The sequence below is a fragment of the Oncorhynchus clarkii genome, chromosome 1, assembly GCF_045791955.1.
Source record: "Oncorhynchus clarkii lewisi isolate Uvic-CL-2024 chromosome 1, UVic_Ocla_1.0, whole genome shotgun sequence".
Lineage (NCBI taxonomy): Eukaryota > Metazoa > Chordata > Actinopteri > Salmoniformes > Salmonidae > Oncorhynchus > Oncorhynchus clarkii.
In genome coordinates, this window is record NC_092147.1 from 47,908,747 (window position 1) to 47,980,835 (window position 72,089).

Genomic DNA, 72,089 nt, shown 5'->3' on the forward strand with positions numbered 1-72,089 from the left:
GTGATGTTGAGATATTATGGCCTGACCCAGACCTGAGACGATGAGAACGCTGATGCTGAGTAACCTGTACATTTGCTGCATTTGGAAAGAAAGCTTTTGGAAATTGGGTATTTTACTGTGCATGGACTCTTCCTTACATGTTTTGCCAGTGTGACATTTCAAATGTCAAGTTTCTGACTAAAACAGCATATAGAGTAGTATTCCCTTATCCAATAATGTAAGAGGCATTTGTTACAGTACTGTTTTGAATTTCTCTCGCCAGGGTGTTCCTGAAAGGGTTATCTGGATAGTCAGTGCTGTGATTTTACAAAGTTCCAAATAATTTCTCTGGAAACGTATTCTAAACATTTTGGTAGCAGTGTTTTGAATTAATTCCTCTAGTCTGTAACAACCAGTCATGTAAATCAAATCAAATGTGATTGGTCACATACACATGGTTAGCAGATGTTAATGTGAGTGTAGTGAAATGCTTGTGCTTCTAGTTCCCGACCATGCAACAATTTCACAACAACTACCTTATACACACAAGTGTAAAGGAATGAATAAGAATATGTACATATAAATATATACATGAGCGATGGCCAAACGGCATAGGCAAGATGCAGTAGATGGTATAGAGTACATATGAGATAAGTAATGTAGGGTATGTAAACATTATATAAAGTGGCACTGTTTAAAGTGACTAGTGATACATTTATTACATCCAATTTTTTTATTATTATAGTGGCTAGAGATTTGAGTCAGTATGTTGGCAGCAGCCACTCAATGTCAGTGATGGCTGTTTAACAGTCTGATGGCCTTGAAATAAGCTGTTTTCAGTCTCTCTGTCGCAGCTTTGATGCACCTGCACTGACATCGCCTTCTGGATGATAGCGGGATAAACAGGCAGCGGCTCGGGTGGTTGTTGTTCTTGATTGATCTTTTTGGCCTTCCTGTGACATTGGGTGGTGTAGGTATCCTGGAGAGCAGGTAGTTTGCCCCCGGTGATGCGTTGTGCAGACCGCACTACCCTCTGGAGAGCCTTGCGGTTGTGGTCGGAGCAGTTGCCGTACCAGGCGGTGATACAGCCCAAAAGGATGCTCTCGATTGTGCATCTGTAAAAGTTTGTGAGTGTTTTTGGGGACAAGCCAAATTTCTTCAGCCTCCTGAGGTTGAAGAGGCGCTGTTGTGCCTTCCTCACCACGCTGTCTGTGTGGGTGGACCATTTCAGTTTGTCTGTGATGTGTACGCAGAGGAACTTAAAACCTTCCAATTTCTCCACTACTGTATCGTCGATGTGGATAGGGGGCTGCTCCCTCTGCTGTTTCCTGAAGTCCATGATGATCTCCTTTGTTTTAGTTGATGTTGAGTGTGAGGTTATTTTCCTGACACCACACTCTGAGGGCCCTCACCTCCTCCCTGTAGGCCATCTCGTCGTTGTTGGTAATCAAGCCAACCACTGAAGTGTTGTCTGCAAACTTGATGATTGAGTTGGAGGTATGCATGGCCACGCAGTCATGGGTGAACAGGGAGTACAGGAGAGGGCTGAGAACGCACCCGTGTTGGGCCCTGGTGTTGAGCATCAGCGGGGTGGAGATGTTTTTTCCTACCCTCAACACCTGGTGGTGGCCCATCAGAAAGTCCAGGACCCAGTTGCACAGGACGGGGTTAAGACCCAGGGTCTCGAGGGTACTATGGTGTTAAACGCCGAGCTGTAGTCGAGTGTACACGATTATAATCGAAGAGAAGAGAATTATCTTGGTAGATAATGTGGTCGGCCTTTGAATGTAAAGAATTCTAGGTCAGGTGAACAAAAGGATTTGAGTTCCTCGATAATCATAAGGCATACACCCCCGCCCTTCTTCTTATCAAAGAGATGCTTTTTTTCTGTCGGCGCGATGCGTGAAGAAACCAGGTGGCTGTACCAACTCTAACGTATCCCAAGTGAGCTATGTTTCCGTGAAACAAGAGAATGTTCCAATCTCTGATGTCTCTCTGGAAGGCAATCCTTGCTCGGATTTCGTCTACCTTGTTGTCAAGAGACTGGGCATTGGCTAGTAGTATACTCTGGAGCGGTGGGTGATGTGCCCGTCAACGGAGCCTGACCAGAAGACCGCTCCATTTGCCCCTTCTACAGTGCCATTGTTTTGGGTCGCCTACTGGGATCCAATCCATTGTGGTGGACCAAACAGAGGATCCGCTTCGGGAAAGTCGTATTCCCGGTCGTAATGTTGACGTTGCTCTTGTATGTAATAAGACATAACAGTGTAAGAAATAATACATTAAAAAAACGAAATACTGCATAGTTTCCTAAGAACGCAAAGCAAGGCAGCCATCTCTGTCGGCACTGGATTTCTGGCACAATAGAGGTTTTGTGTGTTGTCTGAGTTTGAATTGGGACCCCGAAGTTAGATGTTTGCACCATTGGGTGTTTAGATTTTAGAAAATGGTGAGTTGTTCCAGGAATTGTGTCTAAGCAATTGAGAAAAACAGTACCCCTGCGAAAGGAAAAGACTAGGATAGATCGAGTACCTCCACCAGACACACACCCCCCCCCCACACACACACACACACACACACACATCAGCAGAAGAGACTGCCTAGAGTGTAGCCTGTTTGCCAGATAGCCAGTGAAGAGAAACGATAATACATAACTTACAAAACACACGTCACAGCACAGGGGTAACCCAAACAATAATACCTCATACAATAATAATGGCAGAACAATTTAACTGCAACTTCATAGAATCAATTGACAAGAAAGAACCCAGTCATCAACATTAGAGGTTTTGCAATCATCTGGATTACCTCCCAGGGGAGCAGTGCAGGGGATATGAATTTGTGTGTGTGTGTGTGTGTTCATAGACCAAATACCAAACCTATACCAAATACCAAAATGTCCAAAAATCTTCTCGCCCAGATGTAAATAGTCACACACGAAATCAATGCAGTTCAAACAACAATAGACAAGAACTCACACAAATTTCCTTTAACTAAAATGTCACACCAAATACAATTGGCAGGGGACTGATAGTCCAACGACACTGAACATCAAAAGGAGCACAGAGAGAATAAAGAAAGTCTGCTGCAGTGAAAAGCACTAGAGCAATTGAGGGAAAATGAGAGCGAGAGAGAGAGGTGGGGGTGGTCTTAGCTGTTGACTTCAGGCTTGCAGTTGCACTGTCTGTCCGTCTTATACACCTGTTTTGTTGGTTAGTTTTTCAAAGCTTCGCAACAATGTTGCTACTAGTCCATGCGAACAATGACAGCGGTCCCAAAAGATTACAACCACGACCTAGAACAGTAATACTGCCGATCGACTTAAACACTTTACAATTGATCATGCTAAAATAGTGTTCTGCAGACTGTCAAACTGCCACGCCAACTGAGCGCTCCACACAGAGAGCCAGAATAACTATCTTTATTTCCTCCTTCCTGACTGCTGATGCACTCTTAAAATGGCAGGGCACGTTGAAGGGTCCGTGCAGGATGTCGCCACATACTCCTCAATGCCATCGGATGAAACATATTCCAGTCTGTGCCAGCAAAACAGTCCTGTAGCTTAGCATCTGCGTCATCTGACCACTTCCGTAGTGAGTGGTACTGGTACTTTCTGCTTTATTTATTGATTGTAAGCAAAAATCAGGAGGATATAATTTTTTGGGCTAGGGGGCAGTATTTTCACGTCCGGATGAAAAGCATGCCCAGAGTAAACTGCCTGCTACTCAGGCACAGAAGCTAGGATATGCATATCATTAGTAGATTTGGATGGAAATCACTCTGCAGTTTCTAAATCTGTTTGAATGATGTCTGTGAGTATAACAGAACTCATATGGCAGGCGAAAACCTGAGAAAAATCCAACCAGGAAATGGGAAATCTGAGGTCTGTAGTTTTTCAAGTGATTGCCTATCAAATATAGTGTAAATTTGGTCAGATTGCACTTCTTAAGGCTTCCACTAGATGTCAACAGTCTTTAGAAAGTTGTTTCAGGCTTCTATTGTGAAAGGGGAGCGAATAAGACCACTCAAAGTAGGTGGTCAGGCTGAAAGCCTTTAGCTAAGTCTCACGCACGGCCGTGAGCGCGAGATCCGTTCCCTTTCCTTTCTAATGACAAAGGAATATTATTGAAGATGATTGATTATATACATCATTTGACATGTTTCTACGAACTGTAATGGAACATTTTTGACTTTTCGTCTTGACTTTGTGCTCGCACCTTGTGCATTTGGATTGGTGAACTAAACGTGCAAACAAAAGGAGGTATTTGGACATAAATTATGGGACTTTATCGAACAAAATAAACATTTATTGTGGAACTGGGATTCCTGGGAGGGCATTCCGATGAAGATCATCAAAGGTAAGTGAATATTTATAACGCTATTTCTGACTTTTGTTGACTCCACAACATGGCAGTATGGCTTGTTTTGGTGGCTGAGCGCTGTACTCAGATTTTCGCAGGGTATGCTTTTGTCGTAAAGCTTTTTTGAAATCTGACACAGCGTTTGCATTAAGGAGAAGTTTGTCTTTAAAACTATGTGTAACACTTATATCTTTCATCAATGTTTATGATTAGTATTTCTGTAAATTGATGTGGCTCTCGGCAAAATCACCGAATGTTTTGGAGGCAAAACATTACTGAACATAACGCGCCAATGTAAACTGAGATGTTTGGATATAAATATGAACTTTATTGAATAAAACATACATGTATTGTGTAACATGAAGTCCTATGAGTGCCATCTGATGAAGATCATCAAAGGTTAGTGATTCATTTTATCTCCTTTTCTGCTTTTTGTGTCTCCTCTCTTTGGCTGGAAAATGGCTGTATGTTTTTTGTGACTAGGCGCTGACCTAACAATCGTTTGGTATGCTTTCGCCGTAAAGACTTTTTGAAATCGGACACGGGTTGTATAAACAAGACATTTATCTTTAAAATGGTGTATAATACTTGTATGTTTGAGAAATTTTAATTATGAGATTCCTGTTGTTTAAATTTGGCGCCCTGCACTTTCACTGGCTGTTGCAATATCGATCCCGTTAGTGGGATCTAAGCCATAAGAAGTTATTCATTTAGATTTTGCGCACCAGCTATTATTGACAAATAGACTGCCACTCCTTGTCTTACCAGACACAGCTGTTCTGTCTTGCGGAAAACCCAGCTAACTGTATATTGTCCATTCTGTTGAAACAGAAGATATTACCGTTTTTAATGTCCCGTTGGTAGGATAGTCTTGAACGGAGCTCATCCAGTTTATTTTCCAATAGGACGGATGGTAGAGGCAGGTTACCCACAAGGCACCCGGACCCTGTCCATAATGGGGATTTGGGCCTGGTCTGATATCTGCAGTAAATCCTTTGCGTCTGACTCATTAAAGAAAAAATCTCCATCCAGTTTGAGGTGAGTTATCGCTGTTCTGATATCCAGAAACTATTTTCGGTCAAAACAGACCGTGGCAGAAACATTATGTACAAAATAAGTTACAAACAACACAAAATAGCAAAACTGGTTAGCCCGTAAAACGGCAGGCATCTTATCCGGTGCTATTCTTCATTATCTCAGGCACCAACTGGAGTATAATATGCTGCTCATTTGTGTACATGGAAGCATTTAGAAAAAGTTGCCCTCTTCACCTTGCTTGGGTTAAAGCTGAAATTGATGGTTGTCACGGAAGTGAGTGCATGTTACATTGTGTGTTTGTGATCCCAGTGTGGGTTGACTACATCAGATAACATAATTGTTGCGGTAACAGGAGAAAGACGGTGGTTCTTATCACCCAGTGACAGTCGTCTGTTAGGTCTCTGTGTTGTGTCTTTTCTGGGATGTCTGGAACTTTCTCTCCGTTGGTGGCCGACGTAGGGAACTTACAGGAAGTTGAATATTGTGAACCGGCCATAGAAAGTTAAGCTGCTACCCTGTTCAGCCTACACACTTTATCACACATGCACACTCAATCTCTCTCTCCCTCAAGCTCTCTCACACACATGCACACAAGCACGCACACACTCCCTCCCCGACCCCATCTGTAGTGCCGTGGCTCCAGTCCAGACCTCACGACTGCTGGATACAGGGAGCTTTTGTGAACGGACAAAGGATTTCCCAGTTAGACAACAAGCACCCAGTGGCTGAGAAACAAGGAGGGCAAGTAGATTAACAGTAGAGCGAGGGAGGGAGGATGGTGGAGAGGGGAGGGAGGGAGATGAATGGAGAAAGGGAAGGATAAAGGGAAGGCAAAGAGAGAGAGAAATCAGTATTGGAGAGATTGAAAGATGGACGGTATAGAGAAAGAGGAAAGGGAGAGATGTGGGATGGGGTAAAGGGGGCAGGGGCCATTTGTTCCTGAAAAGAAACAGCTTGGCTCCATTCAGCCAGAACATGGGGCTATTTAAATGTGACAGGCAGAAGGGTTAAAGGTCTGTTGGTGGTGCTGCTCCACGTTTCATATAACTACACAGACTCACCTCAGCCTAAGAGAATCCTGTGTGTGTGCGTGGGATATCCCTAAGCACTAAAAAAATATCATGCTCATTATGTCACCGGAGTAAAATTCAGTAAACACAATCAACAGTGGCATCACTATTGTCCTAACTTCATTGTAAAACTTTTCCTTGTAAATGTACAACATTATACTGACACCACAAGGGGCAGCTTAATACTGTAATTTTGCTTTACAGTACTATTTGCTTACTGTAAAGACACATTAGAGCATCCTTGCTGTAAATTTACAGGAATGCTGTAATGTACCAGGATAATGCTGTACATTTAGTGAAATTCTACCTGAAATCTAAATGTAAGAAAAACAATAATTTTGTAGATAAAATAAATTTATTCAAATTGATAATAACATAATTGACAACAGAAGTAACAAGAAGTTAACACATATGGTACCAGTCAAAAGTTTGGACACACCTACTAATTCAATGTTTTTTCTTACTATTTTCTACATGGTAGAAAAATAGTGAAGACATCAAAGGTAGTGGTGGCTATTCAGCAGCCTGATGGTCTGGGGTTAGATTTTATTTGTCAGTCTTCCTGTTTGTACAGCATGTTAGAGTAATGTTTACAGGAGGCTTCCGAATTACAGTTAATAACAGTATTTTCCAGCATTTTACCCATTATCCAGTGCAATCTACAGCATTAACGCTGTAAAACATGTGTTTTACTGTTGAAATGACAGAAAAGTCTTAGTGTTGGCATGTTAGGTTTTCTTATGACAGTGTTATGAAGGCTTCATAACACATGTGTCAGACACAAAGCCTGCAGGCTGAATCCGGACCATGACACATTTCTATCTGGCCTGCGCAATGATTTGGGTTGTCAATTCGTTTCGCCATCTTCCGTACTGTCCGCGATGAGCTGCACTACAAGTCACAGCAAGCACTGCCGTCATTAGGCCTTCATTGTAAATAGGAATTTGTTCTTAACTGACTTTCCTAGTTAAATAAAGGTTAAATACAAATAAATGAAATTAAACTGCCAAACTGCTGAACGCAGTGAATTGCCACGCACCCCCCTCCCTGCCCCAGCCCCACACCCAGATATGATACATGGCACTGACCGAATCTTCTACCAGACCCAATGTTTAAACGTGTTGTAGGCTAAATGTCTATGCCAAGTTTCGGTACCAATGAGTAATTGCTGTAGCCTACATATAACGCAATCTTGCTTGTCAAAAAGTTTGCTTTATATAAATGCGGCCTGGTGAGATTGCGTTCCTTAATGCAACATCAATTGCACTGCTTTTCCTGTGTACGGTTTACAGCGTGCAGAGGAGGGAAAGTGTACAGACACAGTCCACAGTCCTAGCTAGGCTACTAAAATGTTGCAGTCTGGCTTTGGTATTTAAAGCTTGTCAATGAATAACCAAAATACAAAACCTGCAACAAAACACCATGCAAATGCAGGCCTATTACAGCAACATTTGAGCAATAGCCTAGGCTTGCTACTCAATTAACCTCTGACTCCCCATCCTGCATGAGGGAGCGTAATCATCGACTGACACTAATTATCATAACGCAACGGACATAAATATTCCTAGAAAATATTCCTATTCATGAAAATCACAAGTGAAATATATTGAGACACAGCTTAGCCTTTTGTTAATCACCCTGTCATCTCAGATTTTCAAAATATGCTTTACAGCCAAAGCTAGACAAGCATTTGTGTAAGTTTATCGATAGCCTAGCATAGCATTTTGTCCAGCTAGCAGCAGGTAACTTGGTCACGGAAATCAGAAAAGCAATCAAATTAAATAGTTTACCTTTGATGAGCTTTGGATGTTTTAACTCACGAGACTCCCAGTTAGATAGCCAATGTTCCTTTTTTCAAAAAATATTATTTTTGTAGGCGAAATAGCTCCGTTTGTTCTTCACGTTTGGCTGAGAAATCGCCCGGAATTGCAGTCACGAAAACGGCGAAAAATATTCAAAATTAGCTCCACAATATCGACAGAAACATGGCAAACGTTGTTTATAATCAATCCTCAAGGTGTTTTTCAAATATCTATTCGATAATATATCCACCGGGACAATTGTTTTTTCAGTAGGACCGATTGGAATAATGGCTACCTCTGTATTTTACGCGAGAATCACTCTGGGAGCCATCAGGTGACCAGTTGCGCAATGTAGCAGCTTACGGGTATTCTTCAACATAAATGTGTAAAACTACGTCACAATGCTGTAGACACCTTGGGGAATACGGAGAAAAAGTAATCTGGTTGATAGCCCATTCACTGCTCAATAGAGACGCATTGGAACACAGCGCTTTCAAAACATGAGGCCCTTCCGGATTGGATTTTTCTCAGGATTTCGCCCGCAATATCAGTTCTGTTATACTCACAGACAATATTTTTACAGTTTTGGAAACTTTAGAGTGTTTTCTATCCTAAACTGTCAATTAGATGCATATTCTAGCATCTTGTCCTGACAAAATATCCTGTTTACTACGGGAACGTTATTTTTCCAAAAATGAAAATAATGCCCCCTAGTCACAAGGTTTTAAAGACATTTTGAGTGCACCATACAGCAATGCTGTATTCAACCGCACTGGTGATCCATGCAGTACCACAAAATGAAAAACATTTTTAGGTTTAAATGTTACAACCCACCTAGCTAAGTTGTTGTTATTTGGAGTTATTAAATCCTTTTTGATTAGCATACTATCTATCTGCAAGCATAGCAACAAAGGCTGGATACATATTATTTATCTCTTCTTTTGTTTTAATATGTTAGGATGCAAAATATAGCATTTTATCTACATCAGTGGACATTACAAAGGGCCATATTTTTTCTATTAGAACAATGGCCAGTTTGCAGTTGTATGCAAGATTTTTTTGTAAAAACAAACATCGAACCAGGATGTCTGTAGTGACTCCTCTAGCACTGAGATGCAGTGCCTTAGACCAGTGTTTTTTCAATGTCACTCTGTGCACTGATTGAGTTTGACATCCCTGCTTCATAACAAATGTAACTTAAAACAGCCTTAAGATTTCACAAGATAAACATTACTCTCTTATGTGGTACTGTTTTGTGACATCATGCAAGGCAGTTCAGATTACTGAGGTGTGAGAGAGGACATAACAGAATCTAGTGATAGGCCAACCAATATGGCTGATGAGAGAGAGAGATGATTTTAACAATAAAACGTAAACTGATCCTAGACAAAGCTCTGAAACCCAATTATTTGTGTAGCAAAATGACAACGATATAATAACGACAGGCGCCATAGCATTTAACCCATGCACTTCTGTTTCAGAAAACCATAGCATACAGTTGAAGTCGGAAGTTTACATACACTTAGGTTGGAGTCATTAAAACTCATTTTTCAACCACTCCACAAATTTCTTGTTAACAAATTATAGTTTTGGCCAGTCGGTTAGGACATCTACTTTGTGCATGACACAAGTAATTTTTCCAACAATTGTTTACAGACAAATCACTTATAATTCACTGTATCACAGTTCATTTTATTGTTTCATTTAATTGACAAATACAACAATGAAAACCGGATTAATTTAGACAGAGGTTCCAAAACGTTCAAAAAAGCTATACGCAAGTAGGCTGCCTCTCTACAACTCTGCCTCACCGTGCACATATATTGTTATAGCGCAACTTTGACATTAAGAAATCTGAGGACAAGGTAGGATCCCCCTCTACGCAATAAGTAATAGCCCTCTCCTTCCTTCCCCTGCAGTGCCGCTTCTGTTTGTTTGCACTCACTTGATCCCGAGCGGAAATTCCTTTCCGTTTTTGTGAATGACAAACTTATTAACAATTCATCAACACAGTTTCTTCCATCCGGCCCCGTTTCCAGGGTAATGACTGCTCGGCGCCCTCTGATTGGCTGGCGGATATAATGTATCCATTGAAACGCCTCGCGTTTGTAACCATTCACTAGCTTGGCGCTGCGGAAAGCACATCATCAACGAACCAGCCTCGACAACAACAAAAGAGGCTTATTCACAACGAGAAGGTTGGGAATAGACGACAGAAGAATAAATTGATTATTGGAAATTGGTGACAAATGCTTTGCAACTGTCCTGCAGTCAATCCGTTTAAGTTTGATTTTTACAGAAGAAGAATATTTTCTACAGCAAAAGCCTGAGTTATATAATACGAAGACAACGTCAGTGCTGACTAGTGAGTCATTGATAAATACATGGACATTCTTCCAGCCGCTACATGAATGAGTGCTAGTGTATAGGCAATCTGCAGTAGGATATCTAAGACATTCGTGTTTTGCTGATTTTCGGGAGAAATGCAAAAGCCGATATCCGTTTTCATTTCTGCAGTTATTCCAGAATATTTTTTTTTCTCGACCAGTGTGCGCTGTCATTTCCTCAATGCTCCAGTCGTCATAACGTTGACGGCTTTTTTGCTGTAGCCTACAGGGACCAACCACATACCTTTCCTGCAGTGAAGTGAACATATTTGTTTTGCTAAATGCTTGACAAGCCCAAGCCCGCTCAGTTCGAATCGGTAATGGCAATCAGCAAGACCGTGGAGTGGCTGCAAAAGCAGCTCCAGACGCGCAAAGACTGCCTATTGGTAATGGACTGCAGAGCGCTGGAGCTATACGAGTCCTCGCACGTCGAAACGGCGATTAACGTGGCCATCCCAAGCCTGATGCTCCGGCGGCTGAAGAAGGGCAATCTTCCCATCAAGTGCCTGCTCTCAAACGGCGAGGATCGGGAGAGATTTGCGCGGCGGTGCAAGACGGACACTATCGTGCTGTATGACGAATACAGCAGGGAATGGAACGAAAATGTGGACGGGGGCTCCGTGCTGGGCTTGCTCCTGAAGAAGATGAAAGACGAGGGCTACAAGGCGTTTTACCTTGAAGGTGAGTGTTGTTTTTTCCAGAAGCGCACATTTTCTACTAAAATGTTGGCCTAATTCGGTAAATACATTAATAACGAATAAGTGAATATTTGGATGCAGTAGCAGCTAAAAACGTATATGATAATGCAAATATATTAGGTCATCACATTGTGTAGCCTCTGCCTGTTATATCAATGGATTTGTCTAACAATATTATTTCCTTCATCTTACAGGTGGTTTCAATAAATTCCAAGCTGAGTTCCCTGCCCTGTGCGAGACCAATCTTGATGGCTCTTTCAATAGCAGTTCTCCCACTGCCCAGGTGCTTGGCCTCGGGGGTCTGCGGATAAGCTCCGACTCATCCGACATCGAGTCCGACATCGACAGGGACCCAAGCAGCGCCACAGACTCAGATGGCAGTCCCCTGTCCAACCCCCAGCCCTCCTTCCCAGTGGAGATCCTCCCGCACCTCTACCTGGGCTGCGCCAAGGATTCCACCAACTTAGACATTCTAGAAGAGTTCGGCATCAAGTACATTCTGAATGTGACTCCGAACCTGCCCAACATGTTTGAGAACGCCGGGGAATTCAAGTACAAGCAGATCCCCATCTCTGATCACTGGAGCCAAAATCTGTCACAGTTCTTCCCGGAAGCCATTAGCTTCATAGGTAAACGCAATAACTTACATTCAAGCACATGGATAGCTCTCCTATTCTAATTTACGCACAGTAAACGCACAGGGTTAATAAATAAAACAGGTCTATTTTATAGTTGTTGTACATGTACGCTTATATTGGCCTAACAAGTGAAAACCATGGGCTCACAGTACAGGAACTGAAACGTATTAATAAGATATCTTATCACCAGGAAGTTATTTTAGTTGTTATTGTGCAATTTGGATTATAGGTGTCCTAGAGTACTTTCTTATCAGTCAGAGGGAACCAGATTAAGTCCATTGTGCCAAGCAGATACATTTTATTCTAGTTCTATGCCCCATAACAATAAACTACTCCCAAATTACAATTATTAAACTTCAATGGAACACTTCCTGTGTCTGCTTTTTTGGTCTGCAGCCGGGGCCTAGCTTACCTCAGGCTTGTGTAATTGTAGTACAAAGGCCTGTGTGGAAATTGGAGAGGGGTAGAACGAGCGGAGGGAGGGGGTAATTTGAGCACAACAGGAAGGAAGCGGCCATTGAAAGTAATCTAGGACAGCCCAGCGATGTGTTCCCTTCACAAAGAGGGCCATTTACAGGCTCTGTTGACATCCTGTTAGCCCTGACAGGGTGCCCTCATAACTCCTACGTTTATACGCCCTAATGGCACCATTATCAAGTAACTCGGGCAGCCCGATAGAGCGTTAATTGTCAATTTCCAAGTCGTGGTACTCCAGGCCAAATTAAAGAATGTCTGCTCTGTTTATGCTCAGAGTACCACAACGGTTTGTTGATGGATGTGTCTGGGCCTGAGACTGTTATGATCATTTCAGACTTCCGCCGCTTAACCGTGGAACTGGTTTAGTCAGTGTTGACCACATGCACTGTTTTATCTGGTTGCCCTTCCACAGCCTAAGTTTATTTTTCAGTATCTATATGTTCAGAGCAATTGTTTTTGTATCGCTGTGTTTTCTCAGAATACACATGATGCATATCTGACTAAAGTCTATAACATGTTCCTCCTCTTTTTTCCCCTCCTTCTCAGATGAGGCTCGCAGTCAGAAATGCGGCGTCCTGGTCCACTGTCTGGCCGGCATCAGCCGTTCGGTGACAGTCACCGTGGCGTACCTCATGCAGAAGCTCAACCTGTCCATGAACGACGCCTACGACATTGTCAAGATGAAGAAGTCCAACATCTCGCCCAACTTCAACTTCATGGGCCAACTCCTGGACTTTGAGCGCACCCTGGGCCTGAAGAGCCCCTGCGATAACCGGGTGGTGGCCCCCACACAACCACTGTACTTCACCACCCCCACCAACCACAACGTCTTCCAGCTGGACCCTCTGGAGTCCACGTGAGGCAGCGCCATCGTCGCCCCCTACTGGCTTGGAGATTTAATGAAACCTGAAACGCTGCAATGTTTCTCTACTTTATTTCCGTCACCTGTTGTGACATGATGACATCCTGCCGTTATTGACACAGTTGACTTGAGGTTACCAGCTGCCAAGAATGGCTGCTGAAGGGGCACGTGGTCGGTCTGCCAAACGGCTCAGAAGCAGCTGCTGCAAAAACAGGGACAGAGAAAGAAAGAATGAAAGCGAGAAGATGGGGAAGAGAGAGAAAAAGAAAGCACATTAACTTTCTAGAACCCTATATTAATTTTGGACTGGACTAGGTTTTTGCCGCAATTTTTTTTCTGTAAACACGTTGAAAGAGAAGTAAAGTGATCTGGTGGTCAATTGTACGTTTAATTTCACGATGAAAGGCTGGTGTGCCAAAGAGACATGATTGTTCTATCTGAACATACATGTATATATGACTATAAATACCTTTTTGTTTTTTGGGCTAGCACATGCACCTCCAGTACTTTTGTTTTGGGTGCATATTACATGTCTTCTGTGAAGATTTGCCTGTTTAGGGTAAAACACCCCCGGTTAAGACGCCACAGTATATTGAACTCAATTTTACATGTGTGGAGTCATTTGAATCATTTATACATGTGTATATTTCTTAATATAAAAGACAAAGTATAGCCTTGCTCTAGTATACCCTTTGCAACAAGTGGGTGCTGAAGATTTTTTTGTGTTCATCTTCTACTTTATTTAAGCAAACCAACTGTTTATTGATCAGTATGTTTAAGTTTATTATGCCAACAAAAAAAAAATTTTGTGTGGTTTTCCAAGAATCGTTAATAAATGTATATGTGTAATATATTTCATATATTTGCTTTATATATGAATTCAGCCCGACAGGCCATTTTTGCACCCACCCTCACACAAATCAGTCACATTGGTTGTATGCCTTAGTTCTGGACATAGATGTGTTCTTGTGCATTAACCCTCAAAGGACTTTGCCCGAACTATGCTTTCACCACCTATCACAATTCTACCAAATTGAGCCACAGCAAAATGACTGTTAAAAATAATTTTACAACAAATCACTGAAACTGTCTGTCGGTGCATGGCCTTGTTAAGAAACTTGATTTGTTATTCAGTTAAGTAAGGTAGAAATAGCTTTATGGAAGCCAACTTAAGATTGCTACGCTCTGTTTATGTTGATGTTTAGTGGGGAACAATGGGGGTTAACATAAGTTCATTCTTATCTGTGGTCAAGGCTTTTCAAAGTCTGGGAGATGTTGACAAAGCAGTAGGCCTTGCTCACCTTGCCTCTGTGAAATGTAGTTTTTTTGTTGGTTGAGAAGAAAATCCTGATTTATGGGAGGATTTTGTTGTCCCTCCCTTCAGAGAAGGCCTGTCTATGGGGGAAGAAAGACATTTTGGTTTCAACACCCACCACTCCTCGAGTCGACACTCCTCTCTTACGAATGTAAAGAAATGATAAGTTATTAATAAATTCATATTTTGTCTACTTCTACCAATGTCTTTTTTTCATTGCTCAACAGTTTGTTGATGTTTTTTTTACACAGTGTCCACACATTGACTTTATGTACTTTAAGTGGACTCTCCAACTCCTCGGTTCCACTTTAACCATCGCACATACTGTGTGTGTGCACGTGACAATCATCAGCCAGATGACATAGAAGGAGCCATTCACAAACAAATGAGTGTTCTTTAACCACATAGGTTAATGCAGCTCTCAAACGCAGCAATTATCCAATACAAATAACACTTAACACATTGTCACACCACCAGTGTTGTATAACATGATGTGTCTCACTGGCACATTATGTTCCTTTGGGAACTTGTCCAAAATGTTACTGAACTTGTGCTGTACATAATTAGAAGTACACACAGTGATTCCGGTCACACTAACAGATTGCATGACTGATTGACTGAATCTCTGAAGGACTGGTTTTTCTAGGTTGGGGCACACACACACACACACACACTCAGTCAGTCCCTGAGGCACTTCCTGAAGGTGATTGCCTTTGTTTGAGCAAAGCAGCCCATCAAAGGGAACTTAAAGTCCTTAAACATAGTGTTCCCTGACACTGTGGATGGTGTGGTGCGTACTTGTTAAGACCTGGAGAGCATTGAGAGACAATCCTCATGGCTAAACAGGAGATCATGTTCACACTCAATGCTAACAGCTGTTCACACATTTAAATAATGCCATGTCGGTGAAGTGACTGTGACACATGCACATGTGTCACACGCATATATTAGTACATATAGGCTATTGGAGTGTATTAGTGTGTTAATGCTTTGGTGTGACGTAAAAGCAGGACTATCTATAGGCCTACAGTACATGCAACTCCGTAGATTAGCCAATTGTTTTCAGATGGTGGACCTAGGATTTCCACGTGCTTGACACAAAGAGACATAATTAAAGGGCTTCACAAAAAAGTGTTTACTTCATACCATGACAAACCAAACACATTCAAAATATAACTGCGAGCACCAATGAACTGGGTTCACAGGTTGACAGAAAGGACACAAGATCAGTTGGATAACAAAGCACTCTCTATCATGTAGGAACTACAGTAGCTTATGTGCTAACATGCATTTATTACATACAGTGCAGCCATATTTAAATGCAGCAACAAGTTTAAAAGTTTATTTTTGGATTTTCCAATTAAGAACATTCAAAACAAAAGTGAAAAGATATTAGACAACGATAGGACAAAGTGACAGTAACAGACGAGCGTAACAAAAATAAATAATAATAATAATTATATAAACAAACAAAAAATAACGAGACATTGGATCACCTGCCGTAGGCTACATATTATACATTACGTGTGAAACATTATGTGAGGATTATATATAGATTCAATCAATGAGATGTGGGGGGAGATTCTCCATATAGTCAATAAAAGGTTGCCAAATTCTGTAAAATGTCTTTAACTTTTTTCTCCAAAGGGATACAACTATTAACTTCCGATAGCCACATTGCAACTGGCAGGGAGGAACCTAATTTCCATTTCAAGGCAATACATTTTTTGGCGATCGCTAGCAATATTTCTGTTAGCTTTATAGTATGGCTTTGCCTAAGTTTGGTGTTAGTAAAGTTACCCAGTAGACAGACCTCCGGGTCTAAAGGGAATGCAACCCCGTGAATTGAGGATATGGTATCGCAAACCCCCTGCCAGAAACCGTGTAGTTTTGAACACTGCCAAGTGGAATGGAGGAATGTTCCTTCATCTCAGCCACATCTAAAACATAGGGAGGAGATATCTGGGTTGAACTTGTGCAGTCTAGATGGGGTGATATAGAGCTGATGGAGGAAATTAAACTGGATCAGTCTGTATCTGGAGTTCAATGTGGATGTAACACCATCCCTGCATATGTCACGCCATAGATCCTCATCAAGATCAATACCCAGATCTTTTTCCCATCTAAGTCGGGGTTTATCTAGCCCAGGCAGTGTTAGTCCTGACATAAGAGCATCGTAAACACGGGAAATGGTCTTGAACAGTGGTTGGTCTGCGTGGCAGAGTTGTTCAATAGGTGACATCTTAGGTAGGTTCCATTGTCCCTTGAGAGTCACCCTAATAAAGTTTTGTAGTTGTAGGTAGCTAAAGAAGTCCCTGTTAGGCAAGTGGTGTTTCTGTTTCAGCTGATCAAAAGACATAAGAACTCCATCCTCGTAACAATGTTCCAGAAGAGTGATCCCCTTATCAGACCATGGTCTAAAGTTACTATTCTGGAAAAACATAGGGATAAATCTATTGTTCCATAAAGGGGTTTTAGGGGAAAGGAATCCACCTCGTCCGAACAGCTCATGCAGTTTGCACCATGCCAGGACAGAATGTATGATTAAAGGGTTGTCTGTGATGGTTTTTATAGATTTTCTGTCCCATTTGTAAAACAAATCTGCCCCAGTGTCATCATTTACCTAAAGCTTTTCAATGTTCAACCATGAGGGAGAGGGACCATTGTCAAACCTCTGAGCCAGAAACCTAGACTGTGCAGCCCAGTAGTACATTCTAAAATTGGGGAGGTTTAAGCCCCCTTGACTATAATCCAGGGTCAGTTTATCCAGGCCAACCCCAGGGGTTTTGCCGTGCCTGATAAACCGTCTGGTCAGCTTGTCGAGAGAGGAAAAAAATGCTGCGGGAACAGGGATAGGGAGAGATTGAAACAGATATAGAAATCTGGGCAGGACATTCATTTTAATTACATTGATTTTACCCAGTAGAGTGAAAGGTAAGTCCATCCATTTACAAAGGTCAACCTCCACCTTTTGCAACAAACTGGCCAGATTGAGTTTATAGAGGTTGTTCAGATTACCATCCACCATTATGCCCAAATATATGAAGCCCATAGGCGACCATCTAAAAGGAAACTTGTGCTTGATGGTATGATGGTCAAAGACAGACAACGGTAAGATTTCGCTTTTATCAAAATTTACCTTATATCCAGAGAAAGAACTATAACACTGTAGTAGGATCTGCAAGTGAGAGAGGGAGTGTTCTGGGTTTGTTAGAAATAAGACAAGGTCGTCCGCAAAGAGTGATCATTTATGGGTATGGGGGCCCACCTCAAAGCCATGTATGTCGGGGCACGTTCTAATAGCCTCAGCCAATGGTTCGATGGCGAGGGCAAAGAGGTGGGGGCTAATTGGGCAACCTTGTCTGTTCCCCCTATAAAGAGGGAAAGAGGAGGAAGTAATCCCATTGGTAGCAATCCTAGCTTTAGGAGATTTGTAGAGTGATTTTATCAAATTTACAAACACGGTACCTAAACCAAACTTTTCCAAGACGCGAAAGAGGTATGGCCATTCAACCCTATCAAAGGACATTTCAGCGTCGAGGGAGACTGCGACACTAGGTATTTTGTTTTTCTTAGCAAGGTGAATTATATCAAAGAACCTTCTGAGATTATTGGAGGACAATCTATTAATTATGAAGCCAGTCTGATCTGGGTTGACCAACAGGGGAAGACATGACTCCAGTCTCTTAGATAGCATCTTGGTGACCAGTTTACAATCTGTGTTAAGGAGAGAGATTGGTCTATAAGAGGCGCACTTTAGCGGGTTTTTCCCTTTCTTGTGGATTACGGAAAGCAGTTGTCTTCTCTGGCTTTTTTAAGTACCTCCATAAGGTAGGGGACCAACAGCTCCCTAAATTATTTATAGAACTCTGGAGGGAAGACATCCTCCCCAGGAGATTTATTAGAAGGTAAGGATTTAATGGCCTCCAACAATTCAGGAACTGAGAAGTGTTCACTCAGCGCTCGCTGTCTTCCCCTGACAGACATGGGAGGTTGAGAGAGGAGAGAAAGGAGTCGATCTCTGATAGATCATCGCTTGATTGGGAAGTGTAGAGGTCTTAAAAATATTATTAATTTCAGTAGGGTCGAAAGATATCTCATTAGTAAGAGTTTCTATGGCATTAATTGTCCTCTTACTTTCCTCTGCTTTCAGTTGTCATGCCAATACTTTGTGAGCTTTCTCTCCAAGCTCGTAATAACGCTGTTTTGATTTAGTGATGGCCCTCTCAGCTTGATATGTATTCAGAATATTATATTTAAGTTTTTTATTTACCAAAAGCCTGTATAGATCTTTAGTCGGGCCTCTTTGGTAGGTTTTCTCTAGCTCGGAGATTTCAGATTCAAGAGCACTCAGTTCCGTACCGTGTTTTTTCTTCAGCCCTTTAGTATAGGAAATAATCTGTCCCCTCAGATAGGCCTTCAATGTGTCCCAAAGAATGAAGCTGTCAGGAGCAGAGGGTTTGTTTGTCAAAGTAAAACTATTGATCTGCTCTTTGATGAATGCACAAAATTCAGGTTGCAGAATTTAGTCTCCATCTATATGCTCCATTTACCTTGGTAGGGATGGAGATTGATAATACCAGAGGAGAATGGTCACTAAGCAATCTGGGGAGATACTCGACATCTAACACTCTATGAAACAGTTGTGTCGAAAGTAAAAAGTTATCTATGTGTGTGTGTGTCTTGTGTGGGTGTGAATAAAAAGAGTAGTCCCTATCCTGTGGGTGCAACTGTCTCCAGATGTCTAGTAAATTGAGATCTTTCATGAATGACATGGTGAGCTTGCCGGCTTTGGTAAGAAGTGAGGGTTTATCAGAAGACCTATCAAGAACTGTATCTAAGCAAAAATTAAAATCTCCTCCAACCAGTAGCCATCCTGGTGGTGCTTGAGCAACCTGAAGGAAGACATTCTGAATAAACATATGGTCGTCGAAGTTAGGAGCATAAATATTCAATAGGGTCCAAGACTCTGAAAACATATGCCCCTGCACCAAAACAAACCTGCCAGATGGATCAGAGATGGTGTTGTTGACGCAGAAGGGGATGTGTCTACTTATCAAAATTGCAGTTCCTCTTGCTTTGGAGTTAAAAGAGAATGCAAAAACTTGTCCTACCCATTCCCTCTTCAATTTCTTGTGTTCACTGGCTGTAAGATGTGTTTCTTGTAAAAACACAATGTCAGCCTTTAATTTCTTAAGGTATGTATAGACTCTTTTCCTTTTAAATCGGGCTGTTAAGACCTTTTACGTTGAATGCGACATTTTAGTGGATTAAGCATAGGTTGGGTTTCAAATATGTAACTGAATAGACATCTATCATATGCAGATAATTAGGAAGTGTTTCAACTTTGGTTTGAGCACAAAAGTGACCTGTGTGTCTCTTTAGGAAGGAAACAATAAACGTAGAAAAAAGGAAGAAAAATATAATAAAAATCCCACCCACCCCGATTGTCAGACTAAAACAACAATCCCAACAATCAAACATGAATACACTTGTAGAGATACGTTGCTGCTCGCTTTCCATCTTGCTCTTACTAGCTAAAACTTGGCGTAAACTAAATACCTGCGAGCTCTCTAAATTGAAAACAAACGTTGTGAATAGATATTTATGGCTGAATATCTACTGCCCACGGTAAGGGATGCTTGAGTCTCTTTTCGAAAGATTAACATAAATGAGGGGGAAAGCAGTGGGCCTAAGCCCACTTATTGCTTCGCCCAGTAGATATGGACTAAACCAAAATATACTCTCCTGTAAACGTAATAGAACTCACCCCGCAAAGATACGGTTAGTTAAAAATGTACAAATCAATTATAATGACCGGGAGATACCAGAAGTTCAATCCGGATAAGAGAAAACAAACGAACAGCATTTTATCCCCCAGAGAGACCGTCCTGGCTCAGACGTTGCTCAGTTCTTTGAGAAAAGTGTGCACTTCTCCCGGTGTGTTGAAGAGATGGCTTCGGCCTTTGTACTGAACTTTCATCCGCGCAGGGTGGATGAGGTAGCCGGTGATGTTCTTCTCCTTCAGTGCTTTGGCGGCAGGTCTGAACTGCTTGCGACGTCTGGCAAGATCCGCGCTCATATCTGGGAAAAGGCTGACCCTCTTTGCATCGATGGTGATGTCCCTTTTGGCTCTTGCGAGTTGCAGTATCTTCTCTCTGTCTTGGAAACGGAGGAACCTGATCAGGACGGCTCGTGGGGGCTCATCTGGCCGGGGTTTCGGCGCTGATGTTCTGTGGGCGCGTTCGATTTCCAGCGGCTTGGTGAAGTTGATTATGCCTAGGACCTCCGGGAACCATTGAGTGAAGAAACGGACCGGGTCACGGCCCTCGCTGTCCTCTTTCAATCCCACCACACGGATATTACTACATCTACTCTGGTTCTCCATCTGATCTACCTTGTTTTTGAGGTAGGCATTGTCCTTTTGCAGTTGTATCAAGACCTGGTCATGTCTAGCGATGGTATCTTCAACTGTGCTAATGCGCAACTCTGCCTCAGTCGTTCTCAAAAGGAGATCATTCATGGAGAATTTCAGGTCGTCAATGGAAGAATGGAGTTCAGCCGATTTCTTATAAATTTTCAGAGAAAGACCTCTGTTACCATCCTGAATTTCCCGGAGGAGAGTAGCCAGCATGTCGGCAGGCTCGCAAGAGGCTGCTGAGAGCAACAGTCTGGAACTGTCGTCTGAGTTATGAGGGCTAATGCTAATCTTGCTAGCTGTAGCGTTATCTTGGGAATCTACAACGTTTTGGTCATCCTTCTTGCTTCTCGGTCGGAGGTCCATGGCTCTTTGGGAAGGTAAGTACTTGACAATTTATCAGCCGATGTTAGAATATTGTTTCAACGTTGTTATTTAGGTAAAAATAGAATAACTTTGAAGAGCTTGGTTTGTCAACGTCTGCTCAGCTCCGCGGCATCACGTGCTCTAATGCAGCAACAAGTTTAACTTTAAAAAGCATTTAAACAACTGGTGTAATGAGCCTAAATAAACATTTGAAATGAATCGGATGTATTGTTCATGAGGAGAAGCCGATTGCAGATGATTCTGAGCATTATCACTGCACATGCAAAGAATGAGTTGTTAATAGTTTACTTGTTTTTTGAGAGATTAATACCAGTGGGGTTCATCTTATGAATGTCCATGATTGCGATGACAAGTTTCAAGTTGATAGACCACTGTGCAGTGGATTTACGGTGGTTTAGAATATCACGTAAAATCGGATTTTGATTTGTCAATAACTTAGCCATCTTTTCACCAATTATCTTTTTTTAGACTAAGTTAAGACATGCACCATGGACCTACATTCCAAAGTTGGTGTCATTTGGTTCTATGGTTCATGAGAAGAATATTTTGAATGTATTTTTAGCATATTAGCATATGTGCTAATTCGTATTATTTAGCAGTGAACCTCTAATAAATTATCAATAGTACTTTGGAACCAACAGCCAACACTGTGCCAGAGAGAATATAGTGCAGACACCGTACCAGAGAGACTATACTATATTTAGTATCCCCCTGATGTAATGTTGGGTTGGACTGTTGATTGACAGCTGGGGGGAATGTGTGGTACGCCAGGCTCTCTGGGCCTCATGCTGGCTCTTCCTGTCCACTGGCCTGGCCTTTGCTGTTTTAATGCCCCGTATTACAGGGCACAGGAAACTACCTCTCTATATTTAGAAGGGCATGGGGACGTGGAGAGGGACTGGCAACCTCACACTCACTCTCACGGAGGCACCTCTTTTGGGACATGACAGACCATACAGGGCACTGGAGGGGTGGGGTGAAGGTAGTTATGTATGTGTGTGTGGAAAAGAGAAAGCTTTTGTATGTAGACAAAATGGTGTGTAGACAGAGTTACTTCAAAACAATTGTAACATATGGTGACATGTTTGACTATAGTGGGTGCATTTTTGGCAATTGTTTATAACCAGGGGTCAACATAGTTGTTCTGGAACTGTGCTCAATAGTCTCACATTCAAGTCTCACATTCATTTCAATACAAACTCACATACGTTGTTTGACATTATCCACACAAACTCTGTTTGATCCCAGCTGCTCTTGTAGCTAAATGTCTGACTAAAGTCAAGTAGTTGAGTCAGACCAAAAGCTAGCTGGCTCCTGACAGCTCCTGGTTGTCCATTGACTTCCTGTGAACAGCCCCTAGATCAGATCAGTGAAGGCAGGGGCCAACTGGCTGTGACTTAAAGGGGGCACGCCACACAGGCATTCCATTCCTCAGTTGATATGAGTGGCCTGTCATTCAGAGCTCTGGGAGAGCTATGCTATTGATGCGGGTCGTCATAACCCCTGTTGGAACATGGCCATATTTTGTGGGCAGGACATTTTAAAATATCTTATTTTTTAACCATGACAGTGGTTTTGGATATCAATGTGTGATATAATGTGTGATATATGACTGTGAAATATAGTGCCTTCAGAAAGTATTCACACCCCTTGACTTATTCCACATTTAACTGTGTTTCAGCCTGAATTCAAAATGTATTAAATATATTTTTTCTCACCCATCTACACAAAATAGCCCATAATGACAAAGTGAATACAAATGTATTGAAAATGAAATACAGAAATATCTAATTTACATAACCATTCACCCCTCCTGTGACAATACTGTGTAGAAGCACCTTTGGCAGTGATTAAAGCTTTGAGTCTTTCTGGGTAAGTCTCTTCCACACCTGAATTGTGCAACATTTTTACTAATATTATTTAAAAAAATATTCAAGCCCTGTCAAATTGGTTGTTGATCATTGCTGGCACACAGAGTGCTGGAAATCCATAACTACTTAAATGGCCATGACAGTCATTCTGACCATTTGATATTTCAATTGTATAAACAATAATACCTCAGGAAACCAAATGCAAATCAGTCAGAAAATATTGATTGATGCAGAAGTGCATAGACTGTAAATTCTAAAATAAGATAATAGTGTATTTTCTGGAGACAACAGTTTCCCGTCCAGCTGGCCCATCCAAACACACCTACACTATATTTTAACTAATTTCACACATAAAATAACAATAATAATAGATGTGACCGAAAGTCATGATGAAAATGACAACAGTCTGATGGGTGACATTATTATCAATTGTCGAATAGAGAATAAAGAGACTGATTACCTGCGCAGCTTGCATTGACAGTGTGCATTACCAAATAGCACTTATTCCATATCATCCTGCAGAGGTCAATGCAGGTCAGATGTTTTGATTGCTATACGCTATCGGAAAGAGCAGATTCCAAGGTTTCTAATGAACCAACTTTTGCCAAACATGAAACAACAAATATAACTTTTCTAGAATAACCATGGCTCCATGCATTCCTCATGTGAGTAGGCTACTGGTGACTATCAGCAATAGCAATTTGGGATATTTCATTATGTTCTTACTGTAAAATATGTGTGTTCTATTGTGGTAGGGCAGGGCCTGTGATGTCTGCTAAACAAACAAGTTGATTTCATTGGCATGGCGCAGCCATTGACTGGCATGGCGCAGCCATAGACTGGCATGGCGTAGCCATAGCCTTGGCTACTAAGCACAGATACAGTGGGGCAAAAAAGTAGTTAGTCAGCCACCAATTGTGCAAGTTCTCCCACTTAAAAATATGAGAGAGGCCTGTAATTTCCATCATAGGCACACTTCAACTATGACAGACAAAATTAGAATTTTTTTTCTCCAGAAAATCACATTGTAGGATTTTTAATGAATTTATTTGCAAATTATGGTGGAAAATAAGTATTTGGTCACCTACAAACAAGCAAGATTTCTGGCTCTCACAGACCTGTAACTTCTTCTTTAAGAGGCTCCTCTGTCCTCCACTCGTTACCTGTATTAATGGCACCTGTTTGAACTTGTTATCAGTATAAAAGACACCTGTCCACAACCTCAAACAGTCACACTCCAAACTCCACTATGGCCAAGACCAAAGAGCTGTCAAAGGACACCAGAAACAAAATTGTAGACCTGCACCAGGCTGGGAAGACTGAATCTACAATAGGTAAGCAGCTTGGTTTGAAGAAATCAACTGTGGGAGCAATTATTAGGAAATGGAAGACATACAAGACCATTGATAATCTCCCTCGATCTGGGGGCTCCACGCAAGATCTCACCCCGTGGGGTCAAAATGATCACAACGGCGAGCAAAAATCCCAGAACCACACGGAGGGACCTAGTGAATGACCTGCAGAGAGCTGGGACCAAAGTAACAAAGCCTATCAGTAACACACCACGCTGCCAGGGACTCAAATCCTGCAGTGCCAGACATGTCCCCCTGCTTAAGCCAGTACATGTCCAGGCCTGTCTGAAGTTTGCGAGAGAGCATTTGGATGATCCAGAAGAAGATTGGGAGAATGTCATATGGTCAGATGAAACCAAAATATAACTTTTTGGTAAAAACTCAACTTGTCGTGTTTGGAGGACAAAGAATGCTGAGTTGCATCCAAAGAACACCATACGTGGGGTGGAAACATCATGCTTTGGGGCTGTTTTTCTGCAAAGGTACCAGGATGACTGATCCGTGTAAAGGAAAGAATGAATGGGGCCATGTATCGTGAGATTTTGAGTGAAAACCTCCTTCCATCAGCAAGGGCCTTGAAGATGAAACGTGGCTGGGTCTTTCAGCATGACAATGATCACAAACACACAACGAAGGAGTGGCTTCGTAAGAAGCCTTTTAAGGTCCTGGAGTGGCCTAGCCAGTCTCCAGATCTCAACCCCATAGAAAATCTTTGGAGGGAGTTGAAAGTCCGTGTTGCCCAGCAACAGCCCCAAAACATCACTGCTCTAGAGGAGATCTGCATGGAGGGATGGGCCAAAATACCAGCAACAGTGTTTGAAAACCTTATGAAGACTTACAGAAAACGTTTGACCTCGGTCATTGCCAACAAAGGGTATATAACAAAGTATTGAGATAAACTTTTGTTATTGACCAAATACTTATTTTCCACCATAATTTGCAAATAAATTCATTAAAAATCCTACAATGTGATTTTCTGGAGAAAAAAAAATCTCATTTTGTCTGTCATAGTTGAAGTGTACCTATGATGAAAATTACAGGCCTCTCATCTTTTAAGTGGGAGAACTTGCACAATTGGTGGCTGACTAAATACTTTTTTGCCCCACTGTAAATACAACTCAAAACATGCTATTCTGTTTGTTTTAAATAAATTGCCTTGATCATGTTTTTATATGACCTTCCGAAACAAAATATTAATGAATTTATTTGTGATTGTGTTTATTAACACTAGAACGGCAGAGAGCATCATAATGACACAAAACGAATTTAAATGTTGAATAACTCTGCCATTTTTAAATGTCACGCCTGCTCCCGCGCCAGGCTGCCCTTCATTACGCACACCTGTCACCATCATTATGCGCATCAGCGCTCCTTGGACTCACCTAGTCTCCTTCACGCTGTTTGTTCCTCGTGTCAGCATTATTGTCGTGATGTCATTTTGTTCCCCCTGTCCAGACGCGGTCTGTGTTTTGTTTGATGTCCATTTTCCATTAAATGTTCACCCCCGTACTTGCTTCTCGTCTCCAGCATCGGTCCTTACATGTCCCCCTTATCCTTGACTTTTCCTAGTCGTTGTTCAAATCTTAATGTCACAAATTAGTTATAACCAGTTTCAGGAGGGCATGTCATTTTTGGATTGGTTTATCTGGGCCTGCTCTGCTCCTTCTTCAATTTGAATGTTCCATGCTCAGTTGACAATCACCCCGATAATTGCCTCGAAACTAAACCTAAACTAATTCCAATGCAATATATAATAACAACAGATTAAATAACTGAAGTATAGTTTGATGGAGGAGAAAAGGGGAGAATGGGTGAGTTGATGAGTGAACTATGCATAATTATGCCTTCTAAAAAAATGCTGGATCAAAATTGACCCAATTTTGGTCATTTCTATAACCCAGTGCTGGGTTACTATAGTACATACTGTACCCAGCACTGGGTTATTTTAACCCAGCACTGTTTGGTTATGTGAATGACACTACATGCTGGGTTACTTGATTTATCCCCCCCAAAAATGTTATTTTGACCCAGCAGTTGGGTTGTTTTTTACTCTTTTGCTGGGTTATTGTTATTCATGTATTCACGTATGTCACGAATCCCGCCGAAGATGGTTCCTCTTCCTGTTCGTTCGGCGGTCGTCGTTGCCGGCCTACTAGCTGCAACCGATCCCCTTTTCTGTTTCTGATTAGTTTGGGTTTTGTTTTGGGCTATTTAAACCCGGTAGGACCCCCTGCTTTTGTGCGGGCTTGTTTTTCTGTTCATGGTGTGTGGATTTACGTGGATTCCTTGTTTCGTCCTGTTTGTTGGACTTGGTATTTTATGCGCCCTTATGTTTGGCGTGATCGTTACTCTGTTCCTGGAATAAAGACCCACGTTTGAACTAACCCTGCTCTTTGCGCCTGACTCCTCCACCCACTACACCTAGAAGCCGTGTCAGAAGCCCGCACCACGACATGGAGTCAGCAGGAGCAGCGATCACCCCTCTTCCATCGGATAGGTTCAGCAACGGACCAAATGATGGAGAGGATGGAGCGATGGGAGAGGAGTGATCTCCTGACATCAACCCCAGCTCCCCCACAGACGACGCAACCCACTCCTCCTCCGGCGGTGTCCGGTCCCAGCGTGTTGCTTCTCGCACCCCCGAGGGAGTACGATGGAGTGGCGGCTGGGTGCCAGGGATTTTTGCTCCAGCTCTACCTGGCTACCGTTTGTCCGACTCCCTCTGGTGAAGAGAGTGGGAGCCTTCTCGTCTCCTGCTTGATGGGTAGAGCCCTGGAATGGGCCAACGCAGCCTGGAACGGCCCAGACTCTGCTCGGGACCACTACCCGGAGTTCACCCGCTGTTTTCGGGCCGTGTTCGACCACCCTCCTGAGGGCCAAGCGGCGGGTCGCTTGTTTGATTGCCTTGAGGAGGGAACAGCTACACTGTTTATAGTCAGCCATATTCCCAGACCTATTTCCATGGTTAAATGTGGTGGTTCGTGCTTTCAGTTTTGCGCGAATTCCGCCATCCATCCACAGTTTTTAATAGTCACAGTGAGTAAAACATCTCCAATGCACTTCCTTAAAAACTCACTCACCGAGTCAGTGTACAGATCAATGTTGTTCTCTGAGGGTGACCGGAACATATCCCAGTCCGCGTGATCAAAACAATCTTGAAGCGTGGATTCTAATTGGTCAGACCAGCATTGAATGGTTCTAGTCACTGGTCCTTCTTGTTTGAGTTTCTGCCTATAAGACGGTAGGAACAAAATTACGTTGTGGTTGGATTTGCCAAGGGGAGGGCTTTGTATGGATAGCGGAAATTAGATTAGCAGTGATCGAGTGTACTACCCCCGTGCGTAGTGCAATCATAATGCTGATAGAATTTAGGTAGCCTTGTTCTCAAATTAGCTTTTTTTAAATCCCCAGGATATATGGTTTCCAGTTTACATAGAGTCTAGTGAAGTTCCTTGAGGGGGAATGTACACAGCTGTGATGATAACTGACGAGAATTCTCTTGGGAGGTAATATGCCCGCCATTTTTGTTGTAATGAATTCTCGGTCGGCTGAGCAGAAGGACTTGAGTTTCTGTATGTTGTTATGATCATACCATGATTTGTTAATCATGAAGCATACACCCCCGCCCTTCCTCTTCCCTGAGAGGTTTTTATCTCTGTCGGGGCGATGCAATGAGAAGCCTGGTGGCTGAACCGATTCCGACATCCTATCCCAAGAGAGACATGTTTCCATGAAACAGAGAATGTTACAATCTCTGATGTCTCTCTGGAAGGCAACCCTTGTTCAAATTTCGTCTACCTTGTTGTCAAGAGACTGGACACAGAGTAATATACTCAGGAGCGGTGGGCAATTTGCACGTCTACGCAGCCTGACCAAGAGGCCGCTTAGTCTGCCCCTCCTGCGCCGCTGTTGTTTTGGGTCTGCTTCTGGGATTAACAACAGTCAAGACACTCATCACACTCTTGCACAAGCCCGCTCATGCACAAACACAAATTGTGGACTTTCATATCGCTCAGAACATGCTATACTCTGATACAGTCTATTGATATGTGAAGGAAGTTGAGTCCAGACACTGTGCGTGATTTGCAGCAGGGGTGGGAAGAGTGCTGAAAAATCCTACTCAAGTAGAAGTACATTTAAATTGAATTGAGTTACTTTAAAAATAAAAACAATGACCATGACAATTAACACATTTTACTAAGATTAATTGAATGTTACACGTGATTTCTTTCCATGCATTGATTGAAAAGGAAGGGGAAAATAATGTACAGTAGGAACTGTATTTATTTCATGAGTTGGAACAAGGCACATCTTTATGTAGTAACAACTGAGGAATTTTCAAAAATATACTATTAAAATGTTAAAATAAATTAAAATCAGAGGTTAAGAGTATTGAAATATCATAGAGGAACTTTTACTTGAATGACATTTTACTCAAGTAGAAGTAAATTTCAAATAGCACTCACAGTCTTCCATCAGAATTAGACGTTCATCCATGTTCGCAAACTTTAAATTTTGAAGTTGTTCCAAACGTCAAATTTGAAAGTGTTTAAGGTTAAGTTTAGGCATTACCTCCTGAATGATTAAGGTAAGGGTTAAGGTTTAGGATTTAAAACTTTCTCTCTCTGGATTTGAACATGGAACCAGAGGCAGATGCTTAAGGCCAAATGCCATCCCTGTCCACAATGCCCTAGCAAAACCGAAACCTGCTTTCAGGTAGCTCTCACTGGTGCCTCCCAACGTCCTCAGACATGGGTGAACGTTGAATACTGACTTGTATCACGGGTGGCCTGCCTGGTAAAATGACTGACTGAAAAATACAAAAAAAAATGTAAAAGTACTTGGAAAAGCTAATCAATTACAGTACAGAGAGTATTTGCAATTAGTTACTTCCCACCTCTAGTTTACAGTATTACATATTAAATAGTGTTCAATACTCCACATATACACTTAAGCTACAATAAGACCACAATAATAAGTCTCATCAATGCTTGGGCGGGCAGTCTTCTTTCCAACTCATACACTGGTGGTGGGAGAAACCACACATGTCCTCTTTAGTATCTGGGAGACAACGAAATAAGAAGGTTTTAGGAAACAGTCAAAATGGATAAATGTAGATAAACATTTGAGACACTACTTTCATTTCAATATGTAGCTACCTGCACTAGGTACACTGGTGGTGGGAGAAACACAGTCCGGGCAATGCAGCCTCAAGTACAGTCTATTCGGAAAGTATTCAGACCCCTTGACTTTTTTGACATTTTGTTGTTACAGCCTTTGATTAAATAGTTTTGTCCCCCTCAATCTACACACAATAGTCCATAATGACAAAGCAAAATACGCTTTTAGAAATATTTGTTTTAAATAAATAAATAATCTAAATATGACTTTTACGTAAGTATTCAGACCGTTACTCAGTTCTTGGTTGAAGCACCTTTGGCAGTGATTACAGCCTTGAGTCATTTGGGGTATGACGCTACATGCTTGGCACACCTGTATTTGGGGAGTTTTTCCCATTCTTCTCTGCATATCCTCTCAAGCTCTGTCAGGCTGGATGGGGAGAGATGCTGCACAGCTATTTTCAGGTCTCTCCAAAGATCGAGTTCATGTCCAGGCTCTGGCTGGCCACTCAAGGACAATCAGAGACTTATCCCAAAGCCACTCCTGCATTGTCTTGGCTGTGTATTTAGGGTAGTTGTCCTGTTGGAAGGTGAACTTTCGTACAATCTGAGGTCCTGAGTGCTCTGGAACAGGTTTTCATCAAGTATCTCTCTGTACCTTGCTCTCTTCATCTTTCCCTCGATCCTGACTAGTCTCCCAGTCCCTGCCTCTGAAAAACATCCCCACAGCATGATGCTACCACTACCATGCTTCACCGTAGGGATGGTGCCAGGTTTCCTGCAGATGATTGGCATTCAGGCCAAAGAGTTCAATCTTAGTTTCATCAGACCAGAGTCTTGTTTCTCATGGTGCGAGAGTCCTTTAAGTTACTTTTGGCAAACTCCTAGCATGCTGTCATGTGCCTTTTACTGAGGAGTGGTTTCGGTCTGGCTAGTCTACCATAAAGGACTGATTGGTGGAGTGCTGCAGAGATGGTTGTCCTTCTGGAAGGTTCTTCCATCTCCACAGACGAACTCTAGAGCTCAGTCAGAGTGATCATCGGGTTCTTGGTCACCTCCCTGACCAAGGCCCTTCTCCCCCGATTACTCAGTTTCGCCAGGTGGCCAGCTCTGGGAAGAGCTCTTGGTGGTTCCAAACTTCTTCCATTTAATAATGATGGAGACCACTGTGTTCTTCGGGACCTTCAATGCTGCAGACATTTTTGGTAGCCTTCCTCAAATCTGTGCCTTGACACAATGCTGTCATGGAGCTCTACAGACAATTCCTTCGACCTCATGGCTTGGTTTCTGCTGTGATATGCACTGTCAAATGTGGGACCTTATATTGACAGGTGTGTGCCTTTCCAAATCATGTCCAATCAATTGAATTTACCACAGGTGGACTCCAATCAAGTTGTAGAAACATCTTAAGGATGAGCAATGGAAACAGTATGCACCTGAGCTCAATTTCGAGTCTCACAGCAAAGGGTCTGAATACTTATGTAAATAAGGTTTTTCTGTTTTTTATTTGTAATAAATGTGCACAAATTTTGAAAAAACTGTTTTTGGTTCATCATTAAGGGGGGATGTATATTTCTGAATATTTTGTATTTATTTAATCAATTTTAGAATAAAAGCTGTAACAAAACAAAATGTAGAAAAATTCAAGGGTCTGAATTATTTCTGAATGCACTGTATATGGGGACAAAGACATAGCGTTAACACACTTTAAGTGGAGAGTCAAAATGCTAGCTAGCTAACACATAGAAACAGGCTAAAAAACATACAGTATTTTAACCACAATAAAAGCATGAGTTAGAACCTTGCAAACTAGCTACAACAATGTTAAATTATTTAGAGACAAGGAATAGTCCTAGTTAGCTTAATAAAATCTACAGCTAGCTACCTGGTCTAGCGAGCTATACCGGGTGAGAAACCTAGTTTGAGCTAGCTAGCTACGTTAGCTTAATTAGCTAAGTTATCTAGCTAGCTACCTTATTTTTTTTTATTTTTTATTTTACCTTTATTTAACCAGGCAAGTCAGTTAAGAACAAATTCTTATTTTCAATGACGGCCTGGGAACAGTGGGTTAACTGCCTGTTCAGGGGCAGAACGACAGATTTGTACCTTGTAGCTAAGTTACTAGTCCAACGCTCTAACCACTAGGCTACCCTGCCGCCCCGGCTACCCTGACGTGAAAGGCAATGCACTACACAGTAACATTAAAGTTAGGCTCACAGAAGACACACTTTTTATAGCCATTGCTAACACGATCTAAAATTGTCACTGACTGAGATAATTATGATAGCAAGGTCTATTTAACCTCATGTTAGCTAGCTTTTTACTCACCAGTTTTATGTCAGCCACAAAGCCTTGCCCATTGGTCTGTTGAAAAGTAATTCCATTCAGCGCTGGCTCTACTGTGGTAGACTTGCTACAGCTGCAACAATCCTCATTCAGGAGCTTGCCAGATAATTTTGATTGAGATTTAGCCCAGCATTAACAACCCAACCTTGCTCTTTTTAAAGAAAACAACCCAACTAAGTGACCCAGTACCTGCAACCCAGCAAATGGGTCATCCAAACAACCCAGAATTTGTGTTGAGTGTGTAATCATCCATTTTGAATGAAGAACAGGGTTGGTCCATTCTATTGTATTAATCTATTCTAAATATAATCTAAAAACGGTGTGCCCTCTATCAGTCCACCAAATCCAAACAGTTTTATTAGTCTACTCCAGGCCTACTTGGAGAAGGCTACACAGTGAGAGCGTGCATCATTTACAATGGCAAGACCAAGTCGAATGGAATGCACATGCTGCATTAGTGTTGCTACAAGATCTGAACGAAAACAACTCAGATGGCAGGGAAGAAATTAATCATGAAACCTCTGACAACTATTATTCTGATTCATGCTGAATGGCTTTCCATATCTGGGAAAGGATCCATATCGGAGTTTCGGATAATGTTTCGGATCAGATAACACGGCTGTACTAGCTGAAAGGAGGAACTTGCCGCTGGCCTGTTGCTGTGTTGAACAACATGCTTGACTTGGCTAATATCAACGCACACGTGTTGTTCAAGCAATGAATGAACAACACCCATGAGCAGGAGAGACTTCATCATGAGTCTGGCACACGGTCTACGTGAGAGACATGAGGCTCAAGGCACCAGCAAAGATTTCATGCAAGCCAAATTGCCCACAGCTCCTGGGGAGGAGAAACTGCAAGGTGGGCAGATGCAATCAAAACAGAACTCGGACACCTGTTTCAGATGCAAGCAACTTGTTTGTGGGATAAAGTTTTTTTCTTTATTTAACTAGGCTAGTCAGTTAAGAACAAATTCTTGTTTACAATGACAGCCTAGGAACAGTGGGTTAACTGCCTTGTTCAGGGGTAGAACGACAGATGTTTACCTTGTTAGCTCGGGGATTCGATCTAGTAACCATATAGACACATTCATAATAATACCAATATTGCTTTGGTGCTGATTTTCACTATACACAAGCGGACCTAGCGCCGATACCAATGTTTATGCTAACCGATATTTTCTTCATTGACAGCGTGTCTTGTGGTTGGGTATTTTTATTTGTTTTGTCAATATAAAAATAAGGTTGTATTGTGTGTCAACGCACATGATTTTTGTTTCATAGTTGTAACAAAGCCATTCCATATACTTTACACTTGAAATTCTGTGTTTTTGGTGGTTTTTCGTTTTTTTTACATAGCCTACAGTAACATATACTAATGAAAATGTTATTATGTTCATTCAAATCTTTACATTTCTTATTCTAATGTTGACTAACGCCTTCATAAACACAACCAATGACATTGGCACTAAGGGGGGGTCCTATGAGGCCAAGTTGTTCTATTTAAATTGGTTTATTAGACTGGTAGCTATTGGATACTCTTAGAGGCCCGGTTATTCTACTGCTAAATATGCATTAGTCATGGTGCTTTGAGGATGAAATGCTCCGAAAGCTTTTGTCTTTAATGATATTGTTCTGAAAGTACTGCTAGAGTGTAAAATACACATATTTAGGACAAGTCAGAGACAGGTGGGTTCAAGGTTTTTATTGAAAGTACGACATTGAAAATGTGAGACTGACCATCTTGGCGGTTCTGGTGCTCGACACCCATTTCCAGGTCTTGCCTTGTGCTTCATCTGTAAATTGGGAGGTGCCTGAACAAAAGTGAGCCTAGAGGGGTGTGAACTGGAGGTACCTGAATCACCTTAATAATAAAGAATTGCATTCGTTATCATTGCTCTTGAGTGCTGTCAAAGTGCATTATAATAAAGGTGCTTGCAGAGGTTGCTTGCAGAGGTTGCTTGCAGAGGTTGCTTGCAGAGGTTGCACACATGAATCTACATCAATTTAGACGACTGGAGACTAGCAGAATATTGTTTAATACCTCACAAATGATCGAAATGACAGGCTACTTTGACACCGACAAACTGAGAATCTGAGATCAATAAAATGTCCTAGGCCGAGGTGTGTGGAGACACACATTGTACAATATGAGGATGAATATAGTCCTAAAAAAACTTTCCAGTTTCACTGATTCACCCAATGATACGTAGCTCACTCACTGGCAATGGCCAAAAGCCTACCTCTCTCTTGTTTTACTTTCTAAAACATAGATTTTCGCTCAATAGGCTTATTGGAAAAATTATAACATATTTGGTAGCCTACAGACAGATTAGCCTTCTCTTTTCTGCTTTCCAACCTGTTTTTTTTCCCCGAGAATGCATTTGAAATATTTTGAAAGGCCTGTTTTGGCTGCATTCTGTTCACTGACAGATTTTCTGCACGTTCCTGACTGTAAGCATGCCTTGTGATTGGGCTACACTCACCATAAATAATGAGGTGCAATGCTATCAGAGCAGAGGAAGGGAGCGAGATCATAGAAAATGTATCAAATTTTAGTTCTGTGAGAGATACAGGTGTAAGCTTCTCAACACAGCAATGTCTACCATGTTACGCAAACCAAATTAACTGCGGCCCAACATGATTCAACTCTTAGAGTATCAGGCACATTTTCACATTACATTTTTTAAGGGACATAAAATTACACAGGAGGCAACTTTACTGAACTCTGATTGCTTATTATTCTTTACATTGCAACAGTGAAAATAATGTTTACTGCCATGAGAGGTACAGGAACCTGGAAAATGTGTTCCAGAGCGAAAGAATGCAAAACTGAGAGGTGCAGGATCCTGTTCCAGCAGGATCCGACTCAAATTAAGCACTGTTCTTGCCATAGATTTTCAGGTTCAATTAAAGTCAACACTAACTCGGCCACTCAGGAACATTCACTGTCTGCTTGGTAAGCAACTCAAGTGTATTTGGTCTTATGTTTTAGGTTATTGTCCCGCTGAAATCTGAATTCATCTCCCAGTGTCTGGTGGAAAGTAGACGGAACCCAGTTTTACTTCTGGATTTTGCCTGTGCTTAGCTTCGTTCTTTTTCTTTTTATTCTGAAAAACACCCCAACACTTTGTATTCAGGACAAAAATGAAGTTGCGTTGCCACATTTTCTTCAGTATTACCTTAGTGCCTTGTTGCAAACAGGATGCATGTTTTGGAAAATGTTTATTCTTTACAGGGTTCCTTCTTTGAACTCTATCAATTAGATTATTGTTGTGGAGTAACTACAATGCTGTTGATCCATTCTCAGTTTTCTCCTATCACAGCCATTAAACTATGTAACTGTTTTAAAATCACCATTAGCCTCATGGTGAAATCCCAAGGAGGTTTCCTTCCTCTCCGGCAATTGAGTTAGGAAGGACGCCTGTGTCTTTGTAGTGACTGGGTTTGTTGATACAACATCCATAGTCTAATTAATAAATTCACCATGCTCAAAGGGATATTCAATGTCTGATTTTTAAAAATCCATCTACCAATAAGTGCCCTTCTTTGCGAGGCATTGGAAAACCTCCCTGGTCTTTGTTGTTGAATCTGTGTTTGAAATTCACTACTCAACTTACAAATAATTGTGTATGGGGTACAGAGATGAGGTAGTTATTGAAAAATCATGTTAAACACTATTATTGTACACAGTGTTAGTCCATGCAACTTAGTATGTGACTTGCTAAGCACATTTTAATTTCTGAAGTAATTTAGGCTTACCATAACAAAAGGGTTGAATACTTATTGACTCAAGACAAAATAATTCCACTTTGACTTGATGGCGTATTGTGTGTAGGAAAGTGACACAAAATCTCAATTTATTCCATTTTATGTAGGATTCAACACAACAAAATGTAGAAAAAGTAAAAAGTTGTGTGAATACTTTCTGAAGGCACTGTATAATAAAGTGACACTACGTGAACGTTTGTTTCTGTCACAGGCAGAGTTACAGTCTTGCTTCATGTGTCTGTCCACATTCCTTTAGACTATGGATAGTTGGTCTTTTGGATCTGTTCTTTGTTCCAGTGTGGGATCACAGGAGAGCAGAACCTGATATTGTAACATCTGACAGTCAGGTTCTTTAACACCTCAACATTCCAAGGACTTGAGCGAGTCTGGATGGTCTGGATCCGTAAGTGGATGCTTCCTGACCTGAGTACTATTGACCCAGTTCCCCATGTCCCCATCCCCCTTGCCTTGTGGCCCTCCCTTCTATTTTAAATAGTCTTTAAACAGTGAAAATAAACCCAACAGGCTATTGTTTATGAAGCATGTGACAAATAAAATTTGATTTGATTAATTGGTTCATGTCCCTGTCACCCTCCAGTGATAGTAAACCAATAGCTACCTACACCCCACAACCCCTCGTACCCCTGTCCCCCCATTGCCACAGCACTCCAGAAATGTCCTGTTCTAGTGCAGATCATGTTCCCCATCGGATGCCTCTGCACATATGCACACACAGACACATATGCACACATACTGCCCTTGCATGCATGCCTTGCTCTCTTGTCCACTGCTCTCTCTCTCTCTCGCCAACAACGCACACACACCTCCCTTGTGTACGAATCCCCTTCTAATAGTGTCCTTGACCCACTCCAGGGCTTGTTATCATGTAATGAGGTGGTGGTGATATGAAAAGGGTAAGGGAGGAGGTGGTGGGGTGACACACACAAGCACATCTGTGGAACACCGCACTCATTTAGGTGTGTGTGTAAGGGGTGGTTGTGCATGTGAGCGCTGGTTGTGTGTGTGTCTGTGTCTTGGGACAGAGGTAAATGTCTCCTAATTGAGCTGCAGAAAGACTGCTAATTAAAAGGCTTGCAGTGGTTTTTAATTTCCCCTTTAATCTGCAGCGCAGTGGGAACCTATTTATTCCTTTATTAAGTCATCTATTCATTCATTCATGCATGCCATTTAGCAGACACTTTCATCCAAAGCTACTTACAATCATGTGGCACACATTTTTTAACTGTAACCTCGTATTTAAACTCTTTTAAATTGCATATTCAACAACTTACAAAAAAATTGAAGCTGAAATTGGGATTTTATTTTAGGATTAAGGCCTGTTTTTCTTTTGAAGCCAGAAGGAGGCTGCAAAAAAACGGAGAAACCCTTACGCACCACTGCACTTTGTATACCAGGGTTGGCTGGCCTTCTCGAGTCACTCGTAGGCTCAGTCACTGGTGTACTTTTATTTACGAAGCCATTTGGGGTTTATTACCTTTTTATTTGGGCATTTTTATTGTTCAGAAATGTGGTGGGTAGTCTCTTCGCTGGACTTTATCCTGCTAACGGTTCCAAATGTTCGAACTGAATTTGGTAAAAGGGATTTTATGTTCTCTGCGCCATCGTCTTGGAACGCCTTACAAAATACTTTTAAACTGGAAGAACATGTCCCGATTGGTATTTTTAAATCACTGATGAATGATTTTGAGACTGATTCCCTGACCTGTCAATGTTTTTAATTTGCTGTTTTATGATTTTGTTATACTCTTGTGAATTCTATGGTTTTTACTAGATTGTTTGTCTGTAATTTTTGTAATGACTTGGTGCTGCCAATCTTGACCAGGACGCTCTTGAAAAAGAGATTTCAAATCTCAATGAGCCCTTCCTGGTTAAATGAATGTTTAATTAAATCAAAAAATAAAACAATTGTTTACTTAACCAGCAACAACCAGATGAAACCAAACCTACAGACCGAGTCAATGACAGTCAGGAGGACTGCTAAGATTATCAGTCAAAACATGACAAAAGACCTTATAGGGACTTGTGTTCCACCTCTCAGCTCTCTCATCATGGCCTAACCAGACATAGAGGGCTGTGGCTGTTGAGTAAAGATACTTTTTTATGGGTACTGAGAGGGCTGCTATGATACTCAGCTATCAGCGCCTCTCCTATCTTGCTCTCCTCCCCTCCCCTTCTCTTTCCAGAACCACCCACATGGAAAGATAGCTTGCCGGGCTAGCCAGCACTCACCACCACCGCCGGAACTAATAATCTCTTTCCCTCTGTGCTCTGTGTGAGCCTGGTTTTCACTCTGTCTCTGTCTGTCCCTCTAGCTTGCTATCTTTCTCTGTCTGTTATGTAATTCTGTCTGTCTCTCTCTCCTCCCTCTCTCTCTCTTATTATCTCTTCCTCTGTGTGTGTGTGTGTGTGTGTGTGTGCGCCTCTCTCTCTCTGTCTGTATGTCTGTCTTTCTCTCTCTTTATTACATAAAAGAGCTGAATGTAATATGGATAGGGGACACTTTCAATACTCTGTCAAAGCAATGTGTGCATATGTGTGTGTTCCTTTAACGTACAGCCTCTGAGTGACACTGTTAAAACCATCACATGCTCTGTTGACTGACCCCTGACCCCACTTACGCCCTCTGTAGAACTGTGGAATGCTGGGGTGGAATATCTCTAGAGTACTACGGGGGAGTGAGGTCAGAATGAACAGCTTTGTTTTGGAACTCAGTGTTTTGTTGGTTGTTGCTCTCCATGGCCACTGGTTCGGACTTGTTGTCGTGGAATACACTGGTTTCTCTATTACAGCCCTGCAGCCCACTCACTTTTCACAGCACGGCAGAATTTTTTTTGTCAGAAGGGCCCTGTTGACTGTAATTGTCGGTTCTTTACAGCTTTAGCGAAAGTTGTTATTCACCAATTTTGTCTATTTTTACCGATAACTCTGGCAGAGGGCATGGGGAATTGACTTGTAACTTTCCTGAGAAGTTTACTGACTCAAAATGTATGTCAGGTTGCGTTGGGAATATGGAAATACAATGTTTAATGCCTAGTATTCACTGCCATGATAGTGTTTTCTGAGCCTCTGGTGCAGAGAGATGTCACCAGTCTGAGAGATGAACAGACCCAGTCTGTCTGTCTGTCTCAGAGGTTGCTCTTGTGATAGAAATACATACACCTGTGAAAAGATAATGTCACACTTGCTCCACAGAAGGAGGTAATATCTGGTATTGGTATTTAACCTACCTAAGGGTGTGTCCTCAACATGACATCTTGACAACCTTGGATCGACATCGGAATACCTGAGACTCTATGCAGCATCCTTGAGCTGCCTGGGATGCCATTTATTTTACATGGAGAGAGACGGGGGCAGAGAAAGAGAGAGATGGAGGAAGAAGCAGGTAAAGAGAAAGCGAGGTAGAGATGGTTGACAGAAGGCAAGTTCCTGTGTCTCCATATAGCCCACGTGGAGGGCTTAGCTGAACAGGAGTATAAACAACACTGTGGAGAGAAAGAGATGAGAAAACATCACAGTCAAGTGGAGCCCACACACCCTTCAATAGATCTTGTGTTTGACCGGACTATAAATCACTAATGTATTTCCACGCTAATGGAACTTCACGCTCTCCATCTTTCTTTTTATCTTTTCACTCCATCTACCCCTTTGTCTCTATAGTCTCCCCATATTTTAGCTATCCATTTATCTTTCCCCACTTTCTATCTCTTATTATGATGTTTTGATTCTTTCTCTCTCTCTCTTGTCATCTTCTGTCAGCCCACTCCAGGCCGTTGGCACATACTGAACAGGAAATTAGTGGTTAGGGCAGTCAGACTCAGGCTCGCCACCCACCTGCCCAATACAGCCGCTCCATGGGTGAGTAATGCTATTCACACAACACTGCTAAATCATGCTACTTCAGGGAACAACCATACACAGAGTGTGAGGGGGGGAGAGAGAGGGAAGGAAGGAAGACGAGAGAGGTATTGATGTGTTAACATGACTATGTGCGGAGTTTTGTACATCTTTTTCTAAAAAGGTTTCTGGGTTTGGTGAGCGCTGACTTTCACCCTAAACCTGGTTTAGAGGAGAGTCTAAATGGGTGAGATGCCAGGACATCCCTGCTCAACTTTTTCATTGTCCTCAAAAAGCCTGTCACTAATAATCCCTATTTAGAGAGAATAATTAAATTCGGGGCATAACCATAACCCTCCACCCTCCCTTTTTTTTTTGTCTGCCTTCATAACAAGCAGTAGCTGTTTGATTCAACACAATGCACAGTTGCTATGCCAACAGTGACCTAAACAAACAAACATCCAATCCGAGCGACAGTCAGCCCGGCTGACGTTTGGAAAGCAACAAACAGAAAAAGAGAAAGCCGTGGCACGACCAGACCTCGAGAATGAATGAGCTCTAACTCTGCCTGTGAATGAGTGGCGCCAGCTAAGCAGTGCAGGGAGGCAGAACCCAATTGGCATGGGATTTCCAGGAAAAGTTGCCTACTGTCAAGGAAGGAGACTACTGCAATGCTGCGTCCCCCCAACATTTACACGTTTGTCTGTCTGTTTTCCTATCTTGCCTGCCTGTCTCTGTGTGTGTCTGTGTGTCTCTATCACCCATTAGCAATATTTTCTCTGTGTTTTCGATGAATACGTAACGTGCACACCAGGGATTTGATGAGGGGGGGAATCAATTTTCCCTGATTCATATCTGCTCTGAAGTTACACACAGTAACAGCCCTCCCTTCCACCTTTCCATATCCTCACATGATTAACGCCGGAGGCTGCCTAACCTAGCAGCGTTCCCTCTGTAAGGCGAGAAGTGAGGAGAGGTAGCAGTGTTATAGGAAGTCTATTAATGAACAGTGAGGCCACTCTGGATGCTGGATTTAGAAGAGGATGATAAGGACTGGGGGCCTAGCAGAGCTGATAGAGCCTTGTAAATATTTTAGTGTCTATAATGTAATGTTTTCTCACTTTCTCCGTAGAGCTGCAGCTGAGAACAGATGGCCTGGCCTCTCATCTCTATCGCACTTTTACTCTCTCAGTGGATGAGGGAAAGATTGTACTTCTGAAAGGAAGTGGAGAAAACACCAACCAAAGAGAACTCATGGATGACTCAAGCTCCAAAAGCAGCCTTTCACCCATCCAATGTGCCCTGTTTTTCTTTGCACTAGTCTTCCTAGATTCACAGACGGTGGGACGCTGTTCCTCCTACAGAATGGAAACAACTTGGGGATAAAACTTCCCGAGTAACCTTTGAACAACAATGTACTATCACTTTCATCCTAAGAAGTTTTTCCACCAACTTTACCATACTGCAATTTTCCCCCCACTTTTTCTTATGTCTGAAAGGTATTGCAGGTACATTTTTATTTACGCCTAATTATATAGTAATCACTGTGGTAAACTTCTGCCTATGGCTTAGTATGAAACGTAGCCGTAATGCTAAAGGTGACATTGGCACGCACGCTCTTTAACTCTTGATGGTTGCTAGGCAGTGGTAGTTAACCATTCTCCAGCAAGTTCTGAACTTTGCAAGGCATGTCACTTCTCAAATCTCTTCGCAAAGGCCACCACTAAGCATGCACTGTTTTCTTAACCACAATTGGACGGATCCATAAAGAATTACAGTGGGAATAAATATCACAAAATTATGAAAATATTGGAATCAAGTACGCTAATGCAATTGATGGCATGTATCAAATTGTTTGAAGCAATAGCCTACCCGTGTGTGGTCAACTAGATGATAATTTCAGCACTGTTTTGATTGGGACAGCACCATCGCTCTCGAGTGGCGCAGCGGTCTAAGGCACTGCATCTCAGTGCAAGAGGCGTCACTACAGTCCTTGGTTCAAATCCAGGCTGTATCACATCCGGCTGTGATTGTCCCAAATGGCTGAGCACAATTGGCCCAGCATCATAAGAGTTTGTTCCTGACTGACTTGCCTAGTTAAATAAAGGTTACCTAAAAAAAAATATGTAAATGGTGCTGCTTTGAGACAAGCGTGAATTGTCTTAATCAATCAATGCCAGATTTTTGTTTTCACTGGATATTAGTTAGGCTCAGTGGCGGCGCATGGGTAAAATTACTGGGGATTTCATCTTGCCTTGTTGGCTAATTTATTAGAACATTTTGACAGCATGTTAACAAGTGGATTATTTTGCTCTTCACTCGCAATCGTTTACTATCCTAGGTCTACTCCTGACCAAAAGCCTTTGACTTCAGTGACTTGTGGAGTGGTGAGTGTGTAACATCACTAGGAAAGCCAGTCAAAAAAAGCTATATTACTTACAACCTGTTGTGATATTTGCTCTATAACTCATTCGTTCATACGCCAGCATGATATACAACAATAACAGTGGCGCAATAAATTCAAATACACATGCGTTTGTTTCATCACAAAACCGGAGAGCAACATCTGTCCATTGAAGTCCACAAAGCTATTGCATGTCCCGAACAGTTTTATGACCTGCAGCATGGTCAAGCAAGTCAATGTTTCCGACAACTTACTAAACAACTACTGATTTAGAAGCATGGAGATATCGCAAGTCAGCACAAAGACAACAGACACTGCCTCTGCTCTTCCTGCACCATTTCAACTTTAAACATTTAAACATCATAAAATCAAGAAGGCTGTAGATACTGAACAAAAATGTAAACACAACACGCAACAATTTAATTGATTTTTACCGAGTTACAGTTCATATGAGGAAATCAGTCAATTGAAATAAATTCATTAGGCCCTAATCTATGGATTTGACATGACTGGGAATACAGATATGCATCTGTTGCTCACAGATGCCTTTAAAAAAAGGGCCTCACAATGGGCCTCAGGGTCTCATTGCGGTATTTTTTATTTTATTGGTCACATACAGTACACATGGTTAGCAGATGTTAATGCGAGTGTAGCGAAATGCTTGTGATTCTGGTTATGACAGTGCAGTAATATCTAACAAGCAATCTAACGATTCCCCAACTACCTAATACACACAAATCTAAAAGGGGTAAATGAGAATATGTACATATAAATATACGGTTGAGCAATGGCTGAGCGGCATAGGCAAGGTGCAATAGATGCTATAAAATACAGTATATACATATGATATGAGTAATGTAAGACATGTAAACATTATTCAAGTGGCATTATTTAAAGTGACTAGTGATCCATTTGTTAAAGTGGCCAGTGATTGGGTCTCCATGTAGGCAGCAGCCTCTCTGAGTTAGTGATTGCTGTTTGGTAGTCTGATGGCCTTGAGATAGAAACTGTTCTTCAGTCTCGGTCCCAGCTTTGATACACCTGTACTGACCTCGCCTTCTGGATGGTAGCGGTGTGAACAGGCAGTGGCTCGAGTGGTTGTCGTCTTTGATGATCTTTTTTGCCTTCCTGTGACATCGGGTACTATAGGTGTCATGTAGGGCAGGTAGTTTTTCCCCAGTGATGCATTGTGCAAACCGCACCACCCTCTGGAGAGCCTTGCAGTTAAGGGCGGAGCAGTTGCCATACAGCCTGACAGGATGCTCTCGATTGTGGATATGTAAAAGTGAGTCAGGGTTTTGGGTGACAAGCCAAATTTCTTCAGCCTCTTGAGGATGAAGAGGCGCTGTTGTGCCTTCTTCACCACACTGTCTTTATGGGTGGACCATTTCACTTGGTTGTTGATGTGTACGCCGAGGAACTTAAAACGTTCCACTTTCTCCACTGCTGTCGCTTCGATGTGGATAGGGGGGTGCTCCCTCTGCTGTTTCCGCCTTTGTTTTGTTGACATTGAGTGAGAGATTGTTTTCTTGACACCACACACCAAGTGCCCTCACCTCCTCTCTGTAGACTGTCTCGTCGTTGATGGTAATCAAGCGCACTACTGATGTGTTGTCTGCAAACTTGATGATTGAGTTGGAGGCGTGCATGGCCGCGCAGTCCTCGGTGAACAGGGAGTACAGGAGCGGGCTGAGCACGCACCCTTGTGGGGCTCCAGTGTTGAGGGTCAGCGAGGTGGAGATGTTGTTTCCTACCTTCATCACCTGGGGGCGGCCCATCAGAAAGTCCAGGACCCAATTGCACAAGGCTGGTTTGAGGCTGAGGGCCTCCAGCTTGATTATGAGCTTGGAGGGTACTATGGTGTTAAATGCTGAGCTGTAGTCAATGAACGGTATTCCTCTTGTCCAGATGGGATAGGGCTGTGTGCAGTGTGATGGCGATTGCATCTGTGGATTATTTTGCTTGATTGCTTATAGGCAACTACAAAAGATTTTTAAAGGTTGTGAAATATTAACAGGAGGCTCACATGCTTTTGAAACTAGGATTGCTATTATTTCTATAGGTATCATGATGAAGATACTCTGTGTAAGACCCTAAAAAAGTGGAGTAAGGGTAGGAAAGAGATGAAGACCTTGGGCTCTGTTTCAAAATTGACTTTTTTTTTGTGGTTTTGTGGGAAAAATATTATTCATATTGTATTCTGTTTTATTCCATAAAAATACACAGAGTGTAAAAACATTAGGAACACCTTCCTAATATTGAGTTGCACCTCCCTTTAACCTCAGAACAGCCTAATTTCATCGGGGCATGGACTACAAGGTGTCGAAGGCATTCCACAGGGATGCTGGCCCATTTGGACTTAAATGCTTCCCACAGTTGTGTAAAGTTGGCTGGATGTCCTTTGAGTGGTGGACAATTCTTGATACACAAAGAAAACTGTTGAGCGTTAAAAACCCAGCAGCATTACAGTTCTTGACACACTGAACTGAAACCGGTGCACCTACTACCATACCCCTTTCAAAGGGACTTAAATATTTTCACCATCTGAATGGCACACATACATTTTATTTTTTTATTTTTATTTAACCTTTATTTAACTAGGCAAGTCAGTTAAGAACAAATTATTATTTACAATGACGGCCTTCCGGGGAACAGTGGGTTAACTGCCTTGTTCAGGGGCAGAAGGACCTTGTCAGCTCAGGGATCCAGACAAACAATCCATGTCTCAATTGCATACCACTACTACCCCTTATATAAAAGGCGTATGCAGACAAGAACTTGGTACAAATGGGCCTCTGTAAGGGGGTCATATAAACACTGGCAATTATTTTTTTTATTAGGCAAAATACCGTAAATCCTATGTGAAAGCATTGTAATGTAATGGTCTGACATATGAAACGCTATGCAGCACCAGGATTTGAGTCCCTGTGTGCATCCCAAATGGCAAATAGCATCCTATTTCCTACATAGTGCACAACTTTGACCAGACTCATAGTGCACTATATAAAGAATAGGATGCAATTTGAGACAATTTGAGTTCTCTTCGCGGGACTGACACAGAGGTGAAAGCTAAGAACAGGAAGCATCCTGTAATCAATATCCCCATTGTTGAGCACTCACCTCTCTCTCGCTCTTCCGCCGCAATCCAGACATGTTAAACTGCTAGTGAATAGATTTAGATTGGTTTTGCATCGTACAGCTACAAGCCTGACAGACTGAAAGAGGCCTCTCTTGGATAACGTGCGGGTGACATGAAAGCGAAGCATCGGTTTATTCTTAGAGCTCTCTTTTTGACAGTGATCAGGGATGTCCAGGATAAATATCCAAGCCCGTCTTCGGTGAAGAAATGTTTATGTTCACATGAGGTCGAATCAGGAGATATTGAAATGGGGTTGATGTGAGTGCATATCTTCTAGGTGACACTATCAGATCATATCCAGCAAGAGACAGTAAGTGGGCTGGTCCATCTGTTACTCTAATCAAGATTTGACTGACTTATATTTTCTGTGCTGGATGGATAATCGAAAATCCTGATTGAATTTTATCTCAGGAAAAACGTTCGTAAGTGTTTTTCTGTTCAACCACTAAAATACCACCTGTTATTATATTAATAGCGGGGTCAAAAACATTGCTACAGTCAGTGTCATGGCAACCAACTGACTCCCGAATAGAACGGACAAACAAACTCACTGCTGTGGCAGTAGGCTCTAGGATCTATGCAGGCTGCACAACACAATCTCCCTGGGTATTGCTGTTCTGGCCACCATGAAACGCTAGACTTTAGCCATTATTCCCCAATTCCTTCTACACCCTCCCTCCCACTTCCCCTCCTTGGCCTGGCCCTGGAGACTGGAAGTAACGCCTGTGTAGACTCCCCTTCCTCACCCTTCATATACAGTACCTCCCCCTTACCTCTCCCCTACCTCTCACCCTACTTTGTGCTGATGTTTACTAATGCCACACTCTGCTTCCTGCTCCCTCCCCTCATGTCCACTGTCACCCCTGGAATACAGACGGTCCCTGCTAAATTGATCACCAACTGCCCAGTCTCTACACATTAAAACCAGTAGATAGTGATAGCGCTGACATCATCCACGTTTTCCTATGGAAAACTCCCAATGGCGCATGAAGTTGGTCGTATTTGAATTTGAAGCACGCCATATTGCTGAATTGGGTTGAATGGCACCAAAAAATCGCTAAGGTACGTGGTGAACGATCATGGTGAAAGTGGCTGTAATTACCTTTAGGATCATGGTCAATGTAGTTTTCATCTTGTCTGAGAGGGTCAACCTAAATGTCTACGGAGCCTCTAGTCGTCACTAGTTAACATAGCCACAAAGACCCTGACTATTTCTTCAATTTATCTTCTTAAAATGTGATTTCAAACCTAATTCTGACCTTAAACATCCCATTAATTATATCCTTAATAACGCTGTTAACAATATGCCTAGCCTAAAAATAAATTAAGACATTTTTAGTTATGAATTTTTACGATATTGTCAATTTTGACTTTGTGGCTGTGCTATATAGTGGCCCTTCTGCCGATCGCAACTTACATATGCTTTCTATGCCAGAGCATGTCTTTTGGCACCGCTAGTTTGCTACACAGTAGCCGACCAGCAGAGCTTGTGACTTCACGCTTCAGATGCGACACTGGGTGCCTGGTCGTGTCATGACACCCGCTCGTCACCCCTTCCACCCTCTCACAATGCAGTGGTGTTAAATTACCTTGACCCTTCATTCAACCCACCCCAAATTGACTCTGAGGAGTGAGCTGGATAGGGTGGCGATGGATAGAGTTCAGTTTCCATAGTTTTTTCTGGTGGGAGAGGTGAAATCGGGGCGGCAGGATAGCCTAGTGGTTAGAGCGTTGGACTAGTAACCAGAAGGTTGCAAGTTCAAACCACTGAGCTGACAATGTACAAATCTGTTGTTCTGCCCCTGAACAAGCACCCACTGTTCCTAGTCTGTCATTGAAAATAAGAATTTGTTCTTAACTGACTTGCCTAAAGGTAAAATAAAATAGCCAATGCGTTAGCTTGCTGTTGCTACTCTATGGTTGGCTGGCCTCAGAGGATTCTAGCGTTAGCCTGCTGTTGCTTTATGGTGGGCTTTCACATTCAAACCTCCTTCCACCAAGAAGAGAGAACCAGACCTCAAGCTGAGCCTTGAAATTGAATTACTTTTAAGACATATTACAAATGTAATTTCCTCTCCTTTATTTATTTATTTTGCTCTCCCCACATTGGTTGTGCTCGTTTGGGTCACTGCGGGGGTCTGTGGGAGTCTGTCTCGCTGTGGGGTGCTATCCTCTCACTCCTGCGATTCATTAATGTGACCTTCACTGCACCGCTGTGACAATGGCCTTTTGGAAAAAATATTTATTAGAAACCAATGCCCCTGTTGTGATGTCTTAGAACTGCTACCACTATCCCGAAGAGCTATTACATTTACTTTAAAGAGTCTATTACATTCCTTAAGAGTCTATCGATGAACCCATGTGTCAATCTAAGTAACATAATAAAATAATCCCCATCAAAATATACGTTTTTTGCATGGGCTGCCTCTCAATATAACGCATCCGCATATGTCGGCCTTTCACATCTGCAGTGGAAGGTGGCCGAGCTACAGCGGTGTTTGTCAGACCATGAAACATCCTGAAAAGTCGGTATTCTCACAAAAACGTCTGTAGCGTCCAAACGGTTTGGCCTACAAAGGATTATGAAAAGGGGAGCCTCTCACGAACAAGATGGTGTTCTCCGTTTTGCTCTACAACCCCCACAAGCCCCACAGGACTCGTCTGATGTCGGTAACGTTGATGTGCCATTGTTTGACTGTAGCGTCCAAACCTTTTTGGTCTACAAACTAACATGACAACACTGTTGAAAGGGGAGACTCTCACGAAAACAATGGTGTTCTATGCTTTCCTCTACAACCCCCACAAGTGTCACAGGACTTGTCTGATGGTAACCCATATACAAATGAATGAAGGTCGTTTTGTGGAAAGAAAAATAAGGGGTTAAATATGTATCCAAAAAAAAAGAACATATTTCCTGAGCGTTCTTATATTGCTTTCTTATATATCTTAGATATAGGACTGACAATTCAAAACCTTATCACTTTGATGATTTTTTTTTTAGCCATTTGTGAATGTGTTATTCAATGCGTTTCCATCGGCTATATTTGTAAATTCAACAGCTTGCCTTTTTATCAGTTCTATGGGTTGGGTTTGTAATGCCTTTTTCATATGTATTTGGTCAACTTCATCCGTAAGGTTTTACAAATTCAGAGAAAGAGAAAGAGAAAAATAGGGAGGGATAGAAGCATTGACAACACCTACAGTATTTTAGGGATTCAACAAAGCCCCCTCTAAAATATCCCCCTATACTTTCTCCTTCTTTCACTCCTTTCCCCTTCCTTTCTCTCCCACCATCCATTCCTCCCTCCCTTCAGGGCGGGTAACACTGAACTTTGAGGGACAGCTGCATTTTAACATCCCCTGGCGGGGGCAAGGGGTTGGATTGTACCGATGGAGAAAGGGGTGACGAAAGGAAGGAAGGAAGGAGGAGAAGATAAATTCTTTCCAAATGAGCAGAGGCCAGTTTGTGAGAGAGGTCAGCAGGTCAATGTTGTATCACACCACCCCCCCCCCCCCCCCCCAAACCATTCAGTCGCACACAAAGCCACGTCACAAGCCACAAGAACACACTGATGTGTTGGTGCTTGCTTGAGTAAAAACACTCAATGACTACTAGGGGCGACCTATAGTGAGTCAGTTTGGGATGGGAACTTGGGTTCCATGACCATGAGCATGTTGGGTAACAGGAAAGGAGCAACCTTTGAGTCAGAAGGTGGTTGTTTCACTCTCACTAACCCACCATCCGGCTATTGTGATGGTGCTGGAGGAGATGGCTGCCGTTTTACGGGCTCCTAACCAATTGTGCTATTGTGTGTTTTTTTGCGATATTTATAATTTATTTACTACATTATGTTTCTACCAACGTCTCTTATTACCAAAAATAATTTCTGGATATCAGGACAGCGATTACTCACCTCGTACAGGATAAATATTTTTTCTTCAACGAGTCGGAAGCTAAGGATTTACTTCAGACACCCCACAAGGCCCAAATCCCCGTCCTTCGCATAAAGAAGAGGCAGAGATATCGGGGACGTAGGTCGGGGAGCCTACCATCAGTACTATTAGCCAATGCACAATCATTGGATAACAAAATGGATGAGCTCCGATCAAGACTATCCTACCAACGGGACATTAAAAACTGTAATACACAACCGGTCAAAAGTTTTAGAACACCTACCTAGGGTTTTCCTTAATTTTTAAGAAGGTACAAAGGTACCTTATAAGGCAAGTTGAGATAATGCCAATAGTGTGCAAAAATGTCATCAAGGCAAAGGGTGGCTATTTGAAAAAAAAATATATATTTTATTTGTTTATCAATTGTTTGGTTACCACATGATTCAAAATGTGTTTTTTCATAGTTTTAGATGTCTTCACTATTATTCTACAATGTATAAAATAGTAAATATAAAGAAAAGCTTTTGACTGGTAGTGTGTCTTATGTTTCACCGTGTCGTGGCTGAACGACGACATGGATAACATACAGCTGGCTGGGTTTTTGGTCCATCGGCAAGATAGAACAGCTGCCTTCGGTAAGACAAGGGGTGACGGCCTGTGTTTATTTGCAAATAACAGCTGGTGCATGAAATATAAAGGAAGTGTTGAGGTTTTTCCTCGCCTGAGGTAGAGTATCTCATGTAAGCTGTAGACCACACTATTTACCAAGATATTTTTTATCTATATTTTTCATAGCTGTCTATTTACCACCACAAACCGATGCTGGCGCTGCATAAGGCTATAAGCAAACAAGAAAATGCTCATCCAGAAGTGGAACTCCTAGTGGCCGGGAACGTTAAATGCAGGGAAACTTAAATCCATTTGATCAAATTTCTACCAGCATGCTAAATGTGCAACCAGAGGAAACAAAACTCTAGACCCCCTTTACTCAACACACAGAGACACATAACAAGCTCTCCCACGCCCTCCATTTGGCAAATCTGACCATAACTCTATCCTCCTGCTTGCAAGCAAAAACTAATGCAGGAAGTACCAGTGACTCGCTCAATAAGGAAGTGGTCAGATGATGCAGATGCTCAGCTACAAGACAATTTTGCTAGCACAGACTGGAATATGTTCCCGGATTCATCCTATGACATTGAGGAGTACACCACATCAGTCACTGGCTTCATCAATAAGTGCATGGATGACGTCGTACCCACAGTGATCGTACGTACATACCCCAACCAGAAGCCATGGATTACAGGAAAGATCCGCACTGAGCTAAAGGGTAGAGGTTTTTCTTTCAAGTAGCAGGACTCTAACCCAGACGCATATAAGAAATCCCGCTTTGCACCCCAACGAACCATCAAACAGGCAAAGCATCAATACAGGACTAAGATTGAATTGTACTACACCAGCTCTGATATTCGTCAGATGTGTCAGGGCTTGCAAACTATTATGGACTACCAAGGGAAGTACAGCCACAAGCTGCCCAGTGACACGAGCCTACCAGACGAGCTAAATAACTGCTATGCTCACTTCAAGGCAAGTAACACTGAAGCATGCGTGAGAGCATCAGCTGTTCCGGATGACTGTGTGATTACACTCTCCGTAGCCGATGTGAGTAATAGCTTTAAACAGGTCAACATTCACAAGGCCGCAGGGCCAGACAGATTACCAGGATGTGTACTCAGAGCATGCGCTGACCAACTGGCAAGTGTCTTCACTGACATTTTCAACGTGTCCCTGACCGAGTCTATAATACCAACATGTTTCAAGCAAACCACCATAGTCCCTGTGCCCAAAAACACCAAGGTAACCTGCCTAAATGACCACTGACCCGTAGCACTCATGTCTGTAGCCATGAAGTGCTTTGAAAGGCTGGTCATGGCTCACATCAACACCATTATCCCAGAAGCCCAATACCCACTCTAATTTGCATACCACCTCAACAGATCCAAAGATTTCCCTGTTCACCCATGACTGCATGGCCAAGTGCAGAGGGTAGTGAGTACGGCCCAGCCATCCAGGACCTCTATACCAGGCGGTGTTAGAGGAAGGCCCAAATAATTGCCAAAGACTCCAGCCACCCTAGTCATAGACTGTTCTCTCTGCTACAGCATGGCCAGCGGTACATGAACGCCAAGGCTTCTCAACAGCTTCTACCCCCTAACCATAGGACTCCTGAACAGCTAATCAAATGGCTACCCAGACTATTTGCATCCCCCCACTCCCATTTTTTGCTGCTGCTATTCTCTGTTTATTATCCATGCATAGTCATTTTACCTCTACCTACATGTACATATTGCCTCAATTAACTCGCCTAACCCCGCACATTGACTCTGTACCGGTATCCCCTGTATATAGCCTCGCTACTATTATTTTATTGTTGCTCTTTAATTATTTGTTATTTTTCACTTCAGTTTATTTTAGTAAACACTTTAACACCTTTTTCTTAAAAGTGCATTGTGTGGTTAAGACCTGTTGTATTCGGCACATATGACAAATATAATTTGATTTGATTTGATTTGCCGCTACTAGGTCTGTCTAAGCTCTAGCAGCAGGCTATCGATCTGCACAAAGGGTTTATGGGGCCCTGGGGCAGGGCGGACCCATGGAGAATGGAGAGAATTCATGAAAGGAGTGAGGGGTAGTAACGGACGAGTACCCCCACCTCTTTTTCAGGGGGAAGATTTCACGCTGTCGGAGAAGGGAAGGAGGGAAGAAGGGCGGGGGGTATTGAAAGGTCTTAAATATTTTTGTGAAGAGGTAATGGAGGAGGTGGACGGGGTGAGGCGGTGGTGGGATTAGTGGGGGACAATGTGGGGCAGTAGTCTTTTTTCCATCACCCCCATCTATCTCCTCTCCACCTCCAATCCTGTTCCCTGGGGGGGGGGGGGGGGGGGGGGGCATTGCTTTCTCCTACCTATTTGTCCTTCTGTTTTTATGTGATTGTGTATGTTAGGGGGGTTGTAGATAATAGATAGAGGGCTAGAGAGCAGGACAAGGATAGTGAAGTTATGGGGTGATGTGTGTTTAAGCCCAGGAAAGTGGATGTACGGAGGGCTAAGTGGAGCAGAATATAGTGGGTATTAAATGTATTGTAGTGGCCCACCAGGGCTATCATGTCGGGTGCTCATGGGGAAAGTATGGGAGGAGGAGTTGCCCCTAGTTCATCTCTGATGGGCCAATACGTTTGGATTACAGTCGCTACGGTATTTAAGCCTGGTGTAGTGTTTGTTTTCAGAGTTTAGAATTATGTATTTATTTGTCACTCCACATTGATACAATAATACACAATACAGATTATTTAAATTTTATAAAAAATTGTGGACCACTCAAATTGATTTATTTAGACACTAAAAACAATCATGTTCAGACATGGAACAGGCGTCATCTATATTACATTACATAATCTATACACGTATGCATGAACACAAAAAATGTAATACTGTAGGTAAAATGACAATTAGGCACTTGTAAAGCAACGTCTCCTTTGGAGTATAAATTGGCAGACTTTGGCCCAGGCATTTACATTATTGATACCTGGTAACATTTCACTCAATTTCTTATTTTCATCTAGACCGTTGATGAAAAAGATCCCTAATGTCGTATAATCTACAGTAAAGATTTTGCAATGGAGCACCAATATTGCTTGGATAAAGCTGTACGTACATGGGGGTCTGTCCCAAAAGTGTGTTTAAAAAGGAATAGTTTGTTACTTTAGGGTTTGTTCATCAGTTGGTATAACTCCCTAGTGCTGATGTAAATGCATTTCGGTCATTTCTAGAATACACTTTGTCTGTATCAGTGAGCTGATCCATGTTGGTGCAGTTAAAAATGGCTTTGACATGGCATGGCCATTCATTTGGCATGCTCCAAAAAACATAGCCACTGGTGTTGCCATATAATTTTCCAGCCCATATTGCCTTGAATAGCAGCATTTAGCATGCATTTATCCACATTGAGGTAAAATCTGCATGCACGATGTGTGTGTGCGAGCAAACTTGTCTGATTGGGGAACGATGTGGAAAAGTGGGCTGGGCAGCTGTGGAGTGGTCATAAAACGAGGTGGGGGTTAGGGGTCAGGGACTTCCTGCAGGATGTAAGGAGTGAGTTTCCTCTCGACCCCATTCACACTGTTGCTGGTGGAACAATGGGGTCACCACCCAGTCAGAGAGGTCACCTTTAATATGACAGACAGAGAGAGAGTGGGTAAGACAGCGAGAGATGGAGATGAAAAGATAAATGTGTCCGGTCAAGTGCAGTATATGCCACAGAGGGAAAAGGCCACCTTTGAAGCTTTTATCTAAACTTTCCTCAACACATGCACACACCATGCATGCATGCCACACTACACCACGCCACACACAGGTCCAGCAGTCCTGCCCCGAGGGGTGTTTACATGAACCATGCTCAACCTCAGTTCTTATTAAGCGTATCTACTTTATAACTACTCAGACGGGTATAGTCTCTTCCTCTGTTTGCATTCTTGTCTGGATTAGCTGGACAGGAGAAAGCTTTCCCTTGTGTAACACACATGTTCTGGATTCTACACGTTCTACAGATTCTACATATTTTAGAGTCTAGAGTTAGATCGGTGCTACCGTAAAGGTGTCGAGGAAAACAACAGCAAATAATAAGGTTGTCCTTTTGACCGAACAAGCCTATCTGGCATGCTACATTCATTAATAATTGGCTCTATATTTCTACATAACTATTATGTACAATTATATAAATCAAATGAGGATGCTTCAATTGTGCATCAGGAAAGAGGCCCAGAAGAAAAGGTAGCGAGGTGAGGCAGAGAAAATAATCCTAACTAGAACTACACGTAACAAAGAGTACATGCAATCACACCACCAGCCGTTGGGGTCAGACAGAGGTGGACTGGGACCAGAAATTGTCCCTGGCATTTCTAACAAACCTGCCCGTTGATGCTCCAACACCGGCCTATTTTTTCCATCGAAGCCCCCCACACCGGTCAAGTATTTTCCATTAGGTCCCCATTATTAGCTGTGATGATCATTTTGTGATCATTTTGTGCAAACAAAAAAAAACAAGTTAGACAGCTTCACAGTAAATAAATCAGGAGGTCAGGGTGCTGCTGGCCTGTATGCCCATGGAGACTTTAGGTTCGTGAGTTGTAATTTTTCAATTATACACTACACAACCAAAAGTATGTGGACACCTGCTTGTCGAACATCTAATTTATTTAATTTTATTTATATATTTTTTTGTTCTTCTTCTTTGTACACCAGTATCTGTACTTGCATATTCATATTCTGCACATCTATCACTCCAGTGTTTAATTGCTAAATTGTAATTATTTCGCCACTATGGCCTATTTATTGCCATACCTCCTTTATCTTACCTCATTTGCACACACTGTATATATACTTTTTTCTCTATTGTGTTATTGACTGTATGTTTGTTTATTCCATGTGTAACTCTGTTGTTGTTTGTGTCGCACTGCTTTGCGTTATCTTGGCCAGGTCACAGTTGTAAATGAGAACTTGTTCTCAACTAGCCTACCTTAAATAAAGGTGAAATAAAAATAAAATAAAAATCCAAAATCATGGCCAATAATATGGAGTAGGTCCTCCCTTGCCGCTATAATAGCCTGCACTCTTCTGGGAAGGCTTTCCACTAGATGTTGGAACATTGCTGCTGGGACTTGCTTCCATTCAACCACAAGAGCATTAGTTAATCTCAAAGGTGTTCAATGGAGTTGCGGTCAGGGCTCTGTGCAGTCCAGTCATGTTCTTCCACACCGATCTTGACAAAACCATTTCTGCATTGACCTCACTTTAGAATCGTCTAGATTGTCATTGTTTGCTGTAGCGTTAAGATTTCCCTTCACTGAAACTAAGGGGCCTAGCCCGAACCATGAAAAACCTCCTTAGACCATTATTCCTCCTACACAAACTTTACATTTGGCACTATGCATTGGAGCAGGTTTTCTGGCATCCGCCAAACCCAGATTTGTCTGTCAGACTGCCATATGGTGAATTGTGATTCATCACTTCAGAGAACGGGTTTCCACTGCTCCAGAGTCCAAGGGCAGCGAGCTTTACACCACTCCTGGAAACTCATGGAAACCCACTTCACAATAATAGCACTTTGGCAGGGAAGAAATTTGATGAAATACTTGATGGAAAAGTGGCATCTTATGACATTGCCACATTGAAAATCACTGAGCTCTTCAGTAAGGCCATTCTACTGCCAATGTTGTCTATGAAGATTGCATGGCTGTGTGATCGATTTTATACACTACAGGTGTGGCTAAAATAGCCGAATCCACGAATTTGAAGGGGTGTCCATATACTTTTGTATATATGTACTGTAAGTATTTTAGACTCTTAGCTAAGAGACTCAAAATTGAGCTCAGGTGCATCCTGTTTCCTTTTTATCATTCTTGAGATGTTTCTTCAACTTTATTGGAGTCCACCTGTGGTAAATTCAATTGATTGGACATTTTTTCATATTTTTTTTATTTAACCTCTTCATCCTTTTTCGAACATTCTGTTAAAAATCGCGCAACATTTCAGCGTCCTGCTACTCATGCCAGGAATATAGTATATGCATATGATTAGTATGTGTGGATAGAAAACACTCTGAAGTTTCTAAAACTGGTTAAATCACGGCTGTGACTATAACAGAGCGTGTGTTTCATCGAAAAGCGCAAGAAAAACTGGTCACTGAAAGCTGAAAAAAGTATCCATGCGCCCCTTTCATGTATTGTTTAAAGGACACCAAATGTAATATGGACACGGATGCAATTCCTACAGCTTCCACACGATGTCGCCAAACATCCTTTGAGACATTACCAATAGATCCGTCATTCCATCCAGGCTACAACAATCGATTTTGGAAGATTGAAAAATGGACATTGTTTTCTTGAGTAGCTGCTATTGAATACAGATCGCCCAGTGATCAATTTGATCGCTTATTAACGTTTACAAATACCTAAAGTTGGGTTACAAAAGAAGGTTGAAGTGTTTTGTCAAAGAATATAGGCAACTTATATAATTTTTAAAAATGACGTTGCGTGTTGGAAGAGAGCTTTTTTCCTGAAGCAGACAGGCTATACAAATGGATATTTTGGGCATACATGGACGGATTTAATCGGGAAAAATATCAATTTGTGATGTTTATGGGACATATAGGAGTGCCAACAAAGAATATCATCAAAGGTAATGAATGTTTTATATTTTATTTCTGCGTTTTTGTGTAGCGCCGGCTACGCTAATTATTTTGTTTACGTCCCCTTCAGGTATATTGGGGGTGTTGCATGCTATCAGATAATAGCTTCTCATGCTTTTGCCGAAAAGCATTTTAAAAATCTGACTTGTTGGCTAGATTCACAACGAGTGTAGCTTTAATTCAATACCCTGCATGTGTATTTTAATGAACGTTTGAGTTTTAACGAGTACATTTAGCATTTAGCGTAGCGCATTTGCATTTCCAGGTGCCTACTTGAGACGTCTGCGTCTCAAGTAGGACCTAGTTAACTAGGTAAGTCAGTTAAGAACAAATTCTTATTTACAATGACGGCCTACCCTGGCCAATCATGTACAACGCTGGGCCAATTGTGCGCCGGCCCTATGGGACTCCCAATCACGGCCGGATGTGTTACAGCCTGGATTTGAACCAGGGACTGTAGTGACACCTCTTGCACTGAGATGAGGTGCCTTAGACCGCTGCGCCACTCAGGAAAGGCACACGTCTACATGAAGTCCCATAGTTGAAAGTGCATGTCACAGCAAAAACCAAGTAATGAAGTCAAAATACTTGTCCGTAGAGCTCCGAGACAGGATTGTATCGAGGCACAGATCTGGGGAAGGGTACCAAAAAATGTCTGCAGCATTGAAGGTCCCCAAGAACACAGTGGCATCCATCATTCTTAAATGGAAGAAGTTTGGAACCATCAAGATTCTTCCTAGAGCTGGCCGCCCAGCTGAACTGAGCAATTGGGGGAAAGGGCCTTGTTCAGGGAGGTGACCAAGAACCTGGTCACTCTGAAACAGCTCCAGAGTTGCTCTGTGGAAATGGGAGAACCTTCCAGAAGGACAACCATCTCTATGGTGGAGTGGTCTGATGGAAGCCACTCCGAGCCACTCGGAAGCAACAAGATTCTCAGGTGGACATGATTGTGGACTACAGGAAAAGGTGGACCGAGCACGTCCCCATTGTCAGTGAAGGGGTTGTAGTGGAGCAGGTTGAGAGCTTTAAGTTCCTTGGTGTCCACATTCCCACAAACTAACATGGTCCAAGCACACCAAGACAGTCGGGAAGAGGGCACGACAAAACCTATTGCCCCTCAGGAGGATGAAATGATTTGGCATGGGTCCTCAGATCCTCAACATTTTCTACAGCTGCAACATCTAGAGCATTCTGACTGGTTGCATCACTGCCTGGTATGGCAACTGCTCGGCCTCCGACCGCAAGGCACTACAGAGGGTAGTGCGTACGGCCCAGTACATTACTGGGGCCAAGCTTCCTGCCATCCAGGACCTCCATACCAGGCGGTGTCAGAGGAAGGCCCTAAAAAATGTAAAAGATTCCAGCCACCCAAGTCATAGACTGTTCTTTCTGCTACCACACGGCAAGCGAAACCGGAGCACCAAGTCTAGATCTAAGAGGCTTCTAAACAGCTTCTACCCCCAAGATAATAAGACTCCTGAATATCTAATCAAATGGCTACCCAGACTATTTGCATTGCCCCCCACTCTTTTACACTGCTGCTACTTTCTGTTTATGATCTATGCATGGTCACTTTAATAACTATACCTACATTTACATATTTCCTCAATTACCTCGACTAACCGTTGCCCCCGCACATTGACTCTGTACCGGTGCCCCCTGTGTATGGCCTTGCTATTTATATATTTTACTGCTGATTTTTCATTATTTGTTCATTTTATTTATTATTATCTTCAGGTATTTAAAAAAAAAACGGTATTGTTGGTTAAGTGCTTGTAAGTAATAATTTCACCGTAAGGTCTACTACACCTGTTGTATAGCATGTAATTTATTTTATTTTATTGATGAAACCAATATTGAACTCCTGGCACCATCCCTACGGTGAAGCATGGTGGTAGCAGCATCGTGCTGTGGGGATGTTTTTCCATCGGCAGGGAATGGGAAACTAGACAAGATCAAGGGAAAGATGAACGAAGCAAAGTACAGAGAGATCCTTGATGAACACCTTCTTCGAAGCGCTCAGAACCTCAGACTGGGACGAAAGGACAACAACCCTAAGCACACAGCCAAGACAAAACAGGAGTGGCTTCAAGTCTCTGAATGTCCTAAAATAGCCCAGCCAGAGCCCGGACTTGAACCGGATCGAACAGACCTGAAAATAGCTGTGCAGCGACGCTCCCCATCCAACCTGACAGAGCTATAGAGGATCTGCCAAGAAGAATGGGGGAAAGTCCCCAAATACAGGTGTGCCAAGCTTGTAGCGTCATACTCAAGAAGCCTCGAGGCTGTAATTTCTGCCAAAGGTGCTTAAACAAAGTACTGAGTAAAGGTTCTGAATACTTATGTAAATGTGATATTGCTGTCTAAACATTTTAATAGATTTGCAAACATTTCTGAAAACTTGTTTTTGCATTGTCATTATGGGTTATTGACAAAAAAAACTATTTTAAGAGAATCCACTGTATGGGTGTACCTAATAAACTGGCAACTGAGTGTTTAAAAATGTTTCTTGCTTTGAAAAACTTTTGAAGCGCTTTCAAAGTGTTTTGGACATCCTTGAATTGTGTTACAGTGGCTGTGTACCACCCTTCGAAAGAGGCATGCATATTTATCTCACCCTGTTGCATACATAGCCCGAAAGGAAGACAGATCAGAAGTGATGTAGGCACTAGTGTCTACAGGGGCCCACCTGACCCCATCACGACCTGAAATCTGGAGCCTCAACAAACCGGAGGAATATATATTTTTACGGACATTCAAAGAGGAAGTAAGTGAGGGAGTGAGAGAGGGGTAAAGTAGTGCTAAAGCTGAAGGTAGCAACTAGCTGTATCTGTTTACAGCCTGTCACAGCTGATTTCCTCCTCGTCGTCTGAAGAAAAATGCAACGTGGTAAGTGTCCATAGTAGATTTGAATGAAAAAAAAACACAAAAAACAGTACAAACCAATAAACGAACCGTGCCAAACCAAAACAGTACCATGTGGTGAAACAAACACAGACAAGGAAACATAGTACCCACAGAATATGGCTGCCTAAATATGGTTCCCAATCAGAGACAACAATAGACAGCTGCCTCTAATTGAGGACCAATCTAGGCAACTATAGACATACAATATACCTAGAAAGGACACCGCCCCATAAACATACAAAACCCCTAGACAAGACAAAAACACATACATCACCCATGTCACACCCTGACCTAACCAAAATAACAAGGAAAACAAAGAATTCTAAGGTCAGGGTGTGACACAGCCCCTCGTGTAAAAATGAAAGTGGAAGAAGAAGAAGGGCATCTGGGGGGATAATTGGTTAGGTTAGTGTGTGTGTGTATGTGTGTTTGAAGGTGCTGTCTCACACGCCTGCCGAGAGGTCAATAAAAGCCAACAGCTAATCAAGGGAGAGGGGACCTAGGAAATCAGGAAGTTTCGCGGCGAGGAAAGCTACGCTGGTGTGCCTCCTGCCTCCCATCACAGCAACACACACACCAGACTGCTCACTAGACATAGATTGAGATTTTGGATGTTTGAAAAGGTCCTGAGAACGTTGATAAATGCCTTCCTTGGCACTACAATAAAAAAAGAAAAACGATTGCCCAGTACTCTTACTTATGATGCTTGGAGTCAGAACGCGCTGCTTAGACCACTGCACTATGGCAGTTCACAATGTTCGGTAGTTCACAATGCTCACAATGAGAATACTGCGAATACTGATGATACCATATGGTAATAGCGCATTGTTTTTAATTATTTTGTTTTAAGCTTTCCCCAAACAATTGCCATAACCTTAATACTTTACACTCTTGGGAATTGGACAATATGTAGGGCTAAATAGAAATGCTTCGAACAGAAGAAATATTAAAATGCATAAGCAAGGTAGCAATTGATAGGGAACAGATTGGAGATCAATACAACATTTTTAGACCAAAGTTGAGCACACCTCACACAAGACTGAATCCAAACTTTACACTGTTGAGTTTATGTGCATTTTACATTTACTGTGCTTTTCACGCATTTGTTGATAATGAAACCTGAAAACACTCTGGATTCATTAAGTAAGATGATAAGCATATTCCTGTAAAATACAGGATAGGTGCAACATAAGGCTGGTGTTTCCAAATGGCCACACATCTCTCCAAAGTGTGCAGTTATTTCAATGCACGTTTACACTGTAAAACCAAGTGTTTATGTTCTGAAAACATACAGTGCATTCTGAAAGTATTCACACCCCTTGACTTTTTCCACACTTTGTTGTGTTACAGCCTGCATTTAAACTGGCCTACACACATTACCCCATAATGTCAAAGTGGAATTATATTTGTTAAAATGTTTACCAATGTCTTGAGTCAGTAAGTATTCAACCCCTTTGTTATGGCAAGCCTAAACAAGTTAAGGAGTAAATATTTGCTTAACAAGTCACATAATAGGTTGCATGGACTCACTCTGTGTGCAATAATAGTGTTTAACGTGATTTTTGAATGACTACTTCATCTCTGTATCCCACACATTCAATTATCTGTAAGGTCTCTCAGTCGAGGAGTGAGTTTTAAACACAGATTCGACCAAAAAGACCAGGGAGATACAGCAAGATACCGGCGTCCTTTCTAACTCAGTTGCCTGAGAGGAAAGAAATCGCTCAGAGGTTTCACCATGAGGCCAGTGGGGATTTTAAAACAATTACAGAGTTTAATGACTGTGACAGGAGACATGGATCAACAACACTCCACAATACTAACCTAATTGACAGAGTGAAAAGAAGGAACCCTGTACAGAATAAAAATATTACCAAATATGCATCCTGTTCGCAACAAGGCAATAAATTAACACTGCTAAGAAAGTGGCAAAGCAATCAACTTTTTGTCCTGAATACAAAGTGTTACGTTTCGGGCAAATAAAATACAACACATACTGAGTACCACTCCATAACCTGCTTCAGTCTTCTTTCTCCCAGACACTGGGAGATTAATTCACCTTTCATCAGGACAATAACCGAAAGCATAAGGCCAAATCTACACTGGAGTTGCTTACCAAGAAGACAGTATATGTTACTTAATGGCCGAGTTACAGAATTTTTTGAAAATGGTTGTCTAGCAATGATCAATAACCAATTTGACAGAGCTTGAAGAATTTTGAAAAGAATAATGGGCAAATGTTGCACAATCCAAGTGGGGAAAGCTTTTAGAGACTTTCCAAGAAACACTCACAGCTGTAATCACTGCCGAATGTGTCTAATATATATTGACTCAGGGTGTTGAATACTTAGCGAATCAAGGTTAGTGTTTTATTTTTCAGGATTTGTTTTTACAAATTTGAGTTTTTCTTCCACGTTGACATTAGAGTATTTTTTGCAGATCGTTGACAAAATAATATTTTTTGATCCCACTTTGTAATACAACAAAATATGGAAAGTCATGGGGTGTAAATAGTTTATGAAGGTACTTTTGGTGTTCTCCTGGTTGGAAATTGACTGGAAAAAGCTGACTATCATCTTTATTCTCGCATTCTAAATGCCTGTGTTCAAGATGAGAACACTTATTGGCAAATCTAAATGCCTAATGTTTAAGTTTTTATCAAATTAAATCTAATTTTATTTGTCACCTGCGCCGAATACAGCAGGTGTGGACATGACCGTGAAACTCTTACTTTACAAGCCCTTTCCCAAAAATGAGTTAGAAAGTAAGAAATATTAGCAAAAAAGTAAATAGTAACACAATAAATAAATAACAATAGCAAGACTATTTCCAAGGAGTACCGGTACCAAGTTAATGTGCAGGGATACGAGGTAGTTCAGGTAATTGAGGTAATATGTACATGTACTATGTAGGGGTAAAAGGTCATCTAGATAAATAATAAAACAGAGTAGCAGCAGCGTATGTGAAGAGTGTGAAAGTGTGTCTGTGTATGTATGGTGTCAATATGCATGTGTGTGTCTGTTTTTGTGTGTGTAGTGAGTAGGAATGTGGCGGTCATGAAATTTTGTCAGCCAATGATTGCTAGGCAAATTAACTGCCGGACTGTTAATTAACATAAACACATTTAGAATCTCCTGGCTTCCACGCATAGCCTGCAAGCCACTGGTGCAGACCTCTATAACCATCTACATTTTAAAAAGTCAAATAAATCCATGTAATATATAGCCTATACCACCACTGTCACGCCCTGGTCTTAGTATTCTGTGTTCTCTTCATTATTTTGGTTAGGCCAGGGTGTGACATGGGTGATTTATGTGGTTTGTTTTGTCTAGGGGTTTTGTAGTTTGTGTTTAGTTAGGTAGTCTAGGAAAGTCTATGGTTGCCTAGAGTGGTTCTCAATCAGAGGCAGGTGTTTATCGTTGTCTCTGATTGGGAACCATATTTAGGCAGCCATATTCTTTGGGTATTTTGTGGGTGATTGTTCCTGTCTCTGTGTTTGTTGCACCAGATAGGGCTGTTTTGGTTTTTCATGTTTCTTGTTTTGTATATTGTTCATTTTTCATCTTTCATTAAAGATAACCACGCTGCATTTTGGTCCTCCTCTCTTTCACCAGAAGAAAACCGTAACCACAATATATCCATTATTTATTTTAGACTGGTCTAAAGAGACATGATATGATATGAAGAAAATATATATGTCAGAAGAACAGAGTATCATTCTCTGAGTTGTCCTGATCTGGCTATGCCATATGGCTGTGGGCCACATTAGTTCATATAGCAGACAAGATTTATTAAGAATTCCATGGCATTATTTCATTGTATAAAGACTTCAATTGAACATAGCTCAATAACATTTCTGAAGGAGTTCGTACATGCGGATATTCTGTGTTGAACGGTTAACAAAGAAACACGTGCTTAATTTAGAGTGAACTATGCAACACTATTTGTAATACAAACCTTGGGCAATATGTTTAGATTTGTAAAACATTTTAAGGCTGCATGATGCGACTCTAATGAGGCATGACCTCTGCTTTGTTTCGTGCACAGGCTGCACAAACTTCATCAGTCTCTCATTCACAATTTGAGAAGCACTTGATAATGCCTCGAATATCCCAGCGGCATCCCCCTTGTGTGGCCATAATGCCCCTTAAGAAATCCATGCCTTTTGCAGCCACTGTCCGTTGTGCCCTTGGGCTGAATATAATAATTACAATTCCCTTCTCCCGGCTTCCAAATCACAGTGCTCCGAAGCACCTCTCATTCACATGGCTCTCTCAGATATCTCAGTTCTTATTAGCCAATGCCCATAAGAACTGAGATATCTGAGAGACCCATGTGAATGAGAGGTGCTTTGGAGCACAGTGATCTCAGGCATCTCAGCTCCGAAATAGGCTACAAGTGAAGACAAACACATCTGGGATGCAACTGCGTGTGACCTTCTTATCGAATTTCGAGGTGCCTATTGAAAATGTTAGAAATCTATCCACATTTACTTTTCGTTGAGTAGGCCTAAACGACAGAAAAAGCACTAGCCTATGTCAATCTACTATCCACGTAGTACAAAAAGTTTAACTATTCTATTGGTCAACTTGTCCTTCTGTGCGAGAAAGAAGAATTCCAAACATAGTCTGGGACAGTTGTGAGATGAAATAGATCCCAAAATAATACAACCACTATCATCAAAAAAATGTTTTTTAAACAATGAGGCTGAAGCAACAGATCAGAAAGTTTAGCTTAAAATGTTGATAAACTATTAGTCTATTTCTTTACATTATACGCTCAGTAATGCACACAGTAATGCTATAAGCATGAATCTTCCAAAATGCAATCAATTAGTGGGACAATACCATTCTCAAAAGTGACTGTAAATGCGATTACACATGTAATACTTTATTATAAAGGTGCATTTTTATGGTTAAATCTATCTTACCCCAAACTTGAAACTCACACACCGCCTATGTATGCTAATTAGGATCTACACTGGTTGTAAAGCAGATTAATGTGCTTAATTTTAAGAAGTTACTTGGCCATTTTAGTTGTGATACAAACCTTATCAAAACATATAGGTCTATGGGCTAGGCTACATGAGGTGTGCAACTATGATTTTAAAAAGTTGCAAAAAAAGGCATGTGCTGTTTCTTGCCTTACTGCACACAAGCTGGGAATCATTCACAAGTGATAGGCTTATATTGTCACCCATCAGACTATTCATATTCTTCTTTGATCTTCTTGTCTTTACATATAAAAAAAATATATGTGTGAAATTAGTTTTGATTTAGAATGGACCATTATCATGCATCTGTCTTAGAACAGGGGCAGGGGAAAAGAATACATGTCATCTATGCACATAAATAGCGAATAGAGGACACCTTCCCATGGTTAATTTTCATTCCAGACAGTTAGGTTATACTCCTGTTGTATAGCGAAGCAGTGTGCTTAATACTAGGAAAGCTGAGAAATAAATATAGTAGGCCTAGCATATAGAAAGTTGATGGGATCCTCCTCTTTTTAACAGAGCCCATCTCAACTCTGTCTCACCAAATTGCATAGCCTATAGAAATGTTGTTAAATGAGCTCATGGGCTCTCATGAAGTGTTCGATTTGATTTCCGATTACATTTGCATTGATGTCAGTGAGAAGAGGGACAATAGAGTGCTGAGTACCAGGCAGTTAGCAAGTTTGGTAGGCTACTAATGACCATCAGCAGCATCAGAGCTTGGAGAAGCCTAGTTACCGTGACTAAACGGTCACATGGAATTTGACTGTGGTCATAACTCGTGACCGCCGGTGTGGTGGTAAAATGGTCACTGTAACAGCCCTACCTATGTAGTGTGTGTGTGTGTGTGTGTGTGTGTGTGTGTGTGTGTGTGTGTGTGTGTGTGTGTGTGTGTGTGTGTGTGTAGAGTATGTGCAAAGAGCGGGTGCAAGAGAGTCAGTGTAATAAAAGGGGGTCAATGCAAATAGACAGGGTAGCCATTTGATTGACTGTTCAGCAGTCTTATGGCTTGGGGATAAAAGCTGTTCAGGAGCCTTTTGGCCCAAGACTTGGCGTTCCGGGTACCTCTTGCAGTGCGTTAGCAGAGAGAACAGTTTATGACCTGGGTGGCTGAAGTTTTTAGGGTCTCTGATACCACCACCTGGTATAGAGGTCCTGGATGGGCAGGAGATCGGCCCCAGTGATGTACGTACTGCAATGTATGCACTACCCTTACGTAGACCTGGTGCAAGAATGAATCAGTTTGACGGGAATTTGATTTCCATAGGCGGGCCCATTTCTTTGTGACACCTCCTATGCGTGCAACGCTCTTGCACACATGTTTTTACGAGTGTAATAGCAAAAACCATAGCCAGCTCATGAGTTTCAAATTTGGGGAAGCTTACAATTTACCCTACCCTTTCAACCAATCTGTGTACCAGTTATGACTATTTTAATATTTCCTTGGAACTTTCAATAATAACATTTCCGTTTCCCAAAATCATTGTCACGTGGTTAATCATAAAATTCTGAATTAAAATGACAAAAATCTAAAATTTCAAATTCACCTATGGCGAGAGCACTAGCCTCTGTCATACGGACACATTGATATACTGTGATCCATTGGCGGCTAAAGAAATGAGAGCTTAGAACTCAGAGATAGCCTATAGGCCAATGCAGCAGTTGGCCTATAACGTTCATCATCAACTAAGTAAAATACAACAGCCTAAAGCCGACAAATTAAAAACAGTAGAAAATATCCTGATGAAAATTCATTAATTTATATTCTTCACCTGTCTGCCATCCTTTGTATCTGCCTTGACTTGAGCGTAGTGAAATTCAACATTGTATCAAATTAACGCAGGGTCCGGCCGAAGCTGTCGCTAACCAACTTGCAACTTGCATTGTATCAACTAGCTTATTCCGGGCCCTCAATGTTTCCTGCATCATTTAATGACGTTTCCACTGCATATACAATATCATCAGATCATGATATTTTGTTTTGTGATGATTGAGGCCGGAAGTGTTGGAAAAAATGTTCAAATACTGAGGAACAATCATTCGCAGTGGATGTAAAGAAAAACAGACTTTATTGACTTGTGTGAGGTGAAGAAAAAAAATGTGTGGTGTACGTGGTGAGTTAAGACAATCAGAAATGAGACATTGTCAAGTGGGCACTTGATGCACCATATCTTCTCCACAACCCCCACCTCTTCATGATGCAACATTTGAAATTATACTCCAGACACATTATCTTCACACATATTTTAGATTATTTTCACTGACAGCCACAACTCAAACAGATAGAACTATTGCCACAAGCACTACCCAAATTGCAAGGTTCCCAAACACACGTGTGATTTGAAACAATCCACAGCAATTTTTTGAAAGAAGATAATGAAGCTAAGTCATTCTCCCTGGTGAGGTATTTTGCATTATTTTATATAGACAGGAGTAATTATTGTAAGGTTCTGTATTTGTTTTCTTAGTCATCCTTGTCTTCTGTTTTGTTGTGTTCTTGAACGTAGCCCTGTTTCTTTGTGTTCTTGAACGTAGCCCTGTCTTTCATTTTTGTTCATTGATTTAAGCCTTTTCCTAGCTTGTTTGTGAGAATCAGTTATAGCCTTCAGTCTTGGTTTTGATTCACCTGCCTGTTTGCCTGCCTGTGTAAGACCATTGCCTGCCTGTGACCACAATTCCTGCCTTCTGCATAGGCGAAATAAATACCTTCCGCGCTCTGCACGTTAATCTACACCTTTTTCTCCTTGAGTATTCATTACAATTTTATCATTTTGGAGAAACATCTATTTACTTTACGGCAATCCAGCATCCTAACTCTGCACTATGCACCCGCCTTTTTCTTTTCCAATTCTCAAGAAGCTGAAACCAGAGATCTGAATATGACGAGATGCTCATATCTCCACCCTAACAATGGGAGTCTTTGTCCCAAAAGCGGGAAGGCAGGCGACAAGCTGAGGTCTTCATATTACTCCCATATAAATGTATTGGGCTTGTACTGGATAGATTCTGGCGAGAGTGAGCCCTCTCGCTTCACCTCTTCCTTTCTGCTGAAGACATATCACTGGAGAAAGCATCCAAGCAAGCGAAACAGCACCCCTCTATATGTAGCCCGTGTATCTGATGTTGACTGGCCAGAAATAGTATGACATGCCATACTCTTTTGGTCCAGACAGCATCAGATACATGGTCTACACATACTGAGACAGAGGGGGGCTGTTTCGCTCGCTCGGATGCTTTAACTGAGATTGATGCCTTTCTGTCAATTAAATGATCAATATTTGAATATTTTATTTGCATGGGCAAGGAGGTACGGTATGGTGGGTCAGGCCCCCTAAAATCTGCCTATAACGCCGGCCATGGCCTTACGGCAGTTGCCATACCACACAGCCAATCAAGATACTCTCAATGATGAAGCTGTTGAACCTTTTGAGGATCTGAGGTCCCATGTAAATTATTTCAGCCTCCTGAGGGGGAAGATGTGTTGTTGTGATCTCTTCATGACTGTCTTGGTGTGTTTGGACATGAAGCTCTCGACCTGCTCCACTACAGCCCTATCGATGGGAATGGGGGGCGAGTTATAAACATGTTTTAAAGTTTTCCAGTGTATGAGTCAAAGAAGAGTCTAGGTGTTTTTTTTGAGCTCTCCTATCTGCTGTTCAGGAAATTAAGCAAGCACGGTTTTAGTTGTTTTGTTTGGAACACAGTGCTGCATCTATGCCATCACAATCCAAAAACGGCCCATTATAAATTGCAATCTGGTTCAGGTGGGCATAATTTCAAATCTTGTTCTATTGCCAACATGACTAATTAAGTTATATATTTTTTTTAAAAATCTAGGCAAGTCAGTCAAGAACAAATTCTTATTTACAATGACGGCCTAGGAACAGTGCCTTGTCCAGGGGCAGAGCGACAGATTTATAACCTTGTCAACTCGGGGATTCGATCTAACAACCTTTCGGTTACTGGCCCAACACTCTAACCACTAAGCTACCTGCCGCCCCATAAGCTCTTACAGTGTTAGGCTTTTACAGGCCAATTCAGAGAAGCAGATATACATTTTGGGACACATGGAAAGGATTCATGTGTGCATTCAGTTGCGTGTTCCGTTGCGAATTTTCTACACAATAGACAAACATTCTATTCAGAACAATCCAGGGTATGACGCCATGTCATCTTGTAACTGTACATCAAACATAGTGATCATAAACGTTGACACTGTATATGAGTTTTATAATATAGAAATGTGAAGTGCACATTTGGACTTGCTTGTATGACATCAATTCGGTATTTATTATAATTTCCAATGTCTCATCTTTCAAAATACATTTAATTTACAGCATTTTCTTCACTCAGACAATTTTTTTTGTTGCAAAAGTTGCCCAATTAGCAGGAGGGGTGGGGGCTTGATATGTGCGGTTCTCATGTTCAGAACGTCTTTCAGTCAAAACCATACAGTGCTGTGAAGCGCAGAGCCTGAGCTCTGACGTAATGCATAGCATGTTACTGTTCAGCCACTGCTTTCCAATTTATAAGCTTATCAGTGCCCAAATCGGAAATGTTTAACCCTTATATTGGTTATGAGTGTAAAGGGTTAACCACTAGGAATAAATGCCTAAACGGTTAACCATAGAGTTGTTTCTGTTTTAATCCTGTAACCAAGCTGAATCCATAATACCTCAAATTTCGAAGGAAAACTGAGATCTTGTGGCAGGACACACACATAGACTCTTTCCACCCTCAGATAGGGCGGCCGTGGCGTGGAGTGGTGATAATGAAGTGGCGAGGCTTGGCAGGACCAGATGTGTGTGTGTTTGTGTGAGGTTGGGTAATGGTTGAGCGCTGCGGGGGGAAGAGGACATCAAAGAGAAGCTGTTTAATGTGTAGAGAGGCTGCACTGCAAGTGGTCCCAAACAACTTCTTTTTTCTTTCCTTTTTGTGCTTTTTCTTTTCAGTTTAATGGCTAAACTGGAATGTCGGAGGTGTTGTCTACAGTTTAATGAGGGTTTTTTAGTGCTTGCAAGTCCTACAAAACTAACTAGAATGCCCTGGTGTGGCAGGGATGCATTTGGGGTAATGAAAAAAAGACCCTACAGCTTAAAAAATAAAGACTACATGTTCACATAGCAGACATTGGGCCTAGGGCCTTCGTCTATTACAGGCAGGTGCTGAGGTAATGGCCCAGAGAAAGGGAGAAAGAGAGAGAGCGGAGAGAGAGAACAAGAGGCGAGACAGACACACACAGAGAGCAAGAGAGTCACAGAGAGAGCGAGAGTGAGAGAAAGAGAAAGAGGGAGAGAGACAAAGAAAAATAGAGAGAGGGGAGCGATTGAGACAGAGATAGAAAGTGAAAAGGGGAGAGTCAGAGAGAGAGAGAGAGAGAGAGAGAGAGAGAACCGTTAGTCCCTCCTGTGTTATTAAAAGGCAGGTTCATTCATGTCAACAGGAACTTCCTGCCTGGCTCGGTTTGATTCATCACAAGGGATACGCCAGGCAAGGCGCCTGCTACCTTAGTAGACTGAGTAACCAGAGAATGCCAGGCTGTGCCAAGGGAGTCTAACCACTCATCCACACCACACAGGATGGAACACACCGAATGTGTAGGGGTTACATAATTTAGCAATGTAGTCTTGGGGCTCTATTTTAACAACCTAATGCAATGGTAAATCTAAGCGCAGGCGGTAGTGTTATAGGTTCCGGGGTGTGACAGAAATATTGTTGCTATTTTCACTATCACAATTATCCGCACACTTGTTGGCATTGGCCCTAGAGGGCTGAGTTTTGATGAATAAACAAGTTGTAGGTGTGTTGAGGCTTGGCCCCTCACTGGCCAATCAGAATGTGCTCTATGACAAAATAGTGTATTTGGTTGCTTCAAGTTGTGTATTCATGGTCTTTTATGTATTGCCTTGGAAACAACTCAAATTCCAATGTTAGTCCGATATAGTTTGTTAAGTGGCTTACAGAAACGAAATAACAAAATGTAGACCTATCTTTGCTAAACACATTAACTTGGACCTATTTGAGGTCCACATTGTGGCTTCAATAGCATTCACACTGATATAGGGGCTAGGCCTACTGTAAATTGCATTATGGCTGAGCATGGACATGCATTGTCAACAAGCAATATTAAGCACAGCACCCATCGAAAAACCAGCCATCATGAACCGAACTGAACATAGAAATAATCACACACAACTAACATGGAGGAAACAGAGGGTTAAATACATTAACATGTAATTGGATAATGAAAACCAGGTGTGTAGAAAATAAATACAAAAACCAAAGAAAAATGAAAGATGGATCAGCGATGGCTAGAAGACCGGTGACGTCGACCGCCGAATGCCGCCCCGTACAAGGAGAGGGACCGACCTCGGCGGAAGTCGTGACACTATGTCACACTTCCAGGCACCATAATTTCTCCCCGTGGGCATATAATATTAAAACACAGATTATGGATGGTGTTATGCAAATCCAAACTTTTCACAGTAGCTGGACAATGATCCAATATAAAGATAAAGGGAGAATGTCCACTCTTCGTTAACTGCTCCCAAATAGGCCTATGTTTTATGAACATAACGGAACCATTTTACAGATACCGTCACATTCACACATCTCCAGAAGTTGCATTGCAAGCGCGCCACGGACATTGTCCCCATAATACCAGTAAGGTGAATCATTCTAATACGTTTTGTTGTAATAAAATTGCACAAAAAACCAAGCAATTCAGTTGTATATATTTTTGGGGAGGGGATTTTATTCACATCCAAATTGGGACCTGCATGCAGCTAAAATAATGTGGGCCTGCCTACAATGTAGATAAAAAGGGAATTTTTTACTCCTCTCAAACTTGATATTTTAATAAAGCTTTGGTGATTATTTCCAAGGGGTATCAGGATCCAAACCCTTAATCGACAGTCTTGACTACTTCACAATTGTATTGGGCAGACAAAAAAAGCCTTAATTTAGAGGAGGGTATTTTTTAAAATCAAATTCAACGAATTAGATTTTAAAAATAGTTTTTAATGTTTCTAAACACAAAGTATACAGGCATCGAAAGCACATTAGGCGACTCTTGTTCCATGCGCCTATGGGAAGTGTGCGTCACGGCTGGATAGGCTGCGTTTCCACTGTCAAGAATAATGAAATAACCAACTTCGTTGCCACTAAAACATCCCTATTTAAAAAAAATGCCAACCTTTATTTAACTAAGCAAGTCAGTTAAGAACAAATTCTTATTTACGATAATAGCCTAACGGGGAACAGTGGAATAACAGATGTTTATGTCATCAACTCAGGGATTCAATCCAGCAACCTTTCGGTTACTGTCCCAACACTCTAACCACTAGGCTACCTGCCACCCTGGGTATACATGCAAAAGTTAAGGAGTGGGGAGTTATTCAGGATAAAAAAGAAACAGAACGAAGTTCAGCACAGGCGCAATCCTAGAGAAAAACTTGATTTAGTCTGCTTTCCACCAGACACTGGGAAATAAATTCACCTTTCAGCAGTACAATAACCTAAAACACTCAAGTGTTGGGAAAATTACTCAAACGTCATACTTGAGTAATAGTAAAGATATTTTCTATTAAGGTGACTCAAGAAAAAGTGAAAGCCACCCAGTAAAATACTACTTGAGTAAAAGTCTTAAAGTATTTGGTTTTCAATATTCTTAAGTATCAAAAGTAAATGGAATTGCTAAAATGTACTTAAGTATCAAAAGTAAAAGTAAAAGTATTAATAATTTCAAATTCCTTA

General features: G+C 41.8%; 1 protein-coding gene across 1 annotated transcript; it reads left to right on the forward strand.

The window, feature by feature from the left end:
• The first annotated feature begins 10,360 nt into the window (after window positions 1-10,360).
• Window positions 10,361-14,826, forward strand: LOC139408298 (dual specificity protein phosphatase 6-like). Its single transcript, XM_071152014.1, has 3 exons — window positions 10,361-11,318; window positions 11,530-11,964; window positions 12,997-14,826. Exons 1-3 carry the CDS (start codon window positions 10,919-10,921, stop codon window positions 13,308-13,310), a joined length of 1,149 nt encoding a protein of 382 aa, XP_071008115.1. The 5' UTR covers window positions 10,361-10,918; the 3' UTR covers window positions 13,311-14,826.
• The last annotated feature ends 57,263 nt before the right edge of the window (window positions 14,827-72,089 follow it).

What these genes read in the sequence shown, in the direction of transcription:
- LOC139408298 (XM_071152014.1), top strand. Translation starts at nt 10,919, where the DNA reads ATGCTTGACAAGCCCAAGCCCGCTCAGTTCGAATCGGTAATGGCAATC. An exon ending in CAAGGCGTTTTACCTTGAAG is followed by an intron (nt 11,319 to 11,529) that starts GTGAGTGTTGTT and finishes TTCATCTTACAG; the next exon opens with GTGGTTTCAATAAATTCCAA. An exon ending in GGAAGCCATTAGCTTCATAG is followed by an intron (nt 11,965 to 12,996) that starts GTAAACGCAATA and finishes CCTCCTTCTCAG; the next exon opens with ATGAGGCTCGCAGTCAGAAA.